Source organism: Trachypithecus francoisi, unplaced genomic scaffold (genome assembly GCF_009764315.1).
Source record: "Trachypithecus francoisi isolate TF-2019V2 unplaced genomic scaffold, Tfra_2.0 Lachesis_group1, whole genome shotgun sequence".
In the NCBI taxonomy this organism is placed as follows: domain Eukaryota; kingdom Metazoa; phylum Chordata; class Mammalia; order Primates; family Cercopithecidae; genus Trachypithecus; species Trachypithecus francoisi.
Genome location: NW_022681454.1, coordinates 112797232 through 112869320, shown reverse-complemented (window position 1 = coordinate 112869320; position 72089 = coordinate 112797232). Strand labels below are relative to the sequence as shown.

The 72089-nt window shown below is 33.3% G+C and overlaps 1 long non-coding RNA gene across 1 annotated transcript; it reads left to right on the top strand.

Annotated features, from left to right (window-relative positions):
* Positions 1–19394: 19394 nt before the first annotated feature.
* LOC117085821 lies at positions 19395–54515 on the top strand. The gene is made up of 4 exons (XR_004438085.1): positions 19395–19512; positions 21755–21802; positions 24530–24605; positions 54469–54515. It is a non-coding gene; the product is annotated as an uncharacterized LOC117085821 (long non-coding RNA).
* Positions 54516–72089: the final 17574 nt, after the last annotated feature.

Below are 72089 nucleotides of genomic sequence, written 5' to 3'. Positions count from 1 at the left end.
CAGGAGCCTGAGGTGGGAGAATTGTTTGAGTCCAGGAGGCTGAAGCTGCAGTGAGCTAGGATAGCACCACTGAACTGCAGCCTCCATGACAGACTGAGACCTTGTCTCAGAAGCAAACAAAAAACAAACAAAGGAAATGACTGGAAGACTGAAATTTTGGAATCTAACAACATAAAATAAAGTTGACCATTATGTTTACAAGTTAAAATCTTGATTGACAACTTTCTGCTCTAGTTATTGTCACATATTAACTAAATGTTCTAACTGACTTTGAAGTATATTTGTGATTTTATTTTATTAATACTTGCAAAAGCTATTTAGCTGTATTTATTATCTTGCTTTCATATAAATACATAGATTATGCAGTAATAAAAATATAAACAAGGTAATTATATGTAAAGGGCTGCATTCAATCAGAAAATAAAACTATCAATAAAATATTTACTTCTCAGGATGAATAAAAATATATATAAACCATATTTAAATGTATTTGAAGGTGAAATATTTAAGTTTATCACTTATTCATGCTATACCGCTATTTAAATCTGTGTATCTTTCACTAGATAGGCTCTATGCTGGCTGAGTTGAGCGTAAAATATATAAATATAAAGTGATAGTCACTAGTGAGAAACACTATATCTGCATTAAATTACCATTTAAGTTTTTAAGAAGCCACAAGTACGGAAACCTCCATAGTCAGATGCTTAAAGGAAGCATGAATGATTTAAAAACAAACAAACAAACAAAAAACAGACAATGAATTTGAAAAGAATAAAAACACCTAATAACTATTTGGTATTTTGAGAACTCTGTACAACTCAGATATGCACACTGAGAAATAAACTAAATTTTCTTTCTATGCTCCACGGATTTCAAAAGGAAAACTCTATTTTCAACACTTTTATATCACTACATTGCCCAAGGAAACAAAATCAATTAAATTTTGAATATAAACTTTATGAACTTAGCTATTTTTAATGAAAGAAATCTGTGTAAAATATTAAAACCACAGGCTGAAGAAAAAAACTCATTTATCTTGTGTTTCTGTATACTTTTAAAGACTTTTTTTGCCTGGATATTGAAGACTTTATGTGGTCTTCAGTATCAAGGAGCCGTATTGATCAACCCAATTAACATACCACATCCAGTACAACAGGTGCAATTGGAGCTACAGCTTGATTCCGCTTGCATTAATACACTTGTATTTGTCATAATGCATCTCATTTCTCTGAGGCAATTTGAATGGATTAAAAGATGATATAATAGTGATCACCACTCATATCTCCTTTATGGTGGCACTAATGTCTGTGATTCCTCCTAAAATGCTCTGCATTGCATTTTTTTTTACTATGTTGTTGTGGGGCAAATTCAGATATTTACACTGGCTCTTATTTATTTATTTTTTTTATCATAATAACCATTTACCTCAAGGTCAGAGAACCTAGGAGGGGATTTTGCAAGCTGCTAATGTAACCAAAATACAGGTTCAGTCACTGGCCACTTGCAGAGTCCAATTACCAAGAGCAAGATCTGATATAATGAAAGTGACTTTTTATTCCAAAGCCAGTTTATGGGAAGAAGTACAGCTTCCTGCCTTAAGGATACTACTATACTTTTGGAGCAAAAAATGTGTACTTTTCAAAGGGGAGGAGGTGGGCAGATGTGGGGAGGCTCTGTGTACTAGTTTTGGTGCCTTACATGCCAAGCTGTCAAGTTGTTACCTTTGTGGACAGCGGCAGAACTAGGCTGTAAACGTGGCTGGGCCTCTCCAGGTGGGACAAGGTTTCACAGGGACTTTGGGTTTTAAATTGCCTGTTATTTCTTGAGGCAGATTTCTGGTGAGTGAGAGTTTCATAGCAGGCATACTTTGGGTTGTAAATTGACTGTGGTCTCTGGAGGCAGTCTCCTGGTGGGAGGGAGCTCCATTGTGGAGCTTCTAAGCACATAGTTAGATGAACTTACCCCTTAGGGAGTATCTGGTGAAGGGGAAGTGAAAGATTCTAATTACATTTCTAAAGGGCTAAGTAGGAAGTGGGGAATGGAGGAAACCCAGAAAATAGGAGGGAAAAAAATGATGCACATAATAATAACTCATTTTCTATCTCTTAGAAAAATGGAGCACTTAATTACACTAAAGTTATTTCAATTTTACCTAGTTAGGAGCAAAGGAAACAAATACTGTTTTCAGCAATCACATTGGCCTCACTGAGAGAAGGATATGGGACAACCCTTCATGAAAAACCAGTATTTTTATTTTGTGAAAATATTACTCTTTAGAAGAATAAAAACAAGGGTAAGGCACATTAAAATTTTTCCTAGTTCTTTGAGAAAATTTCTAATGTTAATGCCTCCATAATGGTAAAAAAGAAAACAGCCTAATAAATACTGAGTAGGAGACTTTAACAAGGAGGTGTATGTTATATCCTTCATTTAACCCTCCAACTCTTTTACTTGGCTATTTGTTATTGAAAGTTCCACATTAAGAAATGCGTGAGAGTTTTTTTTCTTGTTGTTTGTTTGTTTGTTTGTTTGCTTTTTTATAATGAGCTATTCCTACATTGACTAAGCCCACAGGAAAAAAATACATGTGTCAAATTATGAGAATTTATTTTGAAAAAAGTAAAAGTCAGCTTTTTAAAAAAATACACTTTCCCCCAAATACATGTTTTATATATTTGTAGTCCTTGAAATAGTTCATTGTTAAAAAAATAGAAAAGTAGTTTTTCTGCAGATGTAAAACAATACTTTTTTTCAGAGTTAGAAAAATCAACTTTGATAACTGACATTTCAATAATACCATCTCTCTCGAATGTTTGCTCATGTTGATAGTGACAGGCCTTGATAAGCACATTTTTTTTCACATTTAATTATTTAGTATTTCAATTGTCATTTTGTTCTTTCTTGATAAGAGTAATTAGCTGAAAGTGTCATTGTATTGTGTCTAATTTATGCGTATCCCAGGTTTACTTGTTTATGTACTGGTCTCTGTTCTTGGTGTATTCAACTCTCTTTCAATTAAATGATTACTACTTTGGGACTATCTCTGTTGATAAGCTGAATTGGTAAAACCACACCCTTAATCTTTGTTGTTCTTGTTAGCACTGATTTCCCTTGTCTGGTCATTCTTGAGAAAACTCATAAATAATTTGTCAGTGAATAACGCAAGTAATAAATCGGTATCAGTGTTTCTCCAGTAACAATAGCACTGATATATATAGGAAAGATTTGAGTGCTGTATTAGTTGATTCCTGCATTGCTAAAAATAACTACTAGAGAATGAGTAATTTATAAAGAGGTTTAATGGCTCACTGTTCTGTAGGCTGTACAGGAAGCATAGCTGGGGAGACCTCAAGAGACTTACAGTCATGGTGAAGTGTAAATGGGAAGCCCGCATGTACCACATGGCTGGAGCAGGAGGAAGAAAGTGAAAGGAGGTCCTACACACTTTTAAACAACTAGATCTCATGAGAACTCTATTACAAGACAGCACTTACGGGAATGGTGCTAAACCATTAGAAACCACCCCCATGATCCAAGCACCTCCCTCAAGGTCCCAACTCCAACACTAGGGATTACAACTCAACATGAGATTTTGGTGGGGACACAGAGGTAAATCATGTCAAAAGCTAATGTAATTCTGATATTCTCCTATTGAAATTTATGCTTTAGCAAACATTTTACAAAGTGCAAAAATATTTGATACGGCTTTGTTATTTGATTTTATCAGAGTGAGTTCTTTGCAACAAACACTAATCGGAACTTTAGAAAATGACAAAAGTAATCTAGTAGTTGTACAGTATCTAGATACACACATCTTTTTAATACATATATTCTACCTTGGTGTGTAAGAACTATTAAGTGCTTGATAAATCCTCACAGAACAAATAAATACAGAGCGTCACTGAGGAGATTAAATTAAATGTGATGTTTGTTTCATTCAAAATAGCATCAATGCACAAAAATAGTTTCATAATTAAGGCTCACAGTACTGTTTTGTTATTCCTGGCCTATTTAGTTGAATAGGGTCAGCAAATACCAGCCTGTGTGGCAAGCCTGACTCTCTATCTGTGTTTGCGAATAAAGTTTTATTAAAACTGAGTGACATTCACTGGTTTCCATGATGTCTATGAATTCTTTCTCTGAAATTTGGCACTTACAGAAAAAGATTGCTGACACCTGAATTAAAAAAGCTAATTCTTTTATTAAATACTTTTAAAATATTAAACATTCTAATTATAAAATAATAGTTAATGTTAATTATAATACATGATTTATCATTTTGTTACATGATTAAGAATAATAACTAAAAGTAAATGAAGAGTTTTGATCTGATATATTCTAGTGTGCAGAGCATCCATTTTATAGTAATCAATTCATAATGCAATTATTTCAGCCATCTTATAGTCTATATGTAGAAAGACTCATTAATCCTATTATTCTGGTATTCATGTCAGACAATGTTTTTTAGTGATAAATTTATATAAAATTGTTAGAAAAAAGTATTGTTTTTCATTTGCCTCTTAGCCATCATTTTATTTTAATCGAGAGATCTATGTGGGCTTCAATCAATCTAGGACTTCTGTTAGAACTTTTATCTCAATTTAAATGTGTAAATTACCGTATACCTGCCAATGTAACAGCTCTCTGTCAGTAAATGTAAGTCTTAAAATAAATTATAAATTTTAATCTCTAAACTATGCATCATTGTTATTAACTGTGAAAATTTTAAAGGAAAAAAGTTAATATGTTTGTTTACATTTGCAAACTTGGCTGACCCAAGCATAGTTGAAGTTTTTTTCACTTGAAATTGCTTTATCTCATTACAAATGTATAATAAAATAAACTGAATTATGAAGAAGCAGTCTATTAAGAAAAGGGAGAACTAAGAGATATAATTCACTCATAAATACAATTAATACTAGGAAAATTGGGTTAGATTGTTGTCATATTAACCACTTTATTTTATCAGGGGATATAATTTGTTTCCAAGTACATTAAAAGCTACTCAATGAATACAGTCAGTGATAGGTCAAATTAAATGTTGATACCTTTAAAAATTTTAAGTCTTTATTTTTTGTATATAATTTATAAATATACAGACACTAAATAAACAGTTATGTTTTAAAAGACTCCTAAGGAGGAAGAAAGTAAAGACAAATTTAAGAAACATTGATAAGGACCAAAAAAATTCCTATCCTGTGTTTCCATCAAAATACAAAATACAATATGAGAATAGCAAGATATTTTTAGACTTCCCAAAATGGGAGATGCATATTGAGACAATATTTCTCATAGTTTTTAATATAAAGACTTCTTGTCAAAATTTGATAGATTTAAGGCATTTGTTCTTTAGTCAACATAGTAAACTCATTTTATATCCCTAAGTACTCTTAACTCTTCATTAATCCAATTATGAAGGAGTTCCTGCATCTCCGACTTAATTATTTTAGGCATCATTGTATCTGAATTTCAAGGAGCCTTCCTTTTGCCAGTGTCAGAACAGTAAATCTTGAGAATCAGGTAAGCTTTTCCATGTGAATAAACTTTTACCTGTCCCACACACGTATTGTAACATCTCAAGAGCCATTCCGTATGTATTTTCTTCTTCCTCCTAGTACATTATTCATGCGTTGTAGTTACTCTTTTCTCCTACAGTAAAGTCGAAACTTGCGCCACTCAGATGAGACCTAAAATTTATGATTCACCTTTTGCCAATGAAAGAGGTACACATGATCTTGTTGAGAATAAGAATCATCCTGTATTTGCATCCGGTGAGTTTATTTAGTGGAGACAATGAATGTTTTTACTAGCCCGGACTGTTTAAAAGATTATATATTTTCAAGATGATCAGGTTTATTTATTCAGTTATATCATCTCAGATGTTAGTGCTCTCTATTATCAAAGTCCTGGTTTTAATATGGGAGAGATCCTGGCACTGAATTTATATGTACATATAATCAGAACCTGAGCTATATATCCTGAATAATGTGCCATGCATATGCAGAAAATGAGAATTTTAAAAGTGTTCAAAGCAGTCTTCTGGTTTTAACAGAACTTCTTGAGATTAGTTATCTTCCCTTAGTATATACTTTTTTTCTTACCAATGCTTACAGTGCCTTGAATTTAATACCATTCTTCAATACTTGCAATGATTATTTCTTTTCTATTGAACCAATTCCATAACCACTCCTAATTACAATGCATCTTCTATAACTTGCATTGTCAAGACAGACTACATTGTGTTGCCATAAAGCACACATGAATGCATTTAAATGTTTCCAAAGAAGGATTAAATTAGAAATTAATAACAGAAAGATATCAAGAAAACAAAATATTTGAAGCTGAACAATATAATTCTAAAAACTAATTGGTAAAAACATAACTTCATACTCAAGAAAAACAAAGTTAAAAAATTTAGATTATCTGCATTCAAAATTTACTACAAATACATTTTATTTTAGGGAAAGTATGAGCATATGTATTTATGGACTAGCAGAGTCCAGATAAAGAGCCACAGAAATGTAGTCGATTGCTCTTTGAAAAAAGTAGAAACTCTTCAACGAAGAAAAGCGTTTCCAAATTGGTATTGAGTAATTAAATTTGTAAATTTAAATAACAGTCTTTGACTAAAAGTTATAACCTTAACAAAATTAACTGAAAATTGTTCATAGATATGACCATATACGTAAAATTATAAAACTTCAGGAAAAAAATTTGGGAGAAAAATTTTGTGGCCAAGAGTTGACCATTATTACTTTTTTAGAAAAATACCACTGTTTGAGAACCAGCAGGGGGAAAATAGCAAAATTAGCATCCCAAGGATTTTGGATGTTGAAACAGCCTGACACTAAATATGTTCAGTGAAAGGAACTAAAAGGAAGAGAAAATCTGATATAATTTTATTTACAAACAGTTGAACCCAGGTAAACCCAAATATATAGCATGCCTCCATTGTCTCCACAAAATACACTTAACAGATGCAAATACAAGATGATTCTTGTTCTCAACAATAATATTAAAGATAGTGACATCTCCCACAGGGAGATAAAAATCGTTCTTGTAAGGGGTAAAAAGGAAACTCTTCTTTATTTATTAAATATAGATATATCTATAATACAAAACAGATACAGAGTTCCAGGAAGAGATAAAATTAACAAATACATTGTCTAGAAAGGTACCTGTGAGGAGAATGATTTTAAAAATGGTTGAGAAATGCTGAGTTAGAGTGTCAGATAGAATTAAATAGTATTTTTTCTGAAAAAAAATTAATGATATGTAAAGAACAAGAGGTATGTTTCTGAGATTCTGATGATATCCTACATCTTTTTCCGGGCAATGATTCAAAAGGAGTATTATCCACTGAGCATAGTCTTAAGGTTTATAAACTTTGGATAAATTTTAGTTATCAATACAATGAAGAGGCTCAGAAAGACTTGGCTGAGGCAGGAGAATGGCGTGAACCCGGGAGGCGGAGCTTGCAGTGAGCTGAGATCCGGCCACTGCACTCCAGCCCTGGCGACAGAGCGAGACTCCGTCTCAAAAAAAAAAAAAAAAAAAAAAAAAAAAAAAAAAAAAAAAAAAAAGAATAACTAAAAAATCTAGGAATATAAATTTTATTTTGAATTGAAATTTAATTGAAATGTATTACTTTATTTGCATTTCCTGCATTTGCATTATATATTGCCTATCACCTATTGTGTCAGATTCTTTATAATAAACCTAACAAAAACTGTTCATAATCTATAAAACTTATTTTAAAATAAATATTAAACTATAAATCAATATGAACATATTCAAATTTATAATTAAAAATGACTTTGACATAAGTACGTACATTTGTCTCTACTAATCTATAAATTCAAAGCAATTTAACCAAATGTTCACAAGTGGCCACTTATTATCATCTGCTTTATTTTGACCCAACTAGTCAGGTTTTTCTCTTACAGACTGTTGACCTCTGCTTGCCTCTAAGCCTGAACGAGGACAGAATACCATGCCACCCTTAGTTTCTGCTGGGAAGCAGCTTACCAAAGCAAGACTCTTCCTGTCAGACTCCACTAGCCATGTCCTCTTACAAGTTCAGGTTCCCTTACAAAGATTGTGCTTATTTCTCCTTACCTCTACTTTAACTTAGTTAGAAAACCAAACAAACAAACAAAAAAAACCTTTTTTGCTTGATTTCAGACAGATTTCTATGATCACAGTGTTGCCCCTATTGCAATAGTCTTTCTTTTAATTAGTCTCTCCTTATGTAATTCTGAATTTGTTTTCATTCACAAATTTCAATCAAAGTCTCGCATTATTTTATACATGTATCTTGAAAATTAATGTTAAAACACTGCAAAAAGGTGAATTGTCAAATGCTTCAAACGTGTTTGTCATAGAAATGGGTGAAAAAACTAGCTCAACCAGATACCAATCTTTTTTTAATAAATATATGATAATTCAGATAAAGAGCTAGGTGATTAAATAATTTTCCAGTGGTTTTATCTAAACCTGAGAAAACACAGGTAACAAAAATGCTGAGTAAACACATGGACTTTCTCAAAATTTGTTAATTCACAAAATAAGTTGCTAACAAGATTTTAATGTGTAGTAATATTCTAGTAGTTTTTTATTATACAACTAATTCATACTTATCTATGCTCAAACATTAAAAGGGTAATGATAAGCATTTAAATTTCTCAAGCATAATTTGTTAAGTAATTTTTATGTTTTAAATTTTACCAAATGGTAGACTCAGTGAAAATGAAGAAAAGACATCCATATTTGCTTCTAAATAACAATTTTAAAGGTTAAGGAATGATTGTTTAATGTAAAAGACAAGAAATTGAAATAGATTCTTCACAGGTAAAACTAAAACTTGCTACAATTGCTCAACATTATGATTAAAAAGTGCTGTTGATTCTATTTGAGATCTAAAAACATGCTGTTAACCTTCGGTACCTTAAAATTAGGGAAACATATATATGTATATATTAGGGAAATACATATATATATATCTTTTTGTAGAAATGAGGTCTTGCTATGTTACTCAGGTTGCTCTTCTGGTCCCAAGTGATCCTCCTACCTCTGCTTCCCAAAGTGCTGCGTTTACAGTCATGAGCCACTCGCCCAAGAGTTTGAGGTTGCAGTGAGCTATGGTCACCACTGCACTCCAGCCAGACTGGGTGACAGAGCAAGACTCTACCTCTAAAAATTAAAAAATAATAATAATAATTTAAATTTTTAACATGAATAAAATTAAAAGTTGCTAACAAATTTTCTTGTGAAAAATATTACACATGTGAATTGAAAATGAGAGTACCATGAGACAAACCAATTTAAATGCTGAAGAAAATGTCAAATTAAGATTATCACGTTTTTCCTAATTAGAGTCTCTATCTGCTTCTAGGAATTTGTATATTCCTTTTAAAAACTTGAGACTTCTCAGATAATGTTTTTAACCATTATTAGGTTTCTAAAGATTATTTCATTTGTTTTTTCCTACCTATGTGGAGCTCTGAACTGGAACTTTTCTGTAAAGAGTAAAATTCATGGCCTACTACAGGATTCCAGGAAAGGGAAGGCAAATCAAGGGTACACGTTACCATTAAAGCTCTATAGAGAGAAGGCAAATTTGATGGTTAAGAATTATTAAAATACCCCAGAGTTTTCAGTTTTGATTCTATGTAATGTTTTACAAGATGTCTTGAAATGTAAAACAATGTAAACAATGGTATTTTAAGATAGCTAGAGAAATAGTGAAAGAATGCTTAAATTAACAATATCACCACTTTCATATTTCTATGCTTGTAGAAACAAAATGGTGGTTGTAATAAGACAGTAAAAATAGTGTAGAAGGAATTATATAAAAATATGACATTTTTCTCCTCAATTTCCTCCATATAGTTTCATTTAATAACAGCATATATTATTTCAAAAGTATTGCTTTTGCAAGCATTTGTATAATTCATTGTCTAGTTTTATTTACACATACCATACACACGTGTTTGTAGTTGACAAACCTGCAGTTTTGGTTTTTTCTAATGTTTTCTGTGTTGCTATAAGGAGCGACACGTGCAATGGTGAGTAAATGGTCTCGTGGTAACTAAGAATTGTACCTTTCAGAAGGGGAATCAGGAAGCAAAGGTTCTAATCTGATGGAGAAATATTACATCTTTTTCAAACTAAGAAACACTTAGACAAATAAATACACACCTGTATAATCTCTTTAAACTTAGATTTTGAAAAATCAACCTTCTGTTTCAGTACATCTAAAGTTAGTGACAGATTGCCACATTTTACATGTAAATAAACAAGTTGCTTCTTCTGATTTTTTATAAATATAATTTTTAAAAATTTAATGTTTAATATTTATTTGGGTCATTATATATAAATAAATGTTTTAATCCTAGTTATACATGTGCAATATTGCATATTCTTTTAGAAGCATTATATATAGTCAAATTAGTATTTCTGCTTCTCTACTATTTTATGTATAATTTCAGGAATCAATCAATTTCTTTTAGAGATGTTAGAGAAAATGATAAAGTAAAAGGCAAGTTTCTTTATGTCATCAGGTAGGAAATATAAGGATCCCAATGACTTATCACATACATCCAAGTCTAAGAAAAGAACAAATATTGTTAAACAGAAAGAACAGATATTATTCAATAGAGATTCTATCTTTATTTTTCACACCTCTTTCTCTCATGTAAAAGTACTGCAATTTTAATAATTAATTTCCACTGTGTAGTAATTGTAAGTACATATAATGCATACTGTAAAAAATGTACACTTATATTCTAAAGATTTTTAGGATCTTAAGATTAAACATTAATAAATCTAAAATCTTGCCAAATAAATTATATACACATCATATATATTTCACAGTAATGTATTTAAAAGACAGTACATGAAATGAGATACTAGGTGTATGGTATATAATTTTTTAGTGGCTTGAAGTCATTAAATCATTTTAAGTAATATTTGTTTGTAAATTTTAATTAATTTATTTTAGTTGACAAAAACTTTCATGCATTTATGGTATACAATGTGATGTTTTGATATATGTATACATTATGAAATGATTGAATCAAACTAATTAATATATTTGTTACCTCTTAAAAAAGGAGCTGATATTCAAAATACATAAGGAACTCAATAGTTTAAAAAACTAGAAAATGGGCAAAAGACCTTAATAGACACTTCTCCAAAGAATATATACAAATGTCCCATAGTTATATGAAAAAATGCTCAACATCACTAATCATCAGGGAAATGCAAATTGAAACCACAATGAGATGTCATCTCACATTTGTTAGAATAGCTTTTATCAAAAAGACAAAACAAGTGTTCGTGAGAATGTGAAGAAAAGGAAACTTTTGTACAATGTTGGTACAGGGTAAATTAATACAGCCATTATGGAAAACAGTAATAGAATTTTCTCAAAAATAAAAAGTAAAATTTCTGTATATTTGGGAATCTCACTTCTGGGCATAAGGTAATGAAATCAATATGCTGAAGACCTGCACTCCCACGTTCATTTCAGCATTATTCACAATAGCCAAGATACGGAATCAACTCATGTGTCCACCAATAGTTAGTGGGTGAAGAAAATGTGGTTTATTTACATAATGGAGTACTATTAAGCCTTAGCAAAAGAAAAAAATATATATTGTAATTTGTGACAATATGGATGAACCTGGGGGCCATTATGCTAAGTAAAATAAGCTGGGCACAGAAAGACAAATATGGCATAATCTTATTTATATGTGGAATCTAATAAAAGTCTAACTCATATAAGCAGAGGGCAGAAGAGTGTACTTGGGTCTGAGGAAGAGCAGATAAAATGGGAAGATGGTTAAAATGTACAAAAGTTCTCTTAGGAAAATAAGTCTTGGAGATCTTTGTACAGCATGGTGATTACAGTTGATAAAAATGTAATCTTAACAATTGCTAATTGTTTAAGGAGACTCTAAATGCTCTCATCTCAAACAATACACATGTGATGTGATGGATTATTTGTATGAATAGGATCTGATAATCATATCTCAGAACATTAGAAAGATTGGCACTGATTCTTATTCTAGGATTGTTACTAACTTTCAGTATGAAGACATATTTCTAATTAAACATAAAATATGTTACCTTAAAGGGGAAAAAATATGCTGGCTTTTGACTTTTATATTTGTAATATTTTATGTCAACACAAAATGGATCAAAGCCTGAGCTATTTTGGAGGGAATCGTATCATATGAATTTCATTCTCAGCAAAGTTGTGTGTCAAGTATTCAGATATGATTGTAATACATAAGTACCTAGAACAAGAAATTAGACTAAGCCAAAGAGGCTGATTTTGATGTACGTGGCTGCAGGGGAAGCTGAATTCCAGGTATGTGTGGTAGAAGTGGTTTCATGATCACAGCAGACGCTTCTTTGGGGTTTGTCATTAGGCGAGATATGCATCCAGCGTAGGTCCTGAACTCTTCCTGAAGCTAAACCAAAAACCTATTCCTATAACCTTCCTTAGGTTTTGTGGACTCTAACTAGTACATTAAATGTTTTGTTTGTTTGTTTGGTTTTGAGACGGAGTCTCACTCTGTCGCCAGGCTGGAGTGCAGTGGCGCCATCTTGGCTCACTGCAACCCTCGCCTCCCAGGTTCAAGCGATTCTCTTGTCTCAGCCTCTCGAGTAGCTGGGACTACAGGTGTGCCCCACCACGCCCAGTTAATTTTTATATTTTTAGTAGAGACAGGGTTTCACCATGTTGGCCAGGATGGTCTCGGTCTCTTGACTTCGTGATTCCTCTGCCTCGGCCTCCCAAAGTGCTGGGATTACAGGCGTGAGCCACCGCACCGGGCCTTTTGTTTCTTGTATTAGCTAGTTTCAATCCATGGGTTGTTGAATGAAAGTGCCGAAGTTCACAGTATTTCCTGGTTTCTCATATAAAAATTAGATAATTGTTTGAAATAAACTTGTCCTGCAAAATATATGTATCAATCTGAAATAAGATATTTTTTATAAATTTCTTAGAGAGAAAAACAATTTAGCCCTAAATTTCTAAAAGTTTTATCTAAAGTGTTAGGTTACTGTTTGTATCATTTATAAAATATTTTAGCTAATAAATATTTTCTTTTCTTTTTTTTTTTTTTTGAGGCAGAGTCTCGCTCTGTCGCCCAGGCTGGAGTGCAGTGGCACAATCTCGGCTCACTGCAGGCTCCACCTCCCGGGTTCAGGCCATTCTCCTGCCTCAGCATCCGGAGAAGCCGGGACTACAGGCACCCGCCACCTCGCCCGGCTAATTTTTTTGTATTTTTAGTAGAGATGGGGCTTCACCATGTTAGCCAGCATGGTCTCGACCTCCTGACCTCGGGATCCGCCCGCCTCGGCCTTCCGAAGTGCTGGGATTACAGGTGTGAGCCACTGCACCCAGCTGCTAATAAATAATTTTAAAAACCATATTGAATTCCTCATAATTATGAAAATATGATACACATAGACTTTATTTTTATTTGCTTAATTTATCCTACTGTGTTTATAATTCCAATGCCTTTTTGATAGCCACATTATTTACATTAATATTTCTTAGATAAAATTTTTTAGGGACAGTACTTGAGTTGGATTAATATAGTTCTCCTAAAAGATTCAATATTAAGCTTTCATCTTAAGAAAATGTTACCCAGGTTGCATAATTCTAAAGAAAGAAGTTTTATCATAGGAAAACACTGATTAATAAAATATAGATCAAAATTATTTCTAGTACTATGACTTTATAAATACTTACATTTATTACCATTTTCTGTTAAAAATACTAAATACAATAATTTAGAGTTAATGGCAGGACTGAAAACTGTTGTTGCTCAAACACCAGAAAAAAAAAAAGTATATATATATATATTATATATATATATATATATATAATTTAGAAATGAAACCTGCCCACAGGAGATAAATGACTAAAATGGATTATTGGATAAAAATCAGACACAGGAAATGAAATAACAGCACAATAGTAACCAATATTATCTATTAAGCCATAGTTTATTCTACATTAGAAACGGGTTCACAGAGCAATTTTGCTCAATATGAAAATTTAATAATGAAAAATCATTGATAGTCTTTAGATTCCAGAATATAAAAGAGACACAGTTTTTCTTTTAGGATATTTTGCAGTTCAATAAATATTGAAACATTTGAGAATGTGTATATATTTCTAACCCATGCAGAGTAATGAAACAAAATAATAAATTTAAATAACAAATAAGATAATTAGAATAAAACTTAAAAGTAAACATTATGATAAAACATGGGATTTTCCAGAATTATCTAGTTATAATAAATAGGAAACTAGTACTAACATAAACAAAAAATATTAGGGTATATAATGGTACAGAATCTTAAATGAGAATAAAAAATGATTATATTATTAATAAAATAGTGGTAAGTTAACACTTCTCTTGTTTCTGTGCACATACCTTTAGAAAAAGTAAGTGAAATGATGGTCTTAAAGTAAAAATTTCAAAAATATATAGCAGAAAAATTAAACATGTTATTTTTTATAAGATAATCTATAAGCTTTTAAGTAAATGTACCCCCTCCAGAAACCAAACCATAGAAAATCCCAGTACAGCTCAATGAACTTTTCTATAACAGATGATTCCAGTTATTTAAATTCAGACAGGGCATAGAGACACACTTGGTTCATGAAAACATTATACTAGTGATTTTAAATTTATATAATGAAGGAAAACATAGAAGCTTATGGGCCAATATTATTATTAAAGATCAACCCAAAATACAACATAGGAATAATATATGTCTCACTCATTATTAGCTATCGTGATCAAATAGAGGTGTCAGAACTTTCTGTTTCACACCACCAACATTTGGGATGTATGAACTCATACATATATTTCAGTTAATGAGGGTCGTGTGTGTCTGGGCCTCCGGAAAGAGTGAATTTTTATCCATGTTTAGTGATAGAGATTAACTAAAATTAAACACCGAAACACATGTAAATCTTGTAGTCTTTGTTGTAAACTTTAAACTAGTAACCAAGTTATTTTTCTGCAAATAAAAAAACCTTAAAATTTCAAACATATTTAGGAAAATAATGCTTAGTTATTATTTGGACTTAATATATACAATGTTTATAATAAAAGCTCAGAAGTCATAAAGCAGAGAAAAAATCCATTATCTTATATAAAGGGGGATATAAAAATGTACAATGATTCTGAGGATTATTTATGATATTGTAAAATTATAGATATTCAGGAATATAAATTGAAGTCTGATTTAAAGAATAGGTGATGGTATTTGAATATATTCCAGATGTTATCTAGTTCAAGTGTCACTAACATTTCCCATCCTCAATAAATGCTGAATTATACTACATGAACTTCTTCTACAACATCCTTGATTGATACTTCTAAGGCTTCTGACTTGCCCAATTCCTGACTGAACTACATCATTGGCATCTATCAAATTGTCCTTTCTTTAGCTGTCTCCTTAGGTCCACTCCTTGTACTATATTGTATATTCCGATGTTTAAAATGAATTATTCTTTTCCGAGTTGGATTTTCAGAGTAGATTGACATTGGAATGCAGACACACATTCACAAAATTGATATTAAACCAAATTGACTATTTATAAAATCTGCTGTGATAAATAAAACTGACATGCAAAATAGAACAACTTATGTTGTCATAACTTACATATGTTTTCCTGGCAGTAACAGCATGATTCCAGCAAGAACTATCTTTGTAAGCAAGAGCTCAAACAAGGAGATTTTGTTAAATAATAAAAAAGCATGAAACATCAATTTTCAGTTAGTAAATATACCTTCCACAAAGTACTTAAGTGTGTACATCAAAGCTAATGGCTTTTGAACTTTACATTGGTCTTCTTTCAATTCTGTCTTCCCAATTAGATTGTAAATTTTATCACGACAGAGATCACATATAACTTTTCCAAACCTCTCTCCAGCACATAGCATAGGGATTGCTATGAACTAAAAAGCATGTTATCCTCCCTATTATGTAAAATCTTCCCTCTTCAAAACCAGTATCATACTGAAGGAAATAATGTATACACTGGTCCATTTCCGAGATAAAATTCCTTAAATTGGCTTAGGTCAGCAAACTATAGAAGAAAGAGATATGCTAGTCCCCTGCTTGGATAGCAAAGATAGCAAATGCCTGCTTGTCGCTGCCACCCCGCCCCGACCCTCCCCCTTAGTTTCCCTCACTCGAACCAAAGTTAAGTCTAAAATGAAAGTTTGCTAGCCTCCAAAATAGCTCATTTTGTCTATTCTTATCAGCCTGCCCAGCTGTTTAGATCATAAATCAAATACTTGAAGAGCTCCTAAACTAACTAGGATTGTAATCCATTGTGAGCTGCAACAAAATGCAGCAAGGCAATCCTAAAAAAGAAACATCTAAAGCCCCTACTTAACAATCAATAGGCAACGTCCAGGAAGGCTGTAACCTCATAGTACTCAGCCTATAAGGAATGCAGGGCAGGACCTGAGCATTGGGGAACAAATCGCTTGTTAAAACTGTACTAGGTGTACCTGCCTATCAAACATCCAATCTTGTAAGACTGTCATTAAAAATCTCACTTTTGCTGTTCTCCGGGTCTATGAGTCCATTCTTTAGGTTTGGATGGGTGACTTTGTTTCTCACAATACCTAACACAATTACATTGGTAAATGGATGTTTTGTTCCACTATAATAGAAAGATTGAATAATATTGCATGAACCCCTCTACAAGGATGATGCTGAATACCAGTATTTTGCTCTTTTGATATAAGAAATTAGAATATTTTTCATCTATTGGTTTCTGTTATCTTAACAATATAAAACAAAATAATTTTTGGTGATGTGATAGAACAGGAGGGATGAGTGGAACTGAGAAAATTTGAACAAACTGCTGGGGAGGGTCAAAGGAAAACTTAAAATGGTGAACTGTCTGAAAGCATGGAGAGCTTCTAGATAGAAAATGTAAATCTGTGACTGTGTTAATCAAGATCTCGTGACTTTCCACTGCATTTGTTGAATAATTTAGGTAACAAATATATTAAGCCAGTTTTGGGATATTGCCCTGCTGGAAAATAAGTAAATTGAAATAAAAGGGTTGAAAATAATGACAATACATTAGTTGAAATAAAAATGAGCAGTCTGATATATTGCTGGATAAAAAGGAATAAGCAGAACTATTCATCACAGGAGAGATATTGTTAACAGAGATTTTCTGCTGAGTATAACAAAAATAAGTAATTAGAAGTCAAAGAATTAAGACCTGTGAATGTTAATGTTAGATTTTCTAATTTATGAAGTGAAACAGCTCCAAGAAATGACAAATTTCAAAATTTAGAGTGAGGTTAAAAATAGTCAAGAAATTGAGGGTTCAGTTCTGACATCCTCTGACAGTCCCAGTGCTTGTTAGTTTCCTGGTAAATATCATAGAACCTGCATTATTACATTTTGGAAAAAATCCAAAAAATTTTGGTTCATTCATTATCTGTGTAAATAGATGTCATCATTGATGTTAGTTTACAGTGTTTTTCAATTTTTTTTTTTCTGCTTGCTAAACTCATAGCTATCTATTAAAAAAAAGTTTGGTTACTTGAGAATATGAGAAAAATACTTAGAGTAATTAAAATACAGATGCTACTCAACTTACAGTGAAGTTCTCTCCGCAAAACCCCATTATACGTTGAAAATGCATTTGAGAAGCCTGATCTACTGAACATCATTGCTTAGTCTAGTCTACCTTAAACATGCTAACAACACTTGCATTAGCTTACCATTGTACAAACACTTCTGGGAACACACTACACAGTAGAGTGTCAGTCATTTACCCTCGTGATCTCTTGGCTGATAAGCAGCTGCATTTCGTAGTTGCTGCCCAGTATTGCCAGAGAGTACTGTGGCTTCTATAGTTCCCATATATTGTGGGAGAGACTTGATGGGAGGTAACTGAATCATGGGGGATGGTCATTCCTGTGTTGTTCTCATGATAGTGAGACTGAATAAGTCTCACGAGGTGTGATGACTTTAAAAATGGGAGTTTTCCTGCACAAACTCTTTGCCTGATGCCATCCACATAAGACATGACTTGCTCCTCCTTGCCTTCTGCTATGATTGTGAGGCCTCCCCAGCCATGTGCAACTGTAAGTCCATTAAACCCTTTTTCCTGTATAAATTGTACAGTATCAGGTATGTCTTTATCAGAAATGTGAAAACAGACAAATACATTAAATTGGTACCAGTGGAGTAGGGCACTGCTGAAAGATGCCTGAAAATGTGGAAGTGACTTTGGAACTGGGTAACAGTCAGGGGTTAGAACAGTTTGGAGGGCTCAGAAAAAGACAGGAAAATTGGGGAAGTTTGGAACTTCTTAGAGACTTGTTGAATGGCTTTGCCCACAATGCTAATAGTCATATGGACAATAAAATCCAGCCTGAGGTGCTCTCAGATGGACATGAGGAACTTGTTGGGAACTGGAGCAAAGGTGACTCTTGTTATGTTTTATCAAAGAGACTGGTGTCATTTGGCCCCTTGCCTAGAGATTTGTGGAAGTTTGAACTTGAGAGAGATGATTTAGGGTATCTGGCAGAAGAAATTTCTAAGCAGCAAAGCATTCAAGAGGTAACTTGGGTGCTGTTAAAGGCAGCATTCCGTTTTAAAAGGGAAACAGCATATAAGCTTGAAAAATGTTCAGCCTGACAATACAATGGAAAAGAAAATCTCATTTTCTAAGGAGAATATCAAGCTGGCAGCAGAAATTTTCATATGTAACAAGGAGCCAAATGTTAATCACCAAGACAATGGGGAAAATATCTCCAGGGCATGTCAGAGAATTTTGCAGCAGCCTCCCCCATCACAGGTCCAGAATTTTAGAAGATAAAATTATTTTTGTGGGCCAGGCCCAGGGTCCCTGTGCTGTGAGCAGGCTAGGTACTTGATGCCCTGAGTCCCAGCCACTCCTGCCATGATTAAAAGAGATCAAGGTACAGCTCAGGCTGTTCCTTCAGAGGGTGAAAGCCCCAAGCCTTGGCAGCTTCCACATGATGCGGAGCCAGTGGGTGCAAAGAAGCCAAGAATTGAGGTTTGGGAACCTCTGAGTAGATTTCATACGATGTATGCACATGCCCAGATGCTCAGGCAGAAGTTTGCTGTAGAGGCAGAACCCTCATGAAGAACCTCTGCTAGGGCAATGCAGAAGAGAAATTTGGGGTCGGAGCCCCCACACAGAGTTCCTAACGGGGCACCGCCTATTGGAGCTGTGAGAAGAGGGCCACCATCCTCCAGACCCCAGAATTGTAGATCCACTGGTTACTTGCACTGTGTACCTGGAAAAACTACAGACACTCAATGTCAGCCCATGAAAGCAGCCACAAGGGAGGCTGTACCTTGTAAAGCCATAGGGGTGGAGTTGCCCAAGACCGTAGGAATGCACCTCTTGCATCCGCGTGACCTGGATGTGAGACATGGAGTCAAAGGACATCGTGTTGGATCTTTAATGTTTGACTGTCCCACTGGATTTTGGACTTGCGTGGGCCTTGTAGCCCCTTGTTTTGGCAAATTTCTCTCACTTGGAATGGCTGTATTTACCTAATGCCTGTACCCCCATTGTATCTAGGAAATAATTAACTGGCTTTTGATTTTTAATTTTACAGACTTATAGGCAAAAGGGACTTGCCTTATCTCAGATGAGACGTTGGACTTTAGACTTTAAGTTAATGCTGAAATGAGTTAAGACTTTGGGGGACCGCTGGGAAGGCATGATTTGTTTTGATATGTGAAGACATGAGAATGGATGGGGTCAGGGCAGAATGATATGGTTTGGCTTTGTGTTCCCACCCAAATCTCACCTTGTAAATCCCACCATTCCCATGTATGTGGGAGGGACCCAGTGGTAGCTAATTGAATCATGGGGGTGGGTCTTTCCCCAGCTTTTCTGGTGATCTGATGTTTTTAAAAATGGGAGTTTCCCTGCGCAAGCTCTACGTATATGTTATAGACACATATGTATGCATCTATATTTCATTACTAAAATGTGTTTACCAGAAAAGAAAAGAGAATAAGTTTTCATGTAGAGTATTTTATAAAAGAGAGGATTTCATTCATAACCATAAGTACATTTTATTATCCTAACAAAGTGCCATGTTTGCCTGGGAATTCATTACACTAATAGCATATCCAGTGAAATGTAATTTAACCTTTAAGTAAAAGATCATTTATAGGATATAGCATTTTAATGAGATAGCTAAAATGAAATAATTGCAACTAAAGGAAATATTTATACTTTACTGTAGTGTATGATAGATCATAATTAGGTGATTATGCCCAATATTGTATATAAATGAAAATTGTTATTTAAATTATAACCTGAAGTTATTAACTTAATATATAACATGATCACAATAAAAATTAAGTAATTATTATATGACACTGAAAATATTAACAGCATGTTAAAAATCTTAACATCATTAATACTTTAAAAATTATTCAGGATGTCATAAAGGATTAAAATAAAGCTCTTTTTAAAAGAATTCATTAATGTGGTTCTTAATAAATTATTTTATTTATTTTTTATTTTTTATTTATTTATTTTTTTGAGACAGAGTCTCACTCTGTCGCCGAGGCTGGAGTGCAGTGGCCGGATTTCAGTTTACTGCAGGCTCCGCTCCCGGGTTTATGCCATTCTCCTGCCTCAGCCTCCCAAGTAGCTGGGACTACAGGCGCCCGCCACCTCGCCCGGCTAGTTTTTTGTATTTTTTAGTAGAGATGGGGTTTCACCGTGTTAGCCAGGATGGTCTCCATCTCCTGACCTCGTGATCCACCCTTCTCGGCCTCCCAAAGTGCCGGGATTACAGGCTTGAGCCACCGTGTCTGGCCTTTTAATAAATTATTTTAAAGTAACTTTCTTTTAAAATTAATTATATATGTGCTTTTATATGCTGGATTGCAGCACTATTCTTAGGGTAACCTAATATTCTATATTATTTAATTTATTTAAAAACACTTGGTTAATATAAATGACGAATTGATGGGTGCTGACGAGTTGAGTCATGTGTGTTATTTGAATATTATAAAATCCTATCCCGTTTCCAAAATAAATGTTTGTACCTTCAAGAATTTTAACACTTCTCATTAAATATCAACTAATTACATATCTCATACGACTAATGATTTAAAATTAAAATAACCATGTCCTAATTTTAAAAAATAATTTAAATTTTAAAAATTTTAAAAATTAAATAAAGATAACCATTTTTGGTTATTTATGCAATTAAAAAACACAAGCCTGTTTTTATGTAACTTCCATAGCAGTCATTGCTATAGACATTTTTATAGTGTCCTTATAAAAGATACAGAGGACACCCTAGAGAAGATGGTGTGAAGACAGAACAGAGAAATAGTTTCAGTCACAGACAAGGAATGTTCACAACCACCAGGAGCTGCAAAAACAAGGAACAGGTTTTCCCTGAAAGACTGCACAGGGAATGCAACTCCACCAACAACTCGATTTTACATTTGGCTTTCAGATCTGTCAGTGAATAAAGTTGATGAAGTAAAAAAACAAAACAAAACAAAACAAAAAACGTGAAAGCTACTTCCTGTATTTTCCATTTACCCAATAGAACTATTGTTATATCATTTACTACAAGTAACTACACACTATACTTACATCATTGTAACTTACGTATTGTCTTATTACACTTGAACATATTTGAACGTATTTTCTTATCTGTTAATACAGACATACCAGTTTATTTTGGACTCATCATATTTCTTCATAAATATATGTGTGAGTATATGGGAGATGTTTTCTATATTAATATACTTAGCTTGGGCACATTATTTATAGAGTTTCTACTAATAAAGTATTATTACAAAATATTCTTATGTAAACACTTCTACACTCTCACATGAATATATAATGGAATAGAATACTGGAGATGAAAGTTTTTTGCATCTATATATTTTTAAATATTACTTACCAGTAATAATGTTACAGTAGGTATTCAGGCAGACATAACAAGGCAGGAGAGAGCCTACCCACCAGGAATGTCAGGTGACCATCAGGTGATGGTTAGGCAGTTATTAAATTGTCTCTCTAAAATAAGAATTTGTCACAATCAGTGCCAGGGAAAGGCAGTCTTTCAAAAGATTAAAAAAAAATTAATAGTGGTGATTAGCAGCTTCCCAATAAGACCACAGGAGCTTGGTGAGAGAGCTCAAGCATGTGCACTAAGAGGCAAAATGGTGGAATTTAACTGGTATATGACCTTCCTCTAGAATCACCTGAGTGGTAAGGGAACTCCTCAAGTGAGCATGTGCACAATTTCGGTAAACAAACTATGCATACAGCCCCTTCCAGGTGCTGGCAGGCCACTGCGCATGCAGACGGCCCACCCCAAATAAAGAATCAGAGGAGTAAGTCAAGACCCCAGAAGCATGCCAGTATATAAAAGCCCAAGTCAAAAGGTCAAACTGCGTACTTGATCTCTCAAGTCACCTGCTTGGCTCTCTTTCAAGCATGCATTATTCCTTTCATTCCTGCCCTAAAACATTTTAATAAACTTTCACTCCTTCTCTAAAACTTGCCTTGGTCCCTCTTTCTGCCTTATGCCCCTCAGTCGAATTCTTTCTTCTGAGGAGGCAAGAATACAGGTTGCTGCAGTTCCGTACGGATTTATGGTTAACAATAAAACGTTTTACTTAACATCATTATTAAACTGAAGATTCAAATAAATGTCATAAGGATAGTTTGTTGGATTTTAATCACTGTTTAATAGTCACATTTTCAATGGAAATATGTCAGATAAATGATACTGATATATTATTAAGCATTCAAAATATGGAGTGACATGTAGCCTGCTTTTTAACTTTGTTGTAAAATGTCTTTACTAATACTTACAAGGAAAACTTACAAAGTGTACTTCCAGATAGCCAACGATGACAAAAGTGAGACGATGATAATGACTGAGAATAAAATGTTAATAGACACAGATTCGAGTTTAAAGCAAGAACAAACCATACAGGTTATCTGAACAATAATGAATTCACAAAGCAGATAAACATTTGATCAAAATGTTGCTGGAGGGCTCAAGAGGGTCTCCAGATGCCAGTAAGACACCACTCCCAGCCAGTATCCAGAGAAGGAATTCAGGGATGAGTCAGAATGAAGCAAAAGACAAAAGCTTTTATTGCAAAGCAAAAGTACACATTGAGTACAAAACTCACTCACACTCAAGAGCAGAGTGTGGTCATACTTGGAGGTATGAGTAGTGCACAATGGAGTTTGGGTTTCTAATTATATGGGCTCTTCTAACAAGGGGGTAGAGTAACCATGAGGTTTTCTAGGGGAAAAAAAAGTGAAGTTTTATTAGACTTGAAGTGCCAACCATTTTTAAACAAAATATGGCCATGCTGGGATCTGTCATGGCACTGGTGAGTTTCTGATTTAGTGTGTAATTAGATCTGGGGTAGGACATGTGTCATATCAAGGGCCATAATGGACCCAGCTGGTCTCAGTCAACTCAACTCCCACCTGTTCTGTTAGAGTCTTGTCAATCAGTCTCTTCCTTGTCCTTGTAGCTAATTTTAACAGCTCCTTTCTTACTGTTTTGTGGAATTACTGCTTAATATTTTCCAGCCTCCCCTGTGACCACCAAGCATTCCTATCTTATGGGTATTTCTTTGGGGGTAGAATAATCATTAGTTATTCTGAAAAAGCAGTGGATTTCATGGACCCCCATTCTTGACGACTTTCTTCCTTGTTTTGATTTTTCTGGAAGAGTCATGGAGATGTCACCCTGACCACAATTCTGGGCATTTTCTCTTGCATATTTGGGGTTTTCTGTTAATCTTGTAGTTTCTTTGCTTATTTCTCATTTTAGCTATTGTTTGTGTTTTTCCATCCTCCTGTGACTATGCAGTGCTATTCCTATCTCAAAAGGTAATTCTGGCGTCCTTCTCATCCCTCATTGGACTGATAAGTCAATTAGTATTTGTATTTTCAACTGACTTATTTAAAACATCTGGTATGTACCTTTGTGTATGGTTTCTGTTAAAAATACATATTTCCTTGTTTTATTTTTCTGCTTAAAGTCATACTGTTTTCTAAGAACATGCACTAAACAGTTTACAATTTGTTAATATGTAATGCTACATTTATAAAACCTCAATTGCATATATGATATATGACATATATAATCTATTTTGGAATTCTCCATTTTGCTTAAATTCATCTATTTGTATATTTTTGAGCTAGTAAGAATAATTGTAAGTATTACTATGATGGAATTGTAGATTATTTTGCTCTCAGGTAGTATAAATCCCCTGCATTTGCTATTTTTGTTCATATTTTATTTTACTATTTACAAACTTTTATTATTCCCTTTATGGCCGATTAATCATTCATAATATCCCTCCCATTATATCCCTCGTTGAACCTACAGCTATAGTAGAATGACTTTGCACCTTCTTAATTTCAGATTCTGAAGCTGATTTTTCCATTTCTTGACTCTAGGATTACTTTGTGACTTGCTCTGGCCACCAGAATGAAACAGATATAATAATGTGCCAATTCAGAGGCTCAGAATCAGGTGGACTTGCACATTACAGCCTGTTTTTTTCTCCTTTTCTCAACATGAAAACAAGGCTTTTCTAGCATCACAAATGACAAGAGAGTACATATAGCAGAGTCAAGATATTTTAGCTGATGAATGCCATCCCAGATAATTGCCAAAATCAGTCAAGCTCAGACTAGAAAGTAAGAAACTCTCAGAAAACACAATAAATGTTTACTTGTTTAGGTTACTAATGCATGGGGTAGCTTGTTGAGATCCTCACAAAATTAAAAATTAATTTTCATTTATTATGTGTATATTAAGTTGAGGAAGTTGACATATTTTATATTACATTTTCCTATCCAAGATCATGGGTTGTCTATCTGTTTTTCAGATCTTCTTTCATATTTCTTAAAAATGATTAATCTCTTCTTTATATAAATTTTGAATGGTGAGTGCTTTCTGTTTTGTATTTTTAGTGTAATGGTACTATGATTAGCAACTTTACAAGCATTCTTATTTTGTTCTTAGGCTTAAAGGAAAAGTAAATGAAAGTTTATCCATTAAGGGCATTTTGCTGCATATGTGTATATACATGCAAATATTTATTTATTTATCAAAACTTACCCTCCTTTAAGGCCATAACCCAGTCTTCTCATTACTGCATTTTCATTTTGAATTTTGCTGATGAATTTTCTGCTTTGAACTATATTTGAATTTTTGTTATCAATTTATACTTTCATGATTTTTATATTATTTACACTTTTATTCAACAAATGTTATATTCAAGATATTTTATCTTCACTAGCTAAATTTTTTTTTATAATTTTGGCCCCAACATTTTCATAAACCATTATGGAAGTTAAATTTGTGTTAGCTTCATAAAATATGTTAGGTAACCATTCTTACTTGTCTGTTTTATATGGTATAAGTAATGAAATCCTGTATACTTAACCTTTTAGAGAGGAAAGATTTTTCTTTCTGTTATGCGCATGGATCCATTCACATTTTCTATGCATATGCAAACAGTAACATTTAAATTTTTTCTGAAAGTAGGTAGAATGCCTATAATTAAGGCTTACTTCTGTTTAGCAGTGAATAATATGAGTTTCGTTTGTTAATTTTACAGTTTACAATGTTTACAACGTTATATTCCATAGCATTGATAACATTTGATTCTTCCAACTAAAAATATATTTGTTATCAATTTAAAAAATGCCAAATAGGAAGGCTGAAAATTACTATAGTGTTCATTATATCACAACTAAAAAAAAAATAAAAATGAAGTTTAGGTATCTGAGCAAAAATATATAATTTTTCCAATTTTAATCCCTAGAATTAAACTGGAATATCTATCTAGAAATAGGCAGCCATAGAAATTGATATTCCTTCTCTCATCATTGTCTTTCCCTTAAATATCAAATAATGGAGAAAAAAGTTAAAATATGTGTAATCTGCAGATAATCAACTTGCAAGAGAAAGGAAATAGTGACCGAGAAACAGATGCCCAGTTCCTCTTTCCAGTCATAATTATTAAATTTGCTAACCATAGAAGAAAGAGTTAGAGGAATAAGAGGCCAGGAAAGTTTAGAAAAATATTTCTTTATGGAATCTTGTAAAATGGGAAAGAAGTACTTCACCAGCATTACTGATTTTGATTGCATAATCTTCACATCAGGAATGAAGCACTGTAAAATAAATGACATATACCACTTGTCCAGATCAATCCGGAGTATTATGTTCTCACTTCTGCAGTGATTAATTATACATTGGTTCTCCTACACTGTATGTGTATTTTTCTTTGTTGATGGAAGGTATGAATACTGGGAACAAAGGATTGCAATTATACTACAGTAGCTTGTGGTTGTAGACAAACAGGTGCACAGGCACTCATGTTACTGTGATAGTATTTGACGGTACTTCTTTAAAAATATTTGGCAAAGGCCGGGCTTGGTGGCTCACGCCTGTAGTCCCAGCACTTTAGGAGGCCTAGGCGGGCGGATCACGAGGTCAGGAGATCAAGACCATCCTGGCTAACATGGTGAAACCCCATCTCTACTAAAAATACAAAAAAATTAACCAGGCGTGGTGGCGGGCGTCTGTAGTCCCAGCTACTCGGAAGTCTGAGGCAGGAAAATGGCGTGAACCCGGGAGGCGGAGCTTGCAGTGAGCCGAGATTGTGCCACTGCACTCCAGCCTAGGGGACAGCCTAGGGGACAGAGGGAGACGCCGTCTCGGGAAAAAATATATATATATATATTTGGCAATATTTTAAAAGTATACACATAAGTTATTTTCCCAATATTTTATTGGAGCAAATACACATAATATAAAATATACTATTTAAGCATTTCTAAGTATATAGTTATCTGGTTTTAAACACATTCATAGTGTGCAACCATATCATCATTTTTCTCCATAACCCTTTCCTCTAATAAAACTGAATTTCTATACTCATTTAACAATAACTCACCATTCTCCTCTCCTCCCCAGTTCTTGGTATTAATCCATCTATTTTCTGTCTCTACGATTTTGATAATTCTAAATAACTCATAGAAGTGTAATCATACACTGTTTGTCTTTTTATGTCTGACTTTTTCACTCAGAATGATGTCCTCATGATTCATCCATGTCATAGTGTATATCAGAATCTGTTCCTTCTTAAAGCTGAATAATATTCCAATATATGTATATATCACATTTTATTCATCTATTCCACCTCACCATCAACACCTTGGGTTGTTTCCATTTTTTAGCTATTGTGAGTAATGCTGCTACGAACGTGGGTACACAAATATGTTTTGAAGACCCTGCTTTTATTTCTTTTGTATACATGCCTGGAAGAGGAATTACTGGATTACATGATAATTCTCTTTGTTTTTTTTTGAGGAACCACCCTACTGTTTTTACAGTGGATGTACTATTTATATCACCACCAACAGTGCACACATGTTTCAATGCCTCCACATCTTTTACAGCACATTTTGTTTCTGTTTTTGTTTTAAATAGTAGCCATCCTAATGAGTGTAAAGTGCTATCTTGTAGTTTTGAGTTGCATTTTCCTAATGATTAGTGATGCTCATTGAGCATCTTTTCAGGTGCCTGCTGCCACATGTGTGTCTTCTTTGGAAATGTGTATTCAAGTCTTTTGCCCATTTTTATTACTATTATTATTTTTTCTTTTTGAGACAAAGTCTCGTTCTGTCACCCAGGCTGGAGAGCACAGTGACGCAGTCTCGGCTCACTGCAACCCCTGGCTCCTGGGTTCAAGCTATTCTCCGGCCTCAGCCTCCTGAGTAGCTGGGATTACAACTGTGCACCACCACACCTGGCTAATTTTTGTATTTATTTATTTTTTTATTTACTTACTTATTTTAGTAGAGACGGGGTTTCACCATGTTGGCCAGGCTGGTCTTGAACTCCTGACCTCAAGTGATTCGCCCGCCTTGGCTTCCCAAAGTTATGGGTTTACAGGCACGAGCCGCAGCTCCCGGCCCCTCCTTTGCCCTTTTGTGAATCAGATTGTTTCTATTTTTGTTGTTGAGCTTGAGGTCCTCTATACATGGATATTAATTTCATCAAATATATGAATTGTGAATATTTCCTTTTCTTCTTATGTTGCTTTTTTATTTTGTTCATACTGCATTTTATGCACTTTTTTCTTTTACTTTTCATAAAGTCCAATTTTTAATTTTTTACTTTGTTGCCTGTGTCTTTGGTGTCTTATCCAAGACATCATTGACAAATTCAATGTCATGAACTTTTGTCCTATGTTTTCTTTTAAGAGTTTTATAGGTTTAGGTCTTACATTGGGATCTTTCATTAATTTTGAGTCAATAGCTGTGTATGGTGTTAGGTAAGGTTTCAACTTTATTCTTTTGCATGTGGGTATCTAACTTTTTCAGTACCATTTGCTGGAAAAAAAAACCAACAACAACAGTACTTTCCACATTGAATAATCTTAACATCATTATCAAATATAATTTGGGCTCATATGCAAGAGTTTATTTCTATTATATTGGTCTTATTTCTGTCTTTATACCAGTACCGCTCTGTTAATTGCTACAAATTTATAGTAGCTTTTGTAATCAAGAAGCATATGTCCTCCAGGTTTGTTCTTATTGTTCAATATTATTTTGAATATTTGGGGTCTGTTGAGATTCTGTAGACATTTTTGGGTGGGTTTTTTTTATGTCTGCAAAAAATTATGGGATTTTGATAGGGATTGCATTGAATCTGTAGATTGCTTTGTGTAATAGTGATATCTTAACAATATAAATTTTTTCAATCTGTGAGGAAGAGATATTCTGATTCACTTATTTTATTTCTTTCAGCAAAGATTTAGTTTTCATTGTATAGATCTTTTACCTCCTTGCATAAATTAATTCCTAAATATTTTATTCTTCTTAATGCAATTACAAATAAAATTGTTTTTAAATTTTATTTTCAGACTGTTTATCATTAGTGTGTAGAAATGCAACTGATTTTTATGTGTTGACTTTGAATTCTGCTATTTTGCTGAATTTTTTTATTAGCTCTGTTTTTTATGTGTGGAACCTTTTTTTATTAGGTCTGTTTTTTATGTGTAAAACCTTTAGCATTTTCTATAATTAAGATTATATCATCTGTGAAGAGAGATAATTTTGCTTTTTTCCTCTTCAATTTGAATGCCATTTCTTCTTTTTGCATCAAAAAGTGGGCAAAGAACATGAACAGACAATTCTCGAAAGAAGACATACAAATGGCCAATAAACATGAAAAACAATGCTCAGCATCACTAATTATCAAGGAAATAATTGATTTTCATATGTTGAATCACCCTTGCATTCCAGGAAAAAAATCCCACCTGGTCATGTTGTATCATCTTTTTAATATGCTGCTGAACTTGGTTTATTATTATTTTTTTGAGTTTTTTTATATCAATGTTTATGAAAAAAAATATTGGTCTGTAGTTTTCATGTAGTATCTTTTTCCAGCTTTGGTATCAAGGTAATGTTGGCCTCAAAGAATAAACTAGGAAGTGTTCCCTGTTATTCAAGTGTTTGAAAAAGTTTGAGAAGGATTTGTTAGGTATTCTTTAAGTGTGTGGTAGAATTCACCTGTAAAGCCATCAGGTCTAGAGCTTTTCTTTGTTGGGAGGTTTTTAATTACTGACTAAATCTCTTTATCAGGTATAGACCTATTCACATTTTCTATTTCATTGTGATTAATTTCGATAGCTTTTGTATTTCTTGGAATTTGTCTATTAATCTTGCTTATTGAACTTGGTATATAGTTGTTTGTAGTAATCCAAAATGATTTTTTTTTTTTTTTTTGAGACGGAGTCTCGCTCTGTCACCCGGGCTGGAGTGCAGTGGCCGGATCTCAGCTCACTGCAAGCTCCGCCTCCCGAGTTTACACCATTCTCCTGCCTCAGCCTCCCGAGTAGCTGGGACTACAGGCGCCAGCCACCTCGCCCGGCTAGCTTTTTGTATTTTTTTAGTAGTGACGGGGTTTCACTGTGTTAGCCAGGATGGTCTCGAACTCCTGACCTCGTGATCCGCCCGTCTTGGCCTCCCAAAGTGCTGGGATTACAGGCTTGAGCCACCGCGCCCGGCCTGATCTTTTTTTATTTCTATAGAATCAGTAGTAGTGTACCAGTTTTCATTTTTTATTATAGTAATTTGAGTCTTTTCTATCTTTTTTTTCTTTACTCTATCTAAATAAGGTTTTACAGTTTTGTCAGTCTTTGCGAAAGCAAAACAAAGTGAAACAGCTTTGTTTCATTGATTTTCTCTATTGTTTTTCTTTTCTCTTATTTTGTTTATCTGTTCTAATATTTATCTCCATTCTGTTTTAGGTTTAAGTTGTTCTTTTTCTAGTTTCTTAAATTATAAAGTTAGCTTGTTGATTTTAGTTTTTTTTTTTTTTAATGTAAGCATTTATAGCTATAAATTTCTCCCTGAGCACTTTTTTTGATGAGTCCCATAAGTTTCGGTTTCTTGTATTTTCATTTGCCTTCATCTCTTATTTTCCTTGTTATTTCTTCTTTATTCAATTGGTAGTTAAAGGGTATGCTGTTTAATTTTCACAGTTTTATAAATTTTCCAGTTTTACTTCTGTTACAGATTTCTAATTTCATCCATTGTGATTGGAGAGCGTACTTTGTGTGATATCTGTTTTTTAAAAAATCTATCAAGACTTAATTTAAGGCCCGACATAAGATCTATCCTGGAGAACGTCCAATGCACTTGAGAAAAATATGTGTGCTGTTGTTAGGTAGAGCATTCTACATATATGTGTGTGTTAGATTTTGTTGTTTTATGTCTAAAATTCTCTATTTGCTTTCTTTATAATCTGTTCAGTTATTCTATTCAGTATTGAGAGTGAAATACTGAAATTTCCAACTGTTATTGTAGGCCTGTGTATTTTACCCTTAATTTATCAGTTTTGCTTTATACATTTTGATGGTCTGTTAAATTATTTTTGCCTCATGTAATGATGCCATCATATAATAATGGTGTAAATGTTTGTGACTTTTATATTTATTTCTGTATCGGACCTTTTATTGTTATACAATGTATTTGTTTGTCTCCTGTGATCTTTCTGATTTGATGTCTATTTTATCTGTCTATTGTGACTAACATGGAAGTATGGTAGCTGCAACTGTGTTGAGCTAAATTTGACTGAAATTAGGCTGGTTCATGAGGCAAGTCTGGAAGGGGAAAGCCTCAAAAGACTCCAGAGTTTCAAAAACATTACATCAGACAGAGTCTGACTACAAGTTTTCCTGTTTGGAAGGACGGATTCTTGATGCATTGTACTCCGTCATCTTCTGGGAATTATCCTATATATCTTTTAGATTGAGTAAATAAACTTATTCATCTAATACAATTGACCATAAATATTACCTACACATATACGCACATGAACAAAGTTTCTGTTTATAGTAACAGTGTAAGTCTGGAGCTAAGTCTAAAGATTCATAATCAGGTGATTTGTTACAGAGCTTGTGTTGCAGCTAAAATAAAATAGCAAGTAATACTGAGTAGGCATTAAAATTAGGTAGAACAATTGTTCATGATAATATGAAAAGAGCTCTTACATATATTATTAAAATTTTTAAAAAAACTAAAAATGTAGGCCAGGCATGATCCTATCATTTTGGGAAGCTGAGACAGGCGGATCACCTGAGGTCAGGAGTTTGAGACCAACCTGGCCAACGTGGTGAAGCCCCATCTCTATTAAAAATACAAAAAATTAGCCGGGCATGGTGGTGGGCTCTGTAATCCCAGCTACTAGGGAGGCTGAGGCAGGAGAATCTCTTGAACCCGGGAAGCGAAGGTTGCAGTGAGCTGAGATCGTGTCACTGCACTCCATTCTGGGTTACAGGGTGAAACTCCGTCTCAAAACAAAACAAAACAAAACAAAAAACTAAAACTGTAAGTAACTCAGCAAGATAATGTATCAAATGTTCCCAAATGGTGTAAATGGAGCTAGACGTTTTTCCTTTTGATATTTACTATGTATCATTATATATCATTCATTTTCATGGCCATATTAGAATGTAATGTACTTATCATGTTTTTCACTCATTTACACAATTCAGTGGTTTTTGCTATATTCATGGAGTTGAGGTACCATCACCATGATCTTAGGAATATTTTCATAATGCCAAAAAAAAAAAAATCAGTACACATTATCATTAACCCTCTCTCATCCCCCTTCCTCACCTTAGCAATTTTCTGTCACTATAGATAATGCCTATTTTAGACATTCCATATAAACACAATGAGACAATTATGATTTTTTGTGACTGGTTTCTTTTATTTACCATAATGTTTACAAGGCTCATTGATGTTGTGGCATATATCATTTTGCCATTACTTATCATTTTAAACAGTAATCCATACAATAGTTATTATACCTACTATTTATCTATGCATCAACTAAGGCATATTTCCACTTTTTGGTTATTATAAATATGCTTCTATAAACAGTCATGTTTGAATTTTTGTGTAGACATGCGTTTTAACTTCTTTAGGAATTTACAAGTGAATTGCTTAGTCATGTGGTAACTCTATATAACTTCTCTGAAGAAATATCTATTTCCATCTTTTGCCCTTTATTAATGGATCTTTTTTTTATTGAGTTGAATTTTCCAAATATTCTAGATTTAATTCCACCAAGCTAAATACAATTTCAAATATTGGCTGTTCTTTTTCATTTTCTTCATTGCAAAATTTTAAAATTTTGATGAGGTTCAATTTACCAAGTTGTTGTTGTTGTTGTTGTTGTTCATGCTCTTGATGTCCTTTGGAAGAAAGCTTTGCTTTAACTAAAGTCATGCAGATTTACTCCCATATTTATGACTCATAATTTTAGAAGGTTAGCTTTTACATTTATGTTTATAATTTATTTTGAGATTTTTTTGTGTAAGGTGTGAGAAAAAGGTTCAACTTCATTTTTAGGCAATTGAATATCCAGTTATCTGAACAAAATTTTGGGGAGAGATCAATATTTATCCTATTAAATTGAGCTGGTACACTTGTCAAAATGAATTGATTATAAATTTAAGGTTTATTTCTTTTTATAAAAAAATTAACTTCATTTTAGATAAAGGAAGTACATGTGCATGTTTCTTACATGCATATATTGCACTCAGGTAGTGAGCATAGTACCTAATACATAGTTTTCCAACCCATATCCTTCTCTCGTTCCCCGCTCTAGTAGTTTGCAGTGTCTATTATTACTATGTTTATGTCCATGTGTGTTCAATGTTTAACTTCCACTTATAAGTGAGGACATACAGGATATAGTTTTCTCTTCCTGTTTTAATTTGTTTGGTATAATATTATGGCATCCAGCTCCATCTGTATTGCTGCAAAGGGCATGATTTCATTTTTTCTTATGGTTGTGTAGAATTCCATGGTATATATGTACCACATTTTCTTTTCCCCAGCCATCATTGATGGCCACCTAGGTTGATTTCATATCTTGCCATTGTGAATAGTGTGGTGATGAATATACAACTGCATGTGCCTTTTTGGTGTAATGATGTATTTTCCGTATACCCAGTAATGAGATTGCTGGGTGGAATGGCAATTCTGTTTTAAATTCTTTGAGACATTTCCAAACTGCTTTCCACAGTGGCTGAACTAATTTATATTCCCATCAACAGTGTATAGGTATACACTGTTTCTCTGCAGCCTTGCCAGCATCTGTTCTTTTTGACTTTTGAAAAATAGCCATATTAACTTGGGTGAGCTGGTATCTCATTGTGGTTTTGATGTGCATTTATCCGATGCTTAGTGGTCATGAACATTTAAAACATATGTTTGTTGGTGACTTGTATGTTTTCTTTTGAAAAGGGCTTGTTCATGTACTTTGCCTTTGTTTTAATAGGATTATTTACTTTTTGAATGTTGATTTGTTTACGTTCCGTATATATTTTTTATATTAGGCTGCATACTTTTTGAATATTTTTTTCCATTCTGTAGGTTTGCTGTTTGCTCTGTTTATAGTTTCTTTCCCTGTGCTGAATTGCTGTAGTTTAATTAGGTCCCACTTGTCAACATTTGTTTTTGTTGCAATTGCTTTTGGCGACTTAGCCAAAATTTCTTTGCTAAGGCTGGTGACTAGAATGGTGTTTCCTAGGATTTCTTCAAGGATTTTTATACTTTGAGGTCTTACATTTAAATGTTTGATTCATTTTGAGTTAGCTTGTGTATATAGTGAAAAATTAAGGTTCATTTTTTAGTCTTCTTCACACAGCTAGTCAGTTATCCCAGAGCTATTTGTTGAATAGAGAATCTGTTTCCTATTGCTTGTTTTTGTCAGCCCTGTCGCAAATCGTAAATTTGTGGGTATGCAGCTTTATTTCTGGACTCTGTATTTGGGTCCACTGGTCTATTTTTGTATCTGCCTGTTTTTGTATCAGTACCATTCTGCTTTGTTTATAGCCTCATAGTGCATTTTGAAGTTGGGTAACATGATGCCTGTAGCTTTGCTCTTTTTGCTTAGGATTGCATTGGCTATTTGGCTCTTTTTCGTTCCATGTGAGTTTTAGAATAGTTTTTTTCTAACTGTGTAAAATTGTGTTGGTTTGATTGATAGGAATAGTGTTGACTCTGTAGATTGCTTAGGCAGTGTTGCTATTTTAATAATATTGATTATTCCATTCCATGAGCATGGGATGTTTCTCATTTATTTGTGTTATATTTGAGTTCTTTTGGCAGTTTCGTGTTATCCTTATAGAAATTTTTCATTTTCTTGGTTAGCTGTATTCCTAGGTATCTCATTTTATTTGAGGCTATTATTAATGGAATTATGTTCTTGATTTTACTTTCAGCTTTGGTGGTATTAGTATATAGATACGCTCCTGATTTTTGTACATTGATTTTTGTATTCTAAAACTTAACTGAAATTGTTTATCAGTTCTAGGAATTATATGGTGGAGTCTTTAGGATTTTCTATGTATAGAATCATATTCTCAGCAGAAAGAGATAACTTGGCTTTTCCTTTTCCATTTAGATTCCTTTACTTCTTTCTCTTACCTGATTACTTTGGCTAGGACTTCCAGTACTGTGTTGAATAGGAACGATGAGAGTGGGTATTTTTGTCATGTTCTAGTTCTTAAGGGGAATGGTTCCAGCTTTTGCCTATTTATGGCTATGAAATTTTTATAGATGACTTTTATTATTCTGATATATGTTTCTTCAATATATAGTTTCTTGAAAGTTTTTTTTTGTTTTTTAATCATGAGTTGATGTTAGACTTCATCAAAAACTTTTTCCCTGCATCTATTGAGTTGATCATATGGCTTTGCTTTTAATTCTCTTTATGCAATGTATCACATTTTTTATTAGCATATGTTGAATCAGCCTTGCATCACAAGAATAAAGCTTACTTGATTGTGGTGTATTAACTTTTTGATGTACTGCTGAATACAGTTTGCTAGTATTTGGTTGCGGATTTTTTAAATCTGTTTTCATCAGAGATATTGGCCTGAAGTTTTCTTTTCTCATTGTGTCTCCACCAGATTTTGATATAAAGCGGATGCTGGCTTCATAGAATGAATTAGGGAGGACCTATCCTCAATTTTTTAGAATCATTTTAGTAGGATTGGTATTAGTTCTTCCTTGTACTTCTGGTAGAATTTGGCCATGAATCAATCTGGTCCAGAGTATTTTCGGGTTGGTGAGTTTTATGTTACTGATTCCAATTCAAAGCTCAAATTTGGTCTGTTCAGGATTTTCATCTCTTGCTAATTCAATTTTGGATGTTTTCATAAATTTATCAATTCCCTCTACATTTTCCAATGTATGTGCCTTGAGTTGTTTATAGTAGTCTCTGAAGATCTTTTGCTTTTTTATGGGATCAATTGTATGTTTTCTTTGTCATTTTCTAATTGCACTTATTTGAATCTTCTCTGTTTTTATAAGTGTTGTTGTTAATCTGGCTAGTGGTCTATCAATCTTATTTATTTATTTTTTCCAAAAAATCAAAACCATCTCCTGGTTTCATTGATTATATGTATATAGATAGATAGATAGATTAGAGGTTGTCTACTTCTGTGAGTATCACACCCAGATATTAGCCTCCAATAGTTGCCTGCTGAATGCTCTATTGGGCTTACTAAGTACCTAAGGCACAAATTACTTCATAGTTTGGTGACATAATATTTAGCCCTTTGACTTGAGGTAGATCTTATCTTTAAGGCTTGTTTCAGTCTAAGGATAATTTTGTAAGCTATCTCTTTCCATGGTTCTCTCTGGTAAGTGACTAGCAGTTATTTTATAGTTTTAGGTTTGAATTTTCTCACACTTTGTTCTAAATAAAGTTAGCTTACTTGGGGAGAGTTTTTGTACTTCTGTTATAGCGTGCCTCATCTATATGGGAAAAAAACCTCTAATCATTGCTCTAGAGCTAGGAACACTCTGGAGTACTATAGCCTACTTCTCCAAAAATGCTAACCCTACTTCATGACCAAGTGTTTGAATGGGTAACCCTCCCCTGGTCTTCTCAGCTTGCCTCTCCCCAAGTAGAACCACTCAATGAGTAAGCTCTGATGAGGATAACAAAGGACCTAGTATTTTCAGCCAACTGCAACTGAGATAGACCAGTTGCCACACAATGGGAATGTGGTGAAAGAAAAGAGCTTCAGACCTCTCAGTTTTTCTTACTTGGAATGGTGCCACTGCAACACAGATCTGGGGATGAGAAATGTGTGTGACTTGATACTCCTTGGAAGTACCAAACTCTTTGACTGGAAAATAAGGGGAGAGCTAGAACTGTGTTTTTAACTGTATCTACTCATATTGGAGCTTTCATATGCTGATCTCGGTGGTGAAACAAGAAAAAGGAACTTAAATTAATTATGTTTCAGCTGCCTCAAATGAATAATTTTGAGCATATATGTAATGTTCCTATAAAATATTTCTGAGATGTGCCACGGCTCAAATGCCTCACTGCTTTCACTGAGATTTAGTAGATTTTCATGATTTTTTTTTTTTTATTTGTTGTCCTTAGGACAAATGTACAAAGATATTTAATGGAATTTTTAAAAAAATAATTTTCAGCAGTGATAATTGACTTCTTTTGGGTTCCCTCATCAAATTGTTCATACATGCAGTGAATTCACACCTTTTGTCATCTGGATGTAAGTGTCTCTTCCCATTTATATTGTAACTCTCATGATGGCTATTGACATTTTATAAGCTAATTGTTCATAACTTCCAGAAGTATTTTAGGAATATTACATATATGATCAAAATTATTCCCAATTATTTACTTGAAGCAAATGAAATATAACAAGAATATAATGAAAATAACATCCTCAAATAGACAAAATAAATAAAATTATAAAGGTACATCAATAAATGGTAGCAGGTACGCAGTAATTACTTGTTGAGGTAGCAAGTTAATTCAATTTAACTCTTTCTTCTAATTCATTTTTTCTATACTTCCTCATTATGAATTTTACATCTACAATTTACACAGGAAATGTAAATATAGAAGTAAAATATTTACTTTCTCTAGGTCAGTAATTGGTAGCACTGCTAAGGTATTAATATGCTTTTACAGAGGCTAACATTCTCAAAAAAAATATTTTTTTTCCTGGGAATTTTAAGTGATATAACTTACTGGTACTCCAGTATTACAAATTTAGTAAATTTTAATGTAAATTAAATATACCTGATAAAAATATACTTCAATAGCCATTCCAGTTGCTTTACTTATAAGGCGCAAAAACCTAACCAGTATTCATTTTAAATTTTAAAAATAATTCATTTATATATTCCTGCAAAAATATGGGCTTTACATCATGCATTACATACTTCTTTATGTTTGCTTTAGAATTAAGGAATATGTGGGTAGGACATCGGTCAGGGTGGTGGGAAAAATTATATGAAAAAGTTATACGGAAAGATGCAAAGACTCGGCAATGTAAAGCCACAGAGTTTTCTAACATATCTCAGTATCGTTTACATGGCTCTATACTGACTGAGTATCCCATTTCCATAATTCGCGGAACTCTGGTAAGTTACTCCACCTTTCTCTAGTCTGTAGAATGTCACTTTTAAGCTAGATTCCGTTTGATGTCTTTTGTGAAAATAAAATATATCAATGGTAGTGTTATATCTATAAGAATGATTATTAATGTTACAATTTTAGGAACAATTATTAAAGTATTCAGAAAAATATGATTAAAATTGTGCTTACAATTAATGCCAAAATTATGTATAAACTTGTGGTTCTGCCAATAAAATATTTCTTTGTATACAGTGTTTTAAATTGATTGAAATAGAAGACAAAGTGATGAAGTGCTAAAATACGTAAACGAAACACGCACTTGTATGTTAATCACTACACTATTAACAATAGCAAAGATGGAACCAACCCAGGTGCCTATTAATGGTAGTTTGAAAGAAAATATGGTATACACACTGCACAGAATACTATGCAGCCATAAAAAGAAATGAAACCATGTTCTTTGCAGCAACATTGATGGAGCTGGAGGCCATAATCCCAAGCAAATTTAATGCAAGAACAAAAAAAGAAATACCACATCTTCTCACTTACAAATGTGAGCTAGATTTTGAGCACACATGCATATAAATATGAGAACAATAGACACTGAGGACTACTAGAGAGTGGAAGGAGTGGGGGTTGGATTAAAAAACTACCTGTTGGGTACTATTCTCACTATGTGAGTAACAGGATCCCTGCCCCAAACCTCAGCATCAGGCAATATTCCCTAATGTAACAAATCTGCATGTGTAATCCTGTATCTAGAATAAAAGTTGAAATTAAAACAAAAAAAAACAACAAAATAGCATTTTAAAATCAAATTCAATTATTTATTAGTTTCGTAATCCTGTGAGAGTTAAAGAAATTCTTCCTCTGTCAGTCCCGTTTTCCATAAATGGTCAATTGTTAATGCCCTTAGGGATTTACAATCACTCAATATATAGGAGCTACAATAACAGTGCTAATAGTACTACTGATACAGAAAAAATAACTTTTATATTTATTGTATTTTATTTGCTATTATTATGAACCACATAGTCATTGCAGCCTAGCAAAGGACGTGAAGGAAGAATAGCTTATACATACACACACACACACACAACATCTGTTCATGTCTATTTTTTCGAACTGGGGTTATCTAGAAAAGCTAGTTTCTTTCTTTAAATGTGACCATATCAGTTTCTCAGTTGACCCTCTGAAGTGTTAGCCTTCACTGATGGGCTACATTATCCTGGAACTAGACCTTGAATCTGGCAAAGGCTCTTGAAAGTGGTAGATAACATGCACTCTCAAATATTATCAATTAGATCAATTGATCCCAAAGTGAAATTTGAAATTCTACACTATCTAGCTTATGCCACTCAGGCAAATTATCAAATAATTTTGACATTTTCACTTTATGTTTTACTTATAAATATGTTAACAGAATTCTATGCATTATTTGGTTTTATTCTTGGGGAAATTTTAGAGCTTCAGGTGAATGAGTGACTTTCTAGTGTAGTTATCATTATCTCAAATTTTAGATGAAAATTTTGCGTTGTAAATATTCTTTAAAACCAGTGTGGTTTCCTCTCTTCTCTAAAGCCTCTGTGCATGCACGCTGAATAACTGAGGCAGATTAAAATTTTAGGCAATAGGATATATTAAATATTATCACTTTCTTCAGTGAGAAAAGAGCATATGGTAAAACAATTTATATCCATATTAAGAAAAAATACAAAAAGATGAATTTTTAATATAATACAAATTAGAAGTGTTTTAAATAAAATATTTTGTGATTATGTACAATATTCACAATTAATAAGGACATTACTATGCATAGCAATTTACTGTGAGAACACTATGAAATTACAAAAATATTCCCTAATTTTTCATTGTTCTTTTAAAAGTACTCTACCATTTTTTTTTAGTCTGAAAAGTGAATATAACACAGGAAACATTCACATTCTGTCTGAATTCATCTACGTCTGTTGAATTTTGCAGAAAAAAACAAATATTTAGAGGATTTAAAATCTATTGTATATTAGACAAATCTTATTATAGACAAGATTTCTGATATAAATTAACACAATGTACAACATAAATCTTTTTTCAGTTTGCAAGACTAGTAGTTGTTACAACTTTTTCATTTATATACAATACTTTGGTTTCATGTGTAAGTTTTTGTAGTATAAAAGTTGGATTACTTATTTTTCTTTCTTCATGACTTTATTAATATTTGCCTTGTTTTTATACTGGAATATTAGACTATACATAAAATTTTTTAAATTAAACAAACTTTTAAAAATTTACAGTAAGATTAACTAAGGGATTCACAGATAAAACACAGTCATTCAAAGTCAATGTCCTTTTAGTGTACCTTTGCAATAATGTTAACAACAATGAAAAAAATAATCCCTACATATTTTTAAATATGATTAGTTTTATTTCATTGCCTTTTCACTTTTTTTCTTGATTTTTAGTATTCTAAACAATGCTCTCATGATTGGTTTATTTATTTATTTTTTATTATACTTTAAGTTCTAGGGTACATGTGCACAACGTGCAGGTTTGTTACATATGTATACATGTGCCATGTTGGTGTGCTGTACCCATTAACTCATCATTTACATTAGGCATATCTCCTAATGCTATCCCTCCCCTCTCCCCTCACTCCACAACAGGCCCCAGTGTTTGATATTCCCCTTCCTGTGTGAAAGTGTTCCCATTGTTCAGTTCCCACCTATGAGTGAGAACATGCGGTGTTTGGTTTTCTGTTCTTGCAATAGTTTGCTCAGAATGGTGGTTTCTAGCTGCATCTATGTCACTACAAAGGACATGAACTCATCCATTTTTATGGCTGCATAGTGTTCCATGGTGTATATGTGTCACATTTTCTTAATCCAGTCTGTCATTGATGGACATATGTGTTGGTTCCAAGTCTTTGCTATTGTGAATAGTGCTGCAATAAACATGCATGTGCATGTATCTTTATAGCAGCATGATTTATAATCCTTTGGGTGTATACCTAGTAATGGGATGGCTGGGTCAAATGGTATTTCTAGTTCTAGATCCTTGAGGAAGCGCCACACTGTCTTCCACAGTAGTTGAACTAGTTTACAGTCCTACCAACAGTGTAAAAGTGTTCCTATTTCTCCACATCCTCTGCAGCATCTGTTATTTCCTGACTTTTTAATGATAGCCATTCTAACTTGTGTGAGATGGTATCTCATTGTGGTTTTGATTTGCATTTCTCTGATGGCTAGTGATGATGAGCATTTTTGTCTGTTGGCTGTATAAATGTCTTCTTTTGAGAAGTGTCTGTTCATATCCTTTGCCCATTTTTTGATGGGGTTGTTTTTTCTTATAAATTTGTTTGAGTTCTTTGTAGGTTCTGGATATAAGCCTTTTGTCAGATGAGTTGATCACAAAAATTTTCTCCCATTCTGTAGGTTACCTGTTCACTCTGACAGTAGTTTCTTTTGCTGTGCAGAATCTCTTTAGTTTAATTAGATCACATTTGTCAATTTTGGCTTTTGTTACCATTGCTTTTGGTATTTTAGACATGATTAGAGGTAAAAACAGTAAAATGTTTAGTTTTATGAGACAGCTATGATATAATTTTCATAACAACTGGGTAAAATATTGACTATGTAACCAAGTGTTTTATTAAATACATATGACTCCCAAAAGCTATAATTTAATTGAAAAACTGTTATTGTTAGGTACTTCATGAAATCAATAATTGCTTGATATGGTGGTGGAGTTAGACTCTGTAAGACTATAATATAATCATATAATATGAGAACTTTAAAGTTCATAAATATTCAGTTTATGCATTAACAGTGCTTAAAGCTTACTACAATGTTTAACCTGGGGACTTTCCCTAAATATCATTAAATAATAGCTTGTTCATATTAGGCAGCTATGTAATTTTTCTAGACCACCCTATCAGAAAGTATCTAACCATGTTAAAATAAAAGACCTTACTGAGGCTACTGACCAGTCAAAGGGCATCAGTAGAAAACCTTATTGTACTTTTCATGAATAACCTTCTGGGTATTGTGGGGATAAACATTATGCCTTTAAATCTTTTTTCCCTCAGGGCAAAACATACTATTTAAAACTCTATTATCATTAGCCCTATGATACATATCAATTCTCTTTATATTCTCATTGCTCTTACAGATTAATTCAACAAATATTTACTGAGAGCCTACTACTATCTACCAAACCGCAGCAATACAATATGCATTCCAGAAAAAATAGTCTCTGCCAATTGAAGAACTTACATTTTGATGAAATATCACTGTGGCAGTAGGTTTTGAGCTTTATGTAAGAGACAAAGCTCACGGGCATGACATCTGTATCTTCATCTTCCTGATAACTATATCGACTAGGGACAGGAACAAGGAAAGAATCTTGTTAAAAAAAAAAAAAAAAAAAGCACTGGAGATTTCCCTTTTCCCTTTATGGTGATATAAATCCATTAATTTCAGTTCCAAGTCCAGCTAATTCACTGAATAATTGATCTACATCTTCATTTTGTTTTCACTACAAGAGGGATGAGGCATTGTCAATTATGCTGTACATATACCATGAGTAAAGAAAAGTAAAATAATGTAGTCAACCATCGATATATTTCTGAAATTTGAAGAAATGTCTAATTCCAGAATGAGGCTAAGGGACAACATGCACATTTATTCTGTGTCAAATAGTTTGAAGAAATTTGTTTTTAGCCTTTAGAAAAAGTGGAAATAAAATGTAAGACTAAAAATCTAAATAAAATGTCAGCAAGAGTTATATTAAATAAATATATCCTGAATAGCACAAATATGATAACTTAGGAAAAGTCAAATTCAATATGTACAAAACAGTGTGCTAGCTTTGAATTGCCATTTTATCTGAAGAAAATGAGGGTTCATAAATTAGGCACATGTACCATACAAATATACTCAGTTGCTTGAATGAATTTCTGTGTTTCTGCCATCAACAAAATATTGCAGTATGATCCTTTCTTTCCCCATAACTATTAGTACATAGAAGAGGGTGAAGTAATAAGTTAATATTCATTTCTTTTAAAATCATCATTTTAAGCCTTTTAAAAATAACAAATCACATCCCTTGTAATATCATGAATGCCACTTAGGGTGAAAAATAATTATTCTGTGTCACTGAAGAGGTGATGCTCAATGAAACTGTTAAAATAAAATGACTACTTCGACCAATTTTTATCATGTACTAGGGACTTCCGATGATTAATTAGTCATCAACAAGATGAACGATTTTAATAAAAATATAGCCTTCCATCAAATTCTAGTCAGTGAATCAGATTAATATCACATGTTGTGATTTTATGACCTATATTACTTAATTTACCTCAAGTCGATCACTTTGCTTATAGAAAATGCATCAGATTAATGTTTGTGAAAAAATCGATTGGTCACTTTTAAACAAATAAACTTAAATAAAGCACAAAAAATAACCACTGTGCTACACACTAGGAGGTACATGCAAATTTCCAAAATACTAGAATACCATTCATAGTAGAATACATCATGTTAATAAAAAGTGCTAAGAAATGCATCTTAATTAAAGCAATACCACAGAAAATAATTTGCATTTCCAAAATACTGTTTAAATGACATATAAATCAAAATAATTTACTTCCTGATCTTGAGATAAATGTTTACCTAATCATTTGAAAATAATTTAAATTAAATTAAAGAATAAAGTTGAACACTCAACAGAATTGTATAGTTATGAGCATATTAATTATTTTCCAAATATGTCTGTCTCTAAATGTGTCATATTTTATCTTGGTATTGAAATAATATGTCAAAGCATTTATGATAAGCACTTACATATTAAAACAATATAATATCACTAGATCCTTTTTTGCCAGATATCATATTTAGAAAAGAGAAACTAAAACAAGCACTATTTAAAGCTAAGGGAAGGGAAAAATAAAACTCTTATTATTTGCAGATAGCATTACATTCTCTCCTGCTTTCATTAGCATTTGCTGTTTCTGAGTCAAGTTCTGCCACTTTTAGGCTGGGTCGACTGGCATCCACAGGGAGTATCTTTCTCCTCACTCTTGGTTGAGACTAGTACTTCTCGAATTATGTTGAATATCCAGTTTGTTTGTCTTTATTTCCTTTCTTCATGTATTCTTTTTCTACTGCTCTCTTTCTTTATATAGATTCAAGTTTCTGACTTGTATCACTTTTATTCTCTCCGAAGAACTTATAACAGTGTATGAAAGAAAGTTTTACTGCTGACAGATTGCCTCAGTTTTTGTTCATCTGTCTTCTCTTTTGCTGGATTCAAAGTTGGGCTGGGCGTGGTGGCTCAAGCCTGTAATCCCAGCCCTTTGGGAGGCGGAGGCGGGCGGATCACGAGGTCAAGAGATCAGGAACGTCTTGGCCAACACGGTGAAACCCCATCTCTACTAAAAATACAAAAATTAGCTCGGTGTGGTGGCTCGCGACAGTAGTCCCAGCTACTCCCGAGGCTGAGGCAGAAGAATCACTTGAATCTGGGGGACAGAGGTTGCAGTGAGCCGAGATTGTGCCATTGCACTCCAGCCTGGCGACAGGGCAAGACTATCTCAAAAAAAAAAAAAAGAATTCTGAGTTGGTATGTTTTATCTGTTGAAGCTTTTAAATATTTTGCTCAGCACTTTTATTGCTTGCATAGTTTGTGAAAATAAATTTGATTTTGAAAATAAATTTGATGTAATTTGTAATTTTTATCCTTGCTCAACTTCAGGTAAGGCCTTTAGAAAAAAAAAATGCCCTCTGGTTTTTTACAAGATTCTCTTTTTGATACTGGTTTTCTGCAGTTTGAAAATGGTATCCTTCGGTTTAGTTTTATTATTGTTTTTATTGCCATTGTTTATCCTGCTTGGTGTTATCTCAACTCCTGGACTTGTGTCTTGTTTTCTATCACTAATTTTGGAAATATTTTTAATTATTACTTTTAATAATTTTGTTTCTTTTCTCTTTTTTTCTCCCTCAGGTATTATTATTACAGATATGTTACACCTTTTATAGTTGTCTCAGAATTCTTCAGTATTCTGCTCCATTGTTTTTTATTCTTTTTTTTTTTTCTCTTTACTTTTGGTTGGGGAGTGTCTATTGACAGATGTTCCAGCTCACTATTCTCCCCTCAGCCATGCTCAGTATATGGATGAACCCCACAAAAGCACTCTTCATTTTCTGTTACAGTGCTTTTGATTTCTAGCATTCCTTTTTCTTTCTTTGAGTTTCCATCTCTCTGCTTATACTATTCATGTGTGTGTATTTTTTATTTTCCTATTCTTGAATGTTGTCCACTTTTACCATTAGAATCATTAGAAAATGAATTATAGCTATTTTGAATTCTTGGCCTGATCATTCCAAAATCTCTGCCATATTTGAGTTTCATTTTAAAGCTTGTTTTGTATATTCAGATTGTGTTTCTTCTTATCTTTGCACAGGCCCTGTAATTTTTTATTAAAAACTGAGCATCAGTATTAGATAATAGAACCTGAAGTACATAGGTCTTTAGGATGAGGTATTATGTATTAGGTTAGTGCAAAAGTAATTGTGGTGTTGCCGTAATGTTTTAAAAATGGCAAAAACCATGATTGCTTTTGCACCAACCTAATATATCTGCCTAGCAGTTAGTCAGTGATTACTGTTTTCTGCAGCCATTAAATGACTGAGGTTTCGATGTCCTCATGTACCTTTGTTTTTGTTTCTATTGTTGTGTTTGGATTTTCTAAAAACTATGTCATAAATAGATTCAGTCCCCTGCAGCTGCTTCAGCTGTAGTCCACTGTTAATAAGGAGGAGTCCTGTTGATGTGGTGAAAAAGTGTGTGTATGGGATTGGGGTCAGGGAGAAAGGGTTTATAGTTCCCTGCTGAGTTTTCAGTCTTAGTGAGCCTATGTCTCTAGGCTTTGACCTTTGCAAGCACTTCTCAGCAATTTTTTTCCATTTTTTAAAAATGTTTCTCAGCTAATACAGAAAGGCTTGAGTGAGAATTGCTTGGGTAATTTTCAACTCCCAATCCAGTAATTTTAGTGATGTATATTTCCTTGTTGAGTAATATTTTGTTGTGGGAATTCCCTAGGCTTTTTAAAAAATAGCTATTTTCCACCTGGCCATAATTCAAAATAGTTACTATTTCTTCCCCCTGGATAAACATGAGGGGCTTTTTCTCTGATTTTACTATGAGAAGGTAGTGGGTCTCCTGGATACACAAGTCATGAAAATGGGTGGCCCACTATAGGCCTGGTCCCCAGGAGTTTTTAGTTCTCAAGTTTGTCCACACGTATCTCCACTAACGTGATAAAAAATCATCATTTAAGTGTTTCCATCAAGAACTGGCTCCAGTGGTTTCTCACAGATCAGATAAGTTGATGTGTGTTCTCTGTATCTGCTTGTCTCTGCAGTTTTCAGTGATTTGTTCTGACTTCACTTCTCTGATGGACCGAAGAAAAGTTGAGCTTGAGTTTGTTCAGTGTTTATCTTGTTGCAAGGACCTAATTCTTTATTACCTTTGTCAATTTTATTCATAGTCAATTCCTCCAAGGATATGTCACATAACGAAACAGAGGCAATGTTTTGCTTCTACAAATTAAATGTATGGTTATGGTTAAACAAGGAATAGAAGAAACAAAGAAAAACAGTCAAACACTCTCCCCATTTTATAGAGAAAATTGCATTGCACGTTCTCTTGCTACTTAACTCTGTGATTGCAGGACAGGAAAGTACGGGATCAAACAGAGCTGCCCCAGAGAAACCCAATGTCACCTTCATTTAGCTGAAAATACGTGTTCATAATATTTCTTTCTGATTGTCGGTCATTTTTCTCATCTTGGCATATCTGGATCACATCTACAACTTAAAAACCTGGAAAATGTAGTTTTCAGAGTTGTAGCTTCTTTACTATAGGTATACTTATTTTAAAAAGTATTATTATTAGAGCTGAGAGAGTCACTTCAAAATATCAGCCACAAAAAAAATTATTATTTTGAACTTTCATTAAGGGTTCTGTCTTAATGATTCACGCTTATTTTTTCTAAAATAAAACCCTTAAAGTCCTTTCTCTAATTGATTCTCCTTGAATAACATGTAGTTTTACTGAAGTGATTGTAGAGTTGTTATTTGTGCATTCATGCTTACAAATTTTATGGTAATTGTTCTTATGTGGTCACTGGAATCATTTTTGGTTGATTATGTTTCCTTCCCAGATGTATCTGCAAAATTAAAAAAAAAAAACTGAAAGAAAAACACATCTATCATTAGTTGGATGAAACTCAGACAGAAAATTCAGGGGCTGTTTGCAGACATGTATTCTGCCATGTGAGAAAAGACATTCTGCCAAATGTAAGAATAGAGTCCACACACAATGAAAAACAGGAAAGACAGGGTCCTTACAGCTTTAGAAATACATTCTAGTTGATCTTCAAATCTGTTGGTTTCAGAGTATTCTTATAATAACCAGAATGCTTGGCAGGATCCATTCCTAAAAGAAAAGCAGTGTTCAGACAATAATTGCATAACAGTTTCCTGGCACTAGAGAGTCACCCAATAGACTCATCACAATGATTCAATTTTGCTTAATCTGATTCAGGAAAGGTTCCTATCACATTAAACCAAAGTAATCTGACCACTTTGTAAGCAAAAAGGTGCCAACTATCATAGTTACTCATAACCATGTTAATTTAACTTAAAAATTGCTAAAATACTAGTTCTGACTCATTTTGAATTTCAAAAAAAATTCTTTAATATCACTAAGAAAAATATCTACTATAAATAGAGAGAATTATTTATCTATAAATAACTAATGATCATTCCACTTAATGTAATGAGGTAGCCCAAATAAAATGTAATGAATATGTTTCAGCATATATACAACAATTACCTTAAAATATGTATTAAGTAGTTGTATTAGTCCATTTTCATGTTGCTGACAAAGACATACCCGAGACTAGGAAGAAAAAGAGGTTTAATTGGACCTACAGTTCCACATGGCTGGAGAAGTCTCAGAATCACGGTGGGAGGCAAAAGGCATTCCCTAAATGACACCAATAAGAGAACATGAGGAAGATGCAAAAGTATAAACCCCTGATAAAGCTATCAGATCTCAAGAGACTTATTCACTACCATGAGAACAGTATGGGTAAAACTGTCCCCATGATTCAAATTATCTCCCACTGGGGTCCCTCCCACAACATGTGGGAATTATGGGAGTACAATTCAAGATGAGATTTGGATGGGGACACAGAGCCAAACTATATAATTCCACCCCTGTCCCCTCCAAATCTCATGTCCTCAAATTCAAAACCAATCATGCCTTTCCAACAGTCCCCCAAAGTCTTAACTCATTTCAGCATTAACCCAAAAGTCCACAGTTCAAAGTCTCATCTGAGATAAGGCAAGTCCCTTCCGCCTGTGAGTGTGTAAAGTCAAAAGCAAGCTAGTTACTTCGTAGGTACTATGGGGGTACAGGTATTAGGTAAATGCAGCTGTTCCAAATGGGAGAGATTGGACACAACAAAGGGGTTAACACGGCCCATGCAAGTCTAAAATCCAATGGGGCAGTCAAATTTTAAAGCTCTGAAATGATCCCCCTGATTCCATTTCTCACATCTAGGTCATGCTGATGCAAGAAGTGAGTTCCCATGGTCTTAGGCAAATCTGCTCTGTGGCTTTGCAGGGTACAACCTCCCACCTGACTGCTTTCACAAGTTGGCATTGAGTGTCTGTGACTTTTCCAGGTACATAATGCAAGCTGAAGATGAATCTACCATTCTGGTGTCTGGAGCACTGTGGCCCTCTTCTCACAGGTACACTAGGCAGTGCCCGATAAGGACTCTGTGTGTAGACACCAACCCCACATTTCCCTTCTGCACTGCCCTAGCAGAGGTTGTCCATGAGAGTCCTGCCCCTGCAGCAAACTTCTGCCTAGGCATCCAGGTGTTTCCACAGATCTTCTGAAATCTAGGTGGAGGTTCCCACACCCCAATTCTTGACATCTGTGCACCTGCAGGCTCAACACAACGTGGAAACTGCCAAGGCTTCGGGCTTTCACCCTCTAAAGCCATGGTCCTAGCTCTTTGTTGTCCCCTTTCAGCCATGGCAGAAGTGGCTGGGATGCAGGGCACCAAATTCCTAGACTGCACACAGCATGGGGACTCTGAGCCCTGCCCCTAAAACCATTTTGTCCTAGACCTCTGGGTCTGTGATGGGAGGGGGCTGCTACAAAGGACTCTGACATACCCTGGAGACATTTTGCTCATTGTTTTGGGGAATAATATTCAGCTCCTCGTTACTTATGCAAATTTCTGCAGCCAGCTTGAATTTCTTCTCAGAAAATGGGATTTTATTTTCTATCACACTGTTGGTCTGCAGATTTTCTGAACTTTTATCTTGGCTTCTTTTTTAAAACTGAATGTCTTTAACAGCACCCAGGTCACCTCTTGAATGCTTTGCTGCTTAGAAATGTATTCCATGAGATACCCTAAATCATCTCTCTCAAGTTCAAAGTTTCACAAATCTCTAAGGCAGGGGCAAAATGCCACGAATCTTTTTGCTAAAATATAACAAGAATCACCTTTGCTCCAGTTCCCAACAAGTTTTTCATCTCCATCTGATACCACCTCAGCCTGGATTTCATTGTCCATATCATTATCAGTATTTTTGTCAAAGTCATTCAACAAGTCTCTAGGAAGTTCCAAACTTTCACACATTTTCCTTTCTTCTTCTGAGCTCTTCAAGCTGTTCCAAACTCTTCTTGCTACCCAGTTCCAAAGGCGCTTCCACATTTTCAGGTATATTTTCAGCAACACTCCGCTCCTGGTACCAACATACTATATTAGTCCATTTTCACACTGCTGATAAAGACATACCCAAGACTGGGAAGAAAAAGAGGTTTAATCGGACTTACAGTTCCACGTGGCTGTGGAGGCCTGAAAATCATGGCAGGGGGTGAAAGACACTCCTTACATGGTGGCAGTAAAAGAAAATAAGGAAGATGCAAAAGTGTAAACCCCTGATAAAACTATCAGATCTCGTGAGACTTATTTACTACCACAGGAACAGTATGGAGTCAACCATCCCCATGATTTAAATTATCTCCCACCAAGTCCCTCCCACAATATGTGGGAATTACAGGAGTACAATTCAAGATGAGATTTGTGTGGGGACACAGGGTCAAATCATATCAGTAATCATGATAAAGAATATCAAAATTAGAAACCACCTAGGGAAAACTTTTAAAATATATTCTGAAGGAAAAATACAACCTGGGCAGTGCAAAGATGGAGGGCAGACAGATGCTGCTGCCATGGTGTAGGTGATGAGGTTGAGGTTCCTGTGGCAGCAGGAACCAAAGTGGAGCCAAGACTGAGTCCATGGCAGGCATTATCTCCCTGAATTTCAGGTGCCACGATCTCTGGGACTGCAATCATGTCTGTGGCAACTGGAGACAGAGTCAAGAGAACAAAAGGTGTCTGAGGTCTCATCTTTAAACTACTTCCAGAGCTTCTGTCATACCCTATTGCAATATGCAAGCAGCAAAAATGCATGAGAGCATATTGTGTATCATCAGGAGGTATATCATCTTGTCATCCAAAGCTTTGCTGGTGCATGTCCATATTTAACTAAGGAATGTGAAGATGTCCGCTTACTGCTCAGCAGATTAGTACTGAGTTGTTTTTAATTATTGCTTTCAGTGTCTGAAAATTAACTGCCGTGTAAAGTCTGGATGCTGTTCCTCTAGTGTCTGTAGTAGTCACATGATGAATGACTGCAATCTGAGAGTAATAACCTACAAATATTGGTTCATGTTTCCAAGGAAAGGGTGTGGGAAAAAAAAAGTTTTTCTTAAAATTCTGTCTCAACAGTCAGTAGAAACAGAGGGAAGACTATCCTGCAGGTCTTTTGGTTGGTGAAACACACTTTGAGAAATGCCTGGTTTAGAGGAAAGAACATTTCTGTCTTTAAAATCCTTGTCAATAAATTGATTACACAGGAAAGCCCTTCCTTTCTGCAAATACAAATAAAACATTTCTTGAAATCTAACTATATCCCCCAGGATACTGCTTTATTAAAACTATGTGCAGAATCTAGAAAATTTCAAATGCATCATTTTTTCAGCAAGCCTTTGTAACATAATTATGTTCCATGCCTCTTAATGAATATGATATTAAGGAGATTGCAAGGATCAACTGCAAGAAAGACATCATAGACATCACATGTAACCTGGAATCTGAGAGTTGGGATTATAGAGGCTTTGTTCTGTGTGCTACTTACCTTACCCAGCAGCTCCAAACTGCAAATGTGTATTGTTCTTAGGAACTGACTCTTTTGGAGTATGCTGCAAAGAGAATCAATCCTTTTTTAGATATTTTTTTGGAATGCTGTTTCCAGTTTGGTGTTGTAGCTAAAACACAGCAGTGTTTCTTTTGCCTCAGTAGATTTATACAAACTGAAGCACCAGATGCTGGTCTTGGGATGTCGATTTTACTGTGTCTCAGAGCTCTTCAACTCATATCAAGTAAGAATGAGGAAATGAAGGCATTAGTTAGTAAAACAATTGCCTATTTTTTACCAGAATATTTAGATGTTAGATGATCTTGTCAGCTTACAGAATTCTTAATTAAATCCAGTTTGGATGGATTTAATATGTTAGAAAAACTATTTGCAACCAGATTAAAAAAAAAACTGATGAAGAAAATGGCTAAGAAATGTCTATTAATGCCACACATGTTTTAGAGTTACTTCTTAGTGATGATGACGAAGTTAAGGAAGATAAACAATATAGAAGATATTTGACAGATCAGCATAAGAAAAGAAAAAAGAAAGAAGGAAAGAAACAAAAAACCCATTGGTTCTTCTGAAAGGTATCAGAGGTGACTTTAGTACCTTGCACAGTTGGAGGCTAACCTTTTTTTTCTGTGAGCTTCAATGATGCAAATATGAATCTGTGACCAGAGAGGCTTTGTTAATGCATTAACTTTAAAAGCATACTTATTCAAAAGAAAAAACATTCAGTTCACCATGCCAATATCATATTTGCCAAAGGTCATTTATTGCAAAATTATACCTTAGAATGTATTATAAAAATAGGCATCAAATTGAAATTTTCAGAGCAACTCACAAACTATTAGATAGTAAAAAATGTGATCACAATATGCTTAGTAGATAGGGTAATAGGTAATTGTTCTGCAGAACTTGGAAGTAATTGCACCGGTAAATCTGAGAAATCACACTGCCATTCTAGAAAGGATAAATGCAATTAAGAAACAGGACAATTGCCAACGTGAACAAAGGCTGAAAAGCAGCCACACCATTGTTTGGGTAGAATAGTCTGTGTATTTATGGGAATGTACAATATCTATGTCAGCAGCATTGGCTGAGTCCATTCGCTTTCCAGTTGGCTTAATGATTGAGTTTTTCTCTTTATTAAAAAAAATGAAACTGTACTCATTTGGCACTAATTAATACATCAAAATATACCAGGGCTTTCTTTTTCAAATAAAGTGTGCATGATTATACCTGGAACAAATATTAAGGTATCAAGAGTGTGAGGGCTAGGCAAAGGGACATGGAGGCCAGTTTTACTTGACTTGAATATGCACCTGAGGGTGCTTTGTGAAATTTATTGTACACTGAAGCATCTGATACTTTTTCAGTTGAGTTTCAATAAATTACAATTTTTTACCCCCCAGTGAAAAGAACAAGAAAATAACACATGGATGGTAGTAAAATATTCAGCTGAATACATTTTCACTGCACACCTCTATTAGTGTGCCAAATGTTTTGCAAAATGGTATGCAAAGTATTTTACTAATGCACCAAAATGCATTGTGGTATGCACTAAAATGTGTTACTAATAGAGGAGTTCATTGAAAACCTAGTAATTTTTAAACATAGTGATGTAAAAATCAACAAAAATAAAGAGATATTCTTTGTGGAAGCTTATTCTTACAACATCAAAGACAGAGAAGGAAAACTTAAGCAGTTGAATGCTAAAGCCAGGCATCCCTTTGTGTCAGTCATTTAGATCTGGGGAAGGTCATTCCTTGCAGTAAAGTTGGGGAAAACTGAGATCCATTTTACCCATGTGCTATAGAGGTTTTTAGTATAGGCATCATATACAGGTTATAAAACAAATCAGAAATACTTCACTATCAGCGTATTATACATGTACTTGGAATTCTTTAGTTATAAATCCTGAACAATGTAAAGGTAGAAGAATAAGAATATTGATAGGTTAAGTGGTGGATGGTTATGTGAACACAAACACTCGAGTGAAACCTAGAAATCCTGGATTTCTAGTAACATAGAGACCTAAGTGGAAATTTCATTTCTGTAAGTCTCTATTTACTCCATTTAAAAGTTTATAAAACTTGCTCCTATAAAATGCACATGCTATTATGAAGATAAATCATAGAGTTAATAGCTTTTAGTAAAATTAAATGTTCTATTGAGTGTAAGATGAGATTGTTATCATTAAAATAGGACCAAAGAAAACAGTCTTCTGCTTCAGCACTAGAATTGCTGGATCACTCAGAATACTACATATCCTGTAAGAAGTGAGCTCTAGGAATGAGAATATAGCTGGCCACACTAGAAATTTTTTCTATGACCAGAAATTTTACTCTGATTCTTTTTATCAATAATAGTTACTGTTGATAAATATAAGCAAAATTTATTAATCACCTATACTCTGTAATGTGCAGCTTCAACTCACATTGAAAGGTACACTAGTTCCTCCTTATCCATGGAGGAGTGCATTCCAAGACCCCCAGTGGATGTCTGTACCAATGGATAGTACCAACCCTGATTATACCAGTTGGGGCACGTTTCTGTTCATGTCTCCCACACACAAATTTAATTCCTCTCCATCTTAACTAAGCACTTAGCACACACTGTGGCCACAACTTTTGCAATTTGAAGTGCAACAGCAAAATTAGCATAAGTTTATTTTTCCTTCTTCATGCTAAGATTCATTCTTATCATAGAGTTTAGCAATCTCAGCATACGATTTTTTTGTTTTATTAAATGAATAACTTTTACCTTTTCACTAAAAGGAGGCACTTTACAGCGTTTCTTTGGCATATCAGAGTTCCCAGCATCACCACTCTTGTGCTTTGAGAACTTTATTAAGTAAAATAAAGGTGACTTGAACACAAGCTCTGTAATACTGAGACAGTTGATCTGACTGATCACCTAGCCAGCTGCTAAGTGACTAACAGGTAGCATAGACAGCATAGATATGCTTGACAAAAGGATGATTCATGTCCTGGGCAGGAAAGGGATAGTGTGATTTTATTGTTCTACTTGGAACAACATATTTTAAACTCATGAATTGTTTATTTCTGGAATTTTCTGTTTATTATTTTTAGACTGTAGCTGACCAGAGGTCAATGAATCTGCAAAAAACAAAAAGTGGATAAAAGAGCCTGTAATCCCAGCACTTTGGGAGGCCGAGACGGGCGGATCACGAGGTCAAGAGATCGAGACCATCCTGGCTAATACGGTGAAACCCCGTCTCTACTAAAAATACAAAAACTAGCCGGGCGAGGTGGCGGGCGCCTGTAGTCCCAGCTACTCGGGAGGCTGAGGCAGGAGAATGGCGGAAACCCGGGAGGCGGAGCTTGCAGTGAGCTGAGATCTGGCCACTGCACTCCAGTCCGGGCGACAGAGCGAGACTCCGCCTCAAAAAAAAAAAAAAAAAAAAGTGGATAAAAGGGGACTACTGTATGCATTAGTATCTTGATTTTATAAGTGATGATCATTCATATGAGGAAGGAATTACTGATTATCACTCAACTGGAAAAAGGCAAGTCCACTTTTTCTCTCCACCACCTATGCCTGTTATATTACATCATGTTGTCTCTTTATATATTGGTGACTATGTATTAGATTTACAAACACCAGTCAAAGAATAAGCATTACTGACTATAAATAATATGATATACATTGTAGATAGCTTTGAGGTAATGAAGCATTTTCCTTTCTGTAATTGAAAAGCCATTTTTGAAAAATTTGAAACTAAAATTAGATTAAGATGTAAACGAAAGTGTGTGTCTCTAAAGAGGTGTGCATAAATTTATATATGTATATTTACTTGTAACATATTGCCTGTGGGATTATATACTCATAGGCAGTATGATACAAGAAAATATGCACATATAGATTTGCGTTGTATACACATTTGACAACATGTGTTCTCTTGAGTACCATAGTGTTGTGAAGCCAAATACACTCAGTCGGACCAATTTATTAGTTGCATAACCTTGGGAAAGTTACTTAGATGCTCTGAACCATAATTTATTTATAAATTGTTAAAAATCATCTGCATAACAGAATTTAATTAGTTGTCATATGTGCATAGGAGAATCTAAAACAATGCCAAATACACATGTACTACATATTTACCTACTTTTATTTGCTTTACAGTATATTAACTCAGACATTGTACACACATCAGAAATGAAGTACTAATGCTACATTTTCTGTAAAAGTGACATTTATCTTTTAATCACTGCTATTCTACAATTTCTAAAAGTAATAAAGCTGGATCAAAAACTCTTTTAAAATGATTACACATTTAAAAATAAGTTGATAAATACAATCCATAATTTTCTTGACTAAGGTCATCACTGACAATATTAGTTTTAGATCACACTGCAGACCTGGCACAATATACAATTCAACAATGATAATGAAATTTATTTTACCTTGGACAAGATAAGTAAAAATGAAGCTAAATATTTGTAACCTCTGCAGCAGGGTATGCAAGAACAATAATTTAAGACCATGTCCATTCTGGAGGACCTCTAATAGGAGTATATGAGAATTTGCCTATTACAGCTTCTGTGAAAAAATGCAAAATGCTTTTGAGCAGATTTATATGAGTAAAATCAGTTCATTTTGAAATGTAGACTTTGATGTTCGATAGTTACACACAATGATAAATGGCTAGATTTGCATGATAGAAGGTTGCCAGTTAATAAGAAAGATACAGAAATGTATTCTGTCTATAGCAGAGGGAAAATTGTTAGCAAGGGGTGTGTGTGTGTGTATTAATGTGGCTAAATATTTACTTTATGTGAAAACTGAGGGTTTTAAAAAATGTTTCTAAAACTAAATTTTCTAAGGTGATTCCATTATTGTTACGATTTACTGATCACAAGATCATATTATATGGATGAAGACACATTTTACCTTATTAATATTATGTTAATACTAAAACTACAGTCATGTCCATGATAATAGAACTTTTCAAAGACAGTCACAAGACAAATATAAGAAAGTTATGTTTGTGCATCTGTGTCATAAATATTATGAACATTTGTACACTTTCCTGCTCCTTTTTAAGTGATTAAGCCTATAAATATAACAGTATTATTCAAATTATGAAAATGATTTTAACAGAGTATTACTAGAAAAACTGAACAGTTATTCAGGTATTATTATTATCTTAATATCATATGGAATTACAATTTATTAATTGATACACCTAAAATTTTACTGAATGTCAAACCTGTTTTTCATATCTGCAAATGCTTCCATCTTTTGTCAATCAATCATTTGCATACATACCTTGGAAATTAGTTCAACAATGATGTTTAGACATTATTGTTGATTGTGAGATATTCTGGTTCAGTGAAGCATTTTGTTAGCAGACACATATCAAACACTAAGGTGTAGTAACAGCTTCTGGTTCACTGATGAAATTATCTCATTTGTAAAGTAATATGTGTCCATTTTATTCTGCTTCCTTAAATATACAGCTAAGTACCCCCTTTTAACCCTGTTTTATATTAAAATAAATTTTATAATTTGCATGAATACTTTCCACTTTCACTTCAAACTGGCTATATGGAGGTCAATTCAAGAAGTAACTAATTTTGTAGGAAATTTAACCTAAAATATTTTTCTATGGAATTGTCAATTATAATTTATTTTTTAAATGTACCTATAGTAGTATATAGCAGTATCTGTGTATATATCTCTGTACAAATGGTCACTGAGTTTATTACAGTTAGGATACGACTGATAAAACAATTACAGAAATAGGTAAAATCTAAACATTGTTAAGGAAATTGGCTTTGATGGTTTTCTGTTTATTGTTCTCATTCATAGACCTGATGTTATATGTGAGTAGTCACGATCTACATTTTCTTTATATAGGTGAAACTTAAGGAATGCACAAGTAAAAGACACAGATAAATTTATATTCATATAGATTTATTAATATATGTCTTTTTCTATAGTGAATTTCCCTTGCATTAACTCTTATGTATTTTATTTAGAGATAGGGTTGTCACTCTGTTATGTAGTCTAGGCTCAAAGTCCTGAACTCAAATGATTCTCCTGCCTCAGCCTGCCAAGTAGCTAAGACTACACCCTATAACACTGTGTCCCCAGCTTGCATTAATTCTTTTGTAATAGATTAAAAACTTATTTGAAGGAAACATAAGGTTACTTGAAAGTTAAATCCCATTGCTGGAACTAGCACAGTCTCCCAGTTCCCTCTGAAGCAGAAACACTGAGAATGAAATTTGCTTAAGGTACAGATGGATACTTTGTGATTAGAAAACTGTAGATAGTTCTACTTTACACCACAGGAGGTTACATATTGAAAATAAAATTATGGAGGAAATAGATCTAATTTTGCATCTTAAATGCCCAGCAAACATATATCCTGACATTTACTAAATGCTCCATTTGATGATTTAATGAACAAATATATAATAAATAATAAATGGGTACATATAAATGGACCCATGGATTTAAATATTCTGTTATCCAAAAGGTAAATAAAATGTATTCATCTAATCATTCTGACCATTATTTTTTCACTTACCAAGCTTTCACATACAACTTAAAGTGCATATATAAGTAAATTGACATTTTTTATTAATGCTATTCCTATTATTTCCACAACTGCTGGCAATTGTGCTGTTCATTTTAGTACAGCATGTCATGACATTGTACTAGAATGATCGCAGTGACTTACTTGGCTTTGCTGAAATACAGACATTTGTTCTTTTGGGATAGAGCTGTATGCTAATATTATTCCATGAATCAGCTTGACAGCATTTTATATCACTCTAAACAGAAATGGCTTTCCTTTGCTTATTTAATCATGCTACCTTTCAGATCCCGTGCTAAGGGCTCATTCATTCTAAAAGCCATTAGAAAAGAACTACCTGCATTAACAACAACAAATACTATAGATAAAAGATAATGTGTTGTTAAATTTCATTATACCAAAGAGCACTGTATTTTCTTAAATCAATTACAGTATTATTTTCACAATTTTGAAATTGAGCTTTGAAGTGTACTATATTTCTTTTTAAATGATATAAATATACTTAAGCTATAATTCTGATTTTAAAGTAAAATAACTGCTTAGTAAAATGGCTTAACTTAATACATATGGTCCTATTTTATTGATTTTATTATTTTAAATTTCCCTCTTTTGCCAATTTACTAATACTCATTTCTATTATAAACTATAAAGCTGTTATGTTTAACATAACATAATATGTTATATTGAAAATAAAATTATGGAGGAAATAGATCTAATTTTGCATCTTAAATGCCCAGCAAACATATATCCTGACATTTACTAAGTGCTCCATTTGATGATTTAATGAACAAATATATAATAAATAATAAATGGGTACATATAAATGGACCCATGGATTTAAATATTCTGTTATCCAAAAGGTAAATAAAATGTATTCATCTAATCATTCTGACCATTATTTTTTTCACTTACCAAGCTTTCGCTTACAACTTAAAGTGCATATATAAGTAAATTGACATTTTTTATTAATGCTCTTCCTATTATTTCCACAATTGCTGGCAATTGTGCTGTTAATATGTTTATTCTTTGTAGGTAGGTTGGGGACTGCTGTCAATCAACACATTTATTTAGATTGTACAATGGGAAGAGCACTGTGCAAATGTTGGCTGGCATATAGTGAAATAAAAGACAGAGAAACTATAATCAGGAAGTGTGGTATATTGTACTGGACGAGTCCCAGCAAATGCGTTCTTCACAGTTGACGTAAGACATAATTTGACTGCAGCCCTGCTAGTAATTAGAGATAATTTAGTTTGGCAATCCATATTGTAAATGAATAATTAAATATGTTTTACTTACAATTTTATTAATAATATAAAGTATATTACTTATTATTTCATCAACATATTGATTACATGTTAATAACTTTCAAGACTTAGGCCTTTAATATGTCATTAACAAATTGAATCTTTGAAAACATTTCCTCCCTATTATTAATATACTTTCTGATAATTATAATACAAGGAATGGCTAAAGCCCTTCTATTTTGTTGCTGAGAAGAAACAAATGATTGAGATATTAATACTGTTTTGACCATTAGAGAAAAGATAATAGCTCAGAAAATGAATAGTCTAACACAGGCAAAACGTACGTTTTGTGAAGAGGATAGTTTGCAATAGTTCATTCACGTTAGTAAATTTAATTCTTACTAAGAATGATAGAATTTAGAGAGAAAATAGGAAAATTATGCCAATATAAACAAAATTTCTTGATAATATTCATATCTAATTGTATAATAAGATAAGCACTTTTTAAATCACACTGGAATTGCATACACATTTAAAATAGCAGTTTATTATGCTAATCCATTTTCAAAACTTTAATTTTAAAAGACAATGGGTGGCTAACATATGAAAATAAATCACAAGAATATATTTAGGATGAGAAAAGCAAGTGTAGATACAGGCATTTTCATTATTAAGAAATAGTATGCTGTACTGAAAGAGCATAAGAGAATTATAAGAAAGAATCCAAAGGTGTAAGTTTGATAAGAAAAAAATTAAACAGTTTAAAGATATATAGAAAACTATGAATTTTATCTTTTCAGCTTCCCAGGCTGCTACCAGTCTAACACCCTGGATATGTTTATTTTTTCTAAATATAGATCTTAATAAAGTCCTAGTTATGGATAAATACAGACACATAGGTAATCCTACCATACCTGTTGACATATATTGTGATGTATTTGTGCACACATATGTATGTAAATTCTGTGTTAATCAAACAGCATGACTCACAGACCATTATGAAGAAATATTATTCTTATTCTCATGATCACTTAAAATGTATAATCTGTGAACAAATTTTTTTGTGTTTTTCCCCCTCATCCCCTGGATGAAACTGTGATCATATTTTTAGACACACTAAGGGGTTAAAAATTACTATGGCAATTTAAATGACAAAACATAATGATGACCACAATATCCAAATTGAGGTATGATCAAAGTTGAATTTGAAATACATGTATTATCTTTATTCCCTTAGCTTATAATTATTATTTAAAGGAAGACCATTGTTGAACTCACTGGTGAATTTTAAGCTTCCTTTGTCTTCTGTGACGCCTAAGCTTTTCTACTTTTATTTTCTGACTCTGGAAGATGAAAGCAAGATATGAAATATTTTGCCCATTAGAAATCACTATTCCCTAGACTTGGCCTGTGTTTGATATTCTCTTTTTCCTCTACCAGCTGTCTTACCTTGGATTCTTGAAATGAGCTAATGAATCTCAACCATAACTTGAAATGATTTCTGTACTCCTAAGCAGTACCTTGCCCACCACCAGCTGTCTTGGGTTGAAGTCCGATTGCCTCTCAGGACAGGACCAAGAGTAATCTGCTACAATCTCTTCCTTTCCGTGTGGCAAACAGAAAACATATATCCTTTGCCTAATGGACTTGGAGTGGTCAGACCTGTCGCAATAAATTCTCCTTTCATTAGCCTTTTCCATCTTGACCATTTTTTCACACAAATATATGCAAATTTACCTGTTTGATTTTAGCGGCAGCACATCATACCATTCTGGAATGCAATATATTTATGCAATTTTTGCCATTGATGGATATTAGGTTGTTTCCAGTTGTTTGACATTGCAATTACAAACAATGCTAAGCTGAAATTCCTTAACCACTTTGAATATTACTTCTGTTGCAGAAATATTTAGGAGTTGAACTTATGAAATCTATGGTTTACAAATTTTGAATAAGTCAAATTTAGACATTTTTATTTCAAAAACATGTATAACACTTCCACTTTCTAGCAACAGTATAATAGAATACTGCTGTTTTGCATAGATATTTATAAAGACCATTAGCCCACAGTTTTCTTCTTTTTGTGCATTCTTTCTTTGAAGTTTTGTTGTTTTTCATGTTTGCTTCATAAAAATAATTTTCTATTCACTGTCTTCTATAATCTGTAATACTTTAAGCATACCACAAATTGATATTTCTTAATAGTTAAAATAAGTTACTTATGAAATGAGAAGGTAGAAAAGAAATTATTGTTGTTTTATAGAACCCACTTAAACAGTTATTAGCTCTTTTTTAATTTGATAGGATCACAGGCAATTAATATACAGAAAAAAAGAGTAATTTTCCTCTCTTGATTATTATTCTCTATGACTTAACTTGCTGTGATGATTACTGTTATTTGAATTCTGAGCTTTTAGTCTTATTTATCCCAGATATTAGCAGAAAAATATGTATGAGTAAAATTTGAAGCTATCACTGTACGTACAAGTGCAATACCCTCTACCTACTTTATTTCCTGAATTGATTAAGTTCGACCCTAAAAAACATAAAGCATAGAGAGGAGAAACACAAATTAATGTAAATATGTATATAACTATGCCAGAAGTCATCCAAATTTAGGAAACATACTAGAATTACATTTTAATTTACAAGTTGTACAATTATTTTTATTTGCTATTTTCATATGCTGTAGATAAATACTATATACCCTGAATATCAGAGAATATCAGAAAGAAGAATTCTCTTTGTAATTTTATTTAAAGCCTAAATAATTATACAAAAAATTTATGATTTAGAATCAATGGCACACTTCTACCTTATTGTTGTTCTAGTAAAATGTATGCATAGAAAAATATTTCCATGTATCTATAACAATTATATGATCTTTTGAATGCTATATATTTTTCGATTTCTATAAATGATATGATTCTAGAGCTCCTTGTTATTCATTTAACACAACTTATTAAAATAAGTATCATATGTGATGCATTTACAATATTTCATTATATATTATGGTTACATATGTTTATCTTCTTTTAAATAACCTGCATTATTAGAATAAAAATATCACATTTGGTTAATTTTATATTTACTGTTTGATAAACACAATTCATAATATATGCCCAAAGAATGTCCAATAACTCATTTAAACTTGAATTACCTTATAATAATAGTACAATTTTACATCACTGTTGCATTAGATACACAGTTCTTTGAAGGAAGTAGAATGGGTTAAATAAAATAATAATTTTAGAGGTAAAGAAATACTCCATCAGAGAAAGTTGGTTTCCTAACGTTATGAAAGTGGCTAGCCATACAATCTTGTGGAAACAGGCAAGATTACCAAAATTTTAAATAAATGTGCCCAGGAATGGGAGTTTTGGGGGATTACTTGAGAATGAGATATTTGGATGGAGGGAAGTTTCCCTGCTCCATTGGTAAAACAGGTAGATAGATGGTCAACCACATCTTTTCATAATTGGAAGTTTTAATAATAGACCGCAAGATATTTAACAATTTTCACTGAAAGATAGTATCTATGGTCTTTCTTCTTGAACCTGGGTGGGTTTATGACTGCTTCAAGTAATAGGATGCAACAAAAGTGGTGTCATGTGACTTCTGAGGCTAGGTCAGTAAGTCACGTATTTTCTACCCTGATCTGTGATATCACTGCTCTCCAATCCCCATGTTGTCATGAAAGAAGTCTCATCACTGAGACTTCCAAGCATTGAAGAAGTCAAAGCCAAAACCACAGAGTCCTTCCAGTAGACAATTATCAGCTGAATCTAGATATTGAGTCATTATAGCTACCTCATGGTTGCCTACAGAAGGCTAAATCAGCCCCAGATAAATGGATTGGATGTTGAGAGAGATGACACTACACATACACCCTGTGTGAATAGAAATATTTATCACTCACATAATGAGGCTGCCTAGGGAGAACAGGGCAAGCACCCAAATTGCTCCATTTGGATTGAGCAAAGAGGGAGGTGAGTGGCTTTGATTTTATTGTGATTAGCGGCTGGGGCCAGGGTAAGGACATGGGCTAGACTTGTTGGAACTTTCTTAAAGCTCCAAAGAAGGAAGTATATGTGCTTTCTTATCAAGTTGCCCAGATTTGGGACAAAAAGAGATAAGAGAGCCATAGAGCATAAAAGCTATGTCAGTAATCAAACATCAAAAACAGAATCAGTCACTTTATTACACCACCAAAGTGAAAAAAAAAAAAAATGTTTAAGTGTTCTAGACCCCAGACATTTGAGTCACCTGCAGCAATTCAAGTTTCCTAGCTGACATCCTAGAATCACAGAGGAGAGACTAGTCATATTCTCCGTATTCTTTTGGAAATTCTGAATCCCAAATTCCATGTACTTAAAAAATATGTCCTATTTTGTGCCACTAAGTTTGGTTGTGTTCTGTTATGAAGCAACAGATAACAGTGAATACCATGAGGTCAAGGGCTCTGAAGTTCAAGAAGCTGACTTTTCCCAGACACTCATATACAATTATACCGACATGTTTTTTGCTTGATACTGACCCAAGATTTTTTTGTCCCCTTATAAAACGTTATGCTCTATGCTCACCTCCTCCAAAGGGAGCCACTAGAGGAGAATGAATCCCTCTGCTGCATAATTCCACAGTACCCATTCAGGTCCCTGACTACACGGGCATTTTGGCAGAACATATAAAAGGGGTACTCATGTGTGTACTGACTCTTCTTCCAGCAAACTTGAACACTACCAAGGAAAGCTCCTGGTGTCTTCCTAAGGACCACTGCACAGTAAGTTTTCAAGCTTGGGCTGTTTCTCTATTGCACAGTCCTCTTTAAAAATATCAAAATGATTTCATTATTTATTATACACCATTAATGCTTGATATTATATTTATATATAAATGAGTAAAAAATAATTTAAAATAGTCTTAGCGATTTTAATGACAAGTCAACATAAGCTACTGGCGTTTGCAAATATTTTATCTTTTCTGTTGCCATAGCAATTGCTGTAAGTATACGAATGTTTACAGTAAATCCATTAATGTCATGAATCAGTGGAACAGAGTATAAAATCTTACACATGTAATATTTTACGACTTCAAAAATAATGTTTGAATTGAGAATATTTTGTGAATGCATATTTATGCAATAATTTTATAATATACTTGTTTAAGGGGTATATTTACCTAATGTATGGTAATACTATAAGCTTGTTACTTGAAAAGGTATATAATTAATCAAAGTTCTTCAGATCTAAATTTTTTACCTCATTTTGTTAGTATCAATAAAAATAATAGAGGTGAAAATGTTAAAATTTTTTTTGGCACTTTGGAAGTAAACAATACTTTTTAACATTCTCATCATGAGAAAAGGATATGTTGGTGGAAGTGATGGATATGTTAATTAGCTTAATAGAATCTTTCTACAATGTACACATAAGTTAAAGTATCATATTGTATCCTATAAATATACACAATTTTTATTTGTCAATTTAAAATATAAGGAAATTAAAAAGAAATAAAATAAAAATGTAAAATAAAAAATAGAAAAATAAAGTACAAATGTAATAGTATAGGAATTGGATCACCTTAACCCTATGGTATAAATAGAATATGCAATTAGGTTAACTCTAAATAATAAGAAATGAATTAATTTATTACAAAATGAAATAAAAATACAAACTTATTTTATTCACCTTTTAATAGTGACTATTCAGGACAGCAATAGACAAAGGTACATGATAAATAAACAAAAATTTCAATTTTGTTAAAGAACATTTATAATATTTAAGAAATATTATAATAGCTGTTGGCCGAACATTTTTTTTGTTAACAATAAGTGTATTTCTACAAATCTAGAAATGTTTGAGGAATGCAACTAATTTTGTCAAATTTAAAGCATGATTAATCTCCTGGCTTCAATACATGTTACTGGATACGAAAACAAATAAGGAGTTTACTTTTGCAAAGTTTTAAATATTATTCTAGTTTATGTCTCTTTTGTGAAAGATGAGCATTCATATTATACTAGCTCTCTCTGAACTGACATTCTGTAAATATATTCAGTGAGGATAAAGTCATTAGGAAATGCAAACTGTTCAGTTTACACATACTTGATACATTTTAATCACTATTTATCGTTATGTATCACTTAAAAATCCCATGGCTGACAGTAATGCCTTTAATAAGTTGAGAAAATCATAACAAAATAATATGGTAAATTAGTTATTAAAGGAAATATGATCAATACTTGTTAACTTTTAAATCTCCTAATTAAGTATAGCCTGTTTGTTTTTCTAAGTGACCTAATTTTGGTGTTTATTTTAAAAGCAGAAAAACAGTTTTCTAAAATCAATTTAAGCATAAACTTTCCCAGAACAAGCTATGAATCTAAACCATGGCTGGCTAATAATTGCATCAAAGTGTTAATGTACAGAAGTAAATTATAATTTCAAAAGACAGTTCTCACAAAATTTAAAAAGAACCAGGAACTCACACTACATGGCTGTAATATTATGAATTTCTGTTTCTATCCATGGTGAAAAAGATATACATAGAGAGGATCTAGAAACAACAATCTTAAAGTTAATTCATTTTTGAATATCTCTAAAGAGTTTAGTTACAAAATAAAAACACATACATTTAAAATTTGGGGTTTGATAGTAATAATCTCTTTTTGATTAAGGCGTTATATAGATTTCATAATTTATTGATATTAAAATGTATTATTTTAAAATGTGGTGCTATAGACAACTGATCATTTATACCATTTTAAAGATTTCATTTTGGGGAAAAAAGAATAAAAAGAAAAGTTTATCAGTTATCAATTTATGTACATCTATATTTGAAACATAGTTATTTGGAATTTATTCCTCTAGTCAGGTGTGCATAAATTCCCATATACCCATAGAGTGTGCTCAGTTGATTCTTCCTTTTTTAAATATATTTTTGATGGATTCTTCACCTGGTAGCAATGTATTGCATATTATACATTTAATATGAAATACCTTACCCACTAATTCAATTTTAATATGTTTGAAATGAAATAATGACATCAATTGTGTATGTGCGTTACTTCATTTTTAATATAAATATTTCAATATGTGAATAATTATTTGTATATACTTATTTTAATTTGTCAACTGTTGATGTATTTGGGGTTGTGGGGATTATCCATTTAATCCTCTCTTAAATAGATCATCTAATAAGATTAAGATAATTTGTTACAGAGTTGAGATAAAATAAGCTGAAAATATAAAAAGCAAGTCTGTTCCTATGTTTCATTACATAAACACTTCTTTTAACTCTTAATCATTATCTTTATTTAGAGGATTGTATAAAGTTTAGAGAATGTTAAAAACAAAAAATAATTGAATTACATTAAAATATTATCAATAATTCTGCATGTATGTATTTCTGTATCTATGCACCTTAGGACTTACAGCCACAGGGAAGATTGAATTGTTGCTTATATCAACTTCATTGACTTCTATACTACAAATTATCAAGCACCTAGTTAGTCTTCAAATAAAATATTTTATTAACATCATAGAATTTAGAGCATGCAGAAAACATATCTGTTAAATAATCTATTATTTTAAAAGATAAAAGGGAAAAAAATAATGAGTTTTCCTAAAGTTAGATATAAATTATCTAACAGAACCAAGAGTCCATTGGCTTTGTTTGAGGTCTGATGCTTTCTTCCAATAAGTCACTGATACTCTATTTCATCTTACCTCATTTTATATTATATTGAGTACACTTAGTACTTTAATTTTTTAATCAACAATTAATATCATAATCCTACATTATGTTTCAAGAACTAAATAGCTATATAATAGTTAAGAACAACGAGAAGAAATAGTATTTACTAAAGATCTATGGGGAATACATAGAAAATACCTTTGAATAGACAAAAATGCGGATTTCCCCCTCCCCACGTGGCTATTCTTCACTTTTTGCCTATGAATGTAGTTTCTTTTCTCTGTTCTTTAATTTCTATTTTTCCCTGTATTTTTCCTGGTCTCACTTGGGTTGTCAGAAAAAGGGTTACCAAACCCTTGAGTTTAAATAGAAAAATGAAAAACTAACAAAACCAATAAATCTCCTTCATTTCTCTCTTCAGTCAGTCCTTCACACAGAGTTCCCATATACAGTGTGAGGTTAATATTCCATCATATTTTGTATCTGTTCACCACTAAATAGGAAACAGCTTTAAGAAAAAGAAAAGTGGTCAAAGGACACTTTTCAAAAGTAGACACAAAAGTGACCAGTAAGCATATGAAAAAATGTTCAACGTCAGTAATCATTAGAGAAATGCAAATCAAAACCACAGTATGTCATCTCATCCCAGTTAGAATGGCTATTCTTTAAAAGTTAAAAAAAAGTACATATTGTCAAGTTTGTGGAGAAAAGGAAACATTTATACATTGCTAATGGGAATATAAATTAGCTGTTCAGTCATTTTGGAAAGCAGTGTGGTGATTTCTCAAAGAACATAAAATAGAAGTATCATTTGACCCAGCAACCTCATTACTGGGTATGCACCCAAAGGAACGTAAATCATCCTACCATAAAAACACATGCACACATATGGTCATCACAGTGGTATTCAAAAAAGCAAAGACATGGAATCAACCTAAATGAGTATCAATGGTACAATGGAAAAAGAAAATGTGGCACATATACACTCTGAAATACTTTGCAACTATAAAAAAAGAATAGATCATGTCATTTGCAGCAATATGGATGGAGCTGGAGGCCATCATCCTAAGTGAATTCATACAGGAATGGAAAGCCAAATGCCACATGTTCTCACTTGTAAGAGGGAACGAAGCATTGACTACAGATGGGCACAAAAAAAGAACAACAGACACTGGGGCCTATTTGAAAGTCGAGGGTGGGAAGAGGGGGAAAATCGAAACACTACCTTCAAGTAGTATGCTTATTATTTGAGTGATTAAATCTGTACAACAAACCCTCGTGCCATGCAATTTAGCTATATAGCAAACCTGCACATGTACTCCTGAATTGAAAATAAAAGTTAAAAAAAAAAAAAGAATTAGATTATCAAGTTTTATGCCAGAGAAATTTCAAATATAAACTAGAATCAATACATGTTGTGAAAACTATTAATGAAGTAAATTACGCTTTAAATTAAAAACAATGAAGTTTATTTTTATCACAAAAATGTGGAATATATTTTTATTGGAAAAGGCATTGGTATATGTCACCTAAAAAAAAGTATACAATATTTTGAGATTATTTTCTGGTACATGAGTTATGAAGGTCTCCAGCATATAGAATATTTTGATTTCTAAATTGGTAGCAAGAGTAATAAAAAATTTCAATGTTATATTTATAGGAAAAGATATATTTTTCTTATATGTAGCCTTGCTTTTTACGATTGTTAATAAATTAACAGTTTGTCCTTAAAAAAAAAAAAAACAAATTACCTACTAGTAGAATAATTAAAAGTAGTTGAAATTCAGTAGATTAGATAAAATTAGTGAGACATCTACTTTTACCATAACAAAAACAATGCAGAAGAGAAAATGGTAGCTCCAGAAAATATACCAAATATTCCCATCAGAATTTTGTGTAAAATTAACATTAGATAAGTGTGTTAAAAAGTATGTTAATTCTGAAAAGCACTGTTTAAAAATAATTTCTAATGGGATTATGTTTGATTTAAAAATCAAAGAAGTGTATTAACTGATGGAATCATTGTAAAAATATTATAAATTTGCAATTACTTCAAATTTCTAAGCATCACATTTCCAATCTACTGATTTACTTGCCACCAAGGTTATTCAAAGTTACTTGTAATTTCGTGTTGACTTTTGATGCCATCAAGTTGGAGTACCCCCTTTCCTCTCTGATTCTTACATGTACAAAGATATTCCATGAAAAATAAAGTGAATAAAGAGCAGAAACAGCTATACTTCTAACTGATAAAGTAGATTTCAAGATAAAATCTATAAAAAGACAAAGAAGATCATTATATAATCATAAAGGAGTCAATTTAGCAAAAGTATATAATAGTTGTAAAAATATATGCACCCAACACTGGAGTATCCATATATAATATGTAAATGTTATTTAGAGTAAAAAGAAATGAACAAAGCCTCCAAGAAATATGGGACTATGTGAAAAGACCAAATCTACAGTTGATTGATGTACCTGAAAGTGATGGGGAGAATGAAACTGAGTTAGAAAACACCCTGCAAGATATTATCCAGGAGAGCTTCCCCAACCTATAAAGGCAGGCCAACATTCAAATTCACGAAATACGGAGAACACCACAAAGATACTCCCAGAGAAGAGCAGCCCCAAGATACGTAATTGTCAGATTCACCAAGGTTGAAGTGAAGAAAAAAATGTTAAGGGCAGCCAGAGAGAAAGGCTGGCTTACCCACAAAGGGAAGCCCATCAGACTAAAAGTGGATCTCTCAGCAGAAACCCTACAAACCAGAGAGTGGGGGCCAATATTCAACATTCTTAAAGAAAAGAATTTTCAACCCAGAATTTCATATCCAGCCAAACTAAGCTTCACAAGTGAAGGAGAAATAAAATCCTTTACAGACAAGCAAATGCTGAGAGATTTTGTCACCACCAGACCTGCCTTACATGATGAGTTGCTGAAGGAAGCACGAAACATGGAAAGGAACAACCGGCACCAGCCACAGCAAAAATATGCCAAATTGTAAAGACCATCGACGCTATGAAGAAACCGCATCAATTAATGGGCAAAATTACCAGCTAACATCATAATGACAGGATCAAATTCACACATAACAATATTCACCTTAAATGGAAATAGACTAAATGCCCCCAATTAAAAGACACAGACTGGCAAATTGGATAAAGAGTCAAGACCCATCAGTGTGCTGTATTCAGGAGACCCATCTCACATGCAGAGACACACATAGGCTCAAAATAAAGGGATTGAGTAAGATCTACCAAGCAATGGAAAGCAAAAAAAAAAAAAAAAAAAAAAGCAGGGGTTGCAATCCTAGTCTCTAATAAAACAGACTTTAAACCAACAAAGTTCAAAAGAGACAAAGGAGACCATTACATAATGGTAAAGGGATCCATTCAACAAGAAGAGCTAACTATTCTAAATATACATTTACCCAATACAGGAGCACCCAGATTCATAAAGCAAGTCCTTATAGACCTACAAAGAGACTTAGACTCCCACAAAATAATAATGGAAGACTTTAACACCCCACTGTCAATATTAGACAGATCAAAGAGACAGAAGGTTAACAAGGATATCCAGGACTTGAAATCAGCTCTGAACTAAGTGGACATAATAGATATCTACAGAACTCTCCACCCCAAATCAACAGAATATACATTCTTCTCAGCACCATATAGCACTTATTCTGAAATTAACCACATAAATGGAATTAAAACACTCCTCAGCAAATGTAAAAGAACAGAAATCACAACAAACAGCAGTGCAATCAAATTAGAACTCAAGATTAATAAACTCACTCAAAACTGCACAACTAAATGGAAACTGAACAACCTGCTCCTGAATGACTACTGGGTAAATAATTAAATGAAGACAGAAATAAAGATGTTCTTTGAAACCAATGAGAACAAAGACACAACATACCAGAATCTCTGGGATACACTTAAAGGAAAACTTATAGCACTAAATGCTCACAAGAGAAAACAGGAAAGATCTAAAGTTGACACCCTAACATCACAATTAAAAGAGCTAGAGAAGTAAGAGCAAACAAATTCAAAAGCTAGCAGAAGGGAAGAAATAACCAAGATCAGAGCAGAACTGAAGGAGATACAGAGACACAAAAAACCCTTCAAATCATCAATGAATCCAGGAGCTGTTTTTTTTGTTTGTTTGTTTGTTTGTTTGTTTGTTTTTAAAGATCAACAAAATAGATCTCTAGCAAGACTAATAAAGAAGAAAAAAGAGAAGAATCAAATAGATCCAATAAAAAACAATAAAAGGGATATTACCACCTATTCCAAAGAAATACAAACTACTGTCAGAGAATACTGTAAACACCTCTATGCATATAAAATAGAAAAGCCTAAAAGAAATGGATCAATTTCTGGACACATACACCCTCCCAAGACTAAACCAGGAAGAAGTTGAATCTCTAAATAGATAATAGAAGCTTCTGAAATTGAGGCAATAATTAATAGCCTACCAACCAAAAAAAGTCCAGGACCAGACAGATTCACAGCCTAATTCTACCGAGGTAAAAAGAGGAGCTGCTACCATTTCTTCTGAAACTATTCCAATGAATAGAAAAAGAGGAAATCCTCCCTAACTCATTTTAAGAGGTCAGCATCATCCTGATGTCAAACCCTGACAGAGACACAACACAAAAGAGAATTTTAGACCAATATCCCTGATGAACAACAATGTGAATATCCTCAATAAAATGCTGTCAAACCAAAACCAGCAGCACATCAAAAAGCTTATCCACCACGATCAAGTCAGCTTCATCCCTGGGATGCAAGTTGATTCAACATGCACAAATCAAAAAGCATAATCCATCACATAAACAAAACCAACAACAAAAACCACATGATTATCTCAATAGATGCAGAAAAAGCCTTTGACAAAATTCAACAGCCCTTCATGCTAAAAACTCTCAATAAACTAGGTATTCATGAAATGTATCTCAAAATAATAAGACTTATTTATGACAAATCCACGACCAACATCATACTGAATGGGCAAAAACTGGAAGCGTTCCCTTTGAAAAACAGCACAAGACAATGCCCTCTCTCACCACTCCTATTCTACATAGTGTTGGAAGTTTTGGCCAGGGCAATCAGGCAAGAAAAAAAAAATAAACGTATTCAGTGAGGAAAAGAGGAAGTCGAATTGTCTCTGTTTGCAGATAACATGACCATATAT